The 60948-nt window shown below is 44.1% G+C and overlaps 1 protein-coding gene across 1 annotated transcript; it reads right to left on the reverse strand.

Moving 5' to 3' along the window:
* Positions 1-25788: 25788 nt before the first annotated feature.
* Positions 25789-60108, reverse strand: LOC114641370 (E3 ubiquitin/ISG15 ligase TRIM25-like). The gene is made up of 7 exons (XM_051926732.1): positions 60016-60108; positions 53849-54430; positions 51170-51265; positions 46221-46454; positions 37261-37417; positions 28935-29313; positions 25789-25798 (listed from the first exon to the last, which is right to left on the reverse strand). The coding sequence occupies exons 1-7, from the start codon at positions 60106-60108 to the stop codon at positions 25789-25791; spliced, it is 1551 nt and encodes a 516-aa protein (XP_051782692.1).
* Positions 60109-60948: the final 840 nt, after the last annotated feature.

Here is a 60948-nt window from a genome sequence, read left to right on the forward strand (position 1 = left end):
CAAAGCTGATTCAAACTTGAAAAAGGTGAGGTTGTCCAGAAGCAGTAAGCACAGTAACAGTTTTCGTTCGAAGCAGGGACCTTTGCCAGCAAGCGAGCGGCACCAGTATCGATTAAGAAAACAGTCTCAGTGCCATCAACGAACAATGTCAGTAAAGGATCAGTCTCTGAATTATGAGTGAGCAAAGGTAGTTGAAAAGAGTGGCTGGAGGTCCCAGTGTTTTCCTATGGCCAGTATTGTTAGTCAGGGGTGTCAGAGGAAACAGGTGGAATAAGGGGAGGTGGGGGCTGTTGCTGTCTGTGAGGGCACTCCCGACGAAAATGTCCAGTTTCACCACAGGCGTAGCAAGAGAAGGAATTAGCATTGGAATTAAAGGGAGAGGGAATAAAAGGATTCTTAGTGTGGTCAACAGGAGGAGCTCTAAAACCACCTCGTCCTCTTCCTCGTCCTCGTCCCCTTCCTCTAAAGCCATATCCTCGACCTTGGTCAGGAGCATTCCTGGTATAATAGTTCATCTGTGTTGCCAATAATTTGGCATGAGAGTTCGATTCGGCCTGTTCAGCATGTCGTTTGACTTCATCAAACGTGGCACTTTCCCACTCAATACAGGAAGTGCGGACCTTGTTTTGTATATCAAAGTGCAAACCGGAAACAAAAGGTGGAACTGCAGCTCGGGTGCGGTCATCAGCATTTCCCAAGCCCGAGTGATTAGCCATAAGGTCTTGAATCCTATGTGCCCATTCATCAACCGTCTCGTCTTTCTTTTGTTTTGCAGCAGAAATAAGGGACCAGTCCGTTCTTTTTTTATATTTTTCTGCAATATTTTGTCTCAACGCCTCCCATTGTGGGTTAAATTCGCCTTCTCCACCTATCCCCTGTCCTCGAGTTAAAGCTGGGTTCCATACCCATGGAATGTCATTGCGGACACCCCTGCTAACAGTGGCCCATGTGGTCCCAAACTTTCGACGAAGTACCTGGGTCCATTCAGCAGCATTAGGCTTATACATGCTATCTAATTGATCAAGTTGTTCAACAAATTTTAGTCCTCCTACTTCCTTTGGATCTGGAAGTGTATTCACGACATCTTTTAGTTCTTGGATGTCCCAATTCCGATTTATCATAACTGTTGTGGGATTTTGGGGTCCAGCTGGATGGGCAGGGTTATAATGGGGATTGGGAACTTCTATTAAAGGGCAAGTAAGTGAAGGTGAAGGATCAGAGGAGAAAAAAGTTGGAGCTGGTTTGTAGTGCATTTAGAGACGGGGGTTTGTGTAGTACAGGGTGAGTCATAGTGATCTGTGCCTGGGGATTCATCAGGGGAAACTTCTGCTAGTTGTAGTGCAGGGGGGGACAGTCGGAATGGGGAAATAGAGGAGGGGATAATAGAGGTGTCTGAGGTTGGTTCTGAGGAGGGGAAAAAAAATAATAGGATAAAGGGGGTACTGCTTCTAAATTTCTATCGATTCGATACGGTCCACTATTATTTACATCTCCTGTCCCCTCTATTGGCCAACGCCCACCACTCTGTCTATTCCGTTTCTTACATGCCTTCTTGAAATCTAAACCTGTCTTCTTTTCTATTAATTTACTAGGAGACCCATTTTTACGGGGCGTCTGTTGATCCTCCGAAAATAATCCTTCCAGCATTAATGATTTTGATCCCCCTGTGCGGCGATTAACAGGCTTACTGTTATAAATTCCCATTATATCCCCTTGCTCTCCCGGGTTCTGTATTTAATTTTCCAACTATATACTGATTCGCCTAATCCCTTGTACGTATGAATCAGCAAGGCATTAAGTGTGCCACTCACTAAACCTAAACTGTTCCCTTCTTAGTCCCAAGGGGAGACACCTAACTATCGGTCCTGTCCCAGTTCCCAGGAGAACACGGTTTTGTTGCTTATTCCGTATGTAGATTTATTTATTCCTTCCTAACAGCAATCCTGCAATCTATGCTCTTTTCGGTTTATATTTCCATACCACCCCGTTACTCGTCCCGTTAGCCTGTCCGCTCACATCCCTGGATTCCAGCTCAGGTGACTTCGTGTCCGATTCGGTTCAGCAGAATACTACATCAATACGTCCAGCCGAGTCTAGGATATGGGTGAGGCCAGTATCCTTTCGTCAGACCTTTCGTATGCGTCAAACTGCTTGGGTCAAGTCTCCATCACCTTAAGCAACCCGTTGAGATATGAGTATGACTAGACGGTCAACAGGAAACTCGCCCTCCCGTTATTTAGAAAATAAATCCCCCGGTGCTTACCCCAGCCTGGAAATGTGCAAGCTCTGTCTGGAAATCCGTTCAGTCACCGTGGATGTAGCAAAGAGGAGACCAGGGGCTCCTCACGCAAGAACTGTTTCAGGACAGGGCAGTCCTAACTTTTGCCGGAGCTGCATGCTCTGCTGCCGGATATCTCAAGTTAACGGCAGTCCGCTGGTAAGACGGATCACTGAAATGGTCTCGCTGGAGGAGTCGACCGGCCGTCTCTTGCCCCACGTTGGGCGCCAAAACTGTGGACGATTTTTGTGACTGAAGACAGAGAAGAAAATTAAAATTAGTCAAAACCTTTTATTAATACATACCAAGCAAGGGTAAAATGTCAGAGAAACACAGTCCTAGGACACCGCACTTCATCTGCCTCGAGCGCAGATGTCCTTGTTCTTTTATACCTTTCTAATCTCCTGATCGTTGACCATGTAAGCAAAAAATAGCATCCTGACTCATTGTACTTTTCCAGTTTTTGTAAAGTCATTACCCTAAAGGTATATTTTCTTGTCACACACATCATCAAAAGAAACTTCCAGAAAGTATACATGCTTTTTGTCACGTACGCAAAACACAAACAAGTTTCATCACTCTGTCCTATTTTCTATACACACATACATTTTGTTCAATTACATCTTTTTTTATTTCCACACCCCTATTGGGTTGAGCTTCCAAGCTCCTTTCCCATGGTCCCCAAAGCCACCAGGGCGGTCAGCCCCTCATGGTCTGGAGGAGGCATAAGCCCTCCTCCGGTCCTTCTGGGAGTCCCCAGCCGCTCGCCACAACATGTTAGCCTATCAGCATAAGTCATGTCACATTAGTGTCTGTCAATTTAATGTTATGTGCCACCTGTCACTTTGGTAATATTTTTAACTTAACTTTAATTTTCTACCTTTATATTCATTCTGATCTATGTGTATACAGTATTAATTTATTTATATACTTCTGTAAAAAGCCACATTTCTAAAGCCAAAGCTCTATCTAATTCTAAATTCTAATTTATGCTGACACAGCATTTTTATCGACTAAGAAATGCACAGAAGCAATTAAAAGATTAATAAAAGGTTAAGTTATATCATTAAACCTGTTAAGTATAACTCAAGTAATGCACTGATTAGACCTCATCTGGAGTGTTGTGTGCCACTCTGGTCACCAAGAAAAACATAGCACCACTTGAAGCTGTGCAGAGGAGAACAGCCAGGTGCATCATGGGACTGAAGGCCATGTCCTACTGTGACATACTCAGAGAATTAGACCTGCTTAGTCTGAACAAGGCAAACTGGTCCCAGGTGAGGGATGAGACAAAGTGCGGTTCAACATAACCTCCTATGATGAATAAAAAATTTGGACGGCGTTTACCCTCGCTCAGACACGAGTCACCGGGGCCCGCCTCTGGAGCCAGACGTGGAGGTGGGGCTTGATGGCGAGCACCTGGTGGCTGGGCCTGCACCCATGGGGCTCGGCTGAGCACAGCCTGAAGAGGCAAAATGGGTCCCCCTTTCTATGGGCTCACCACCTATGGGAGGGGCCAAGGAGGTCGGGTGCAGTGTGAGTTGGGTGGTGGCCAAAGGCGGGGACCTTGGTGGTCCGATTCTCGGCTATAGAAGCTGGCTCTTGGGACGTGGAATGTCACCTCTCTGAAGGGGAAGGAGCCTGAGCTTGTGCGTGAGGTTGAGAGGTTCCAGCTAGATATAGTCGGGCTCACCTCGACGCACAGCTTGGACTCTGGAACCAATCTCCTTGAGATGGGCTGGACTCTCTACCGCTCTGGAGTTGCCCCCGGTGAGAGGCGCCAAGTGGGTGTAGGCATTCTTATTGCCCCCCGGGGGGGGGGGGGGGTCCTAACTGTTGTTTGTGCGTACCCACCCTTTTTGAAGTCCCTGGAGAGGGTGCTAGAGGGCATACCATCTGGGGACTCCCTCGTTCTGCTGGTAGACTTCAATGCTCACGTGGCCAATGACAGTGAGACCTGGAACGGTGTGATTGGGAGGAATGGCCCCCCTGATCTGAACCCGAGTGGTGTTTTGTTATTGGACTTCTGTGCTCGTCATGGATTGTCCATAACGAACACCATGTTCAAGCATAGGGGTGTTCATATGTGCACTTGGCACCAGGACACCCTAGGCCTCAGTTCGATGATCGACTTTGTGGTCGTGTCATCGGACTTGCGGCCACATGTCTTGGACACTCGGGTGAAGAGAGGAGTAGAGCTGTCAACTGATCACCACCTGGTGGTGAGTTGGCTTCGATGGTGGGGAAGGATGCCAGTCAGGCCTGGTACGCCCAAGCATGTTGTGAGGGTCTGCTGGAAACATCTGGCAGAGCCCCCTGTCAGAAGTAGCTTCAACTCCCACCACCAGCAGAACTTCAACCACATCCTGAGGGAGGTGGGGGACATCGAGTCCGAATGGGCCATGTTCCATGCCTCTATTGTTGAGGCAGCTGACCGGAGCTCTGGCTGTAAGGTGGTCGGTGCCTGTCATGGTGGCAATCCCCCAACCCATTGGTGGACACCAGCGGTGAGGGATGCCATCAAGCTGAAGAAGGAGTCCTATTGTCCTGTGGGACTCTGGAGGCAGCTGATAGGTACCAGCAGGCCAAGCGGAATGCGGCTTCGGTGGTTGCTGAGGCAAAAACTTGGGCGTAGGAGGAGTTTGGGGAGGCCATGGAGAACGACTTTCGGACTTTGAGGAGATTCTGGTCCACCATCCAGCGTCTCAGGAGGGGGAAGCAGTGCAGTGTCAACACTGTATATGGTGGGGATATTGCGCTGCTGACCTCGACTCGGGACTTTGTGGGTCGGTGGGGGGAGTACTTCGAAGACCTCCTCAATCCCACTAACATGCCTTCCAATGAGGAAGCAGAGCCTGGGGACTCGGAGGTGGGCTCCCCCATCTCTGGGACTGAGGTCACTGAGGTGTTCAAAAAACTCCTTGGTGGCAGGGCCCCGGGGGTGGATGAGATATGCCCGGAGTTCCTCAAGGCTCTGGATGTTGTAGGGCTGTCTTGGTTGACACGTCTCTGCAACATCGCATGGACATCAGGGACAGTGCCTCTGGATTGGCAGACTGGGGTGGTGGTCCCCCTCTTTAAGAAGGGGGACCGGAGGTTGTGTTCCAACTACAGAGGGATCACACTCCTCAGCCTCCCTGGAAAAGTCTATTTGGGGGTCCTGGAGAGGAGGGTCCGTCGGATAGTCGAGCCTTGGATTCAGGAGGAACAGTGTGGTTTTCGTCCTGGTCGCGGAACAGTGGACCAGCTCTACACCCTTAGCAGGGTCCTGGAGAGTGCATGGGAGATCGCCCAACCAGTGTACATGTGTTTAGTGGACTTGGAAAAGGCGTTCGACTGTGTCCCTCGGGGAATCCTGTGGGGGGTACTCCGGGAGTATGGGGTACCGGAACCCCTGATAAGAGCTGTTCGGTCCCTGTACGATCGGTGTCAGAGCTTGGTCCGCATTGCCGGCAGTAAGTTGAACCCGTTTCCAGTAAGAGTTGGACTCCGCCAGGGCTGCCCTTTGTCACCGATTCTGTTCATAACTTTTATGGACAGAATTTCTAGGTGCAGCCAAGGTGTTGAGGGGGTCCAGTTTGGTGGACTCAGGATTGGGTCACTGCTTTTTGCAGATGATGTTGTCCTGTTTGCTTCATCAGGCCGTGATCTTCAGCTCTCTCTGGATCGGTTCAGAGCCGAGTATGAAGTGGCTGGGATGGGAATCAGCACCTCCAAATCTGAGACCATGGTCCTCAGCCGGAAAAGGGTGGAGTGCCCTCTCAGGGTTGGGAGCGAGATCCTGCCCCAAGTGGAGGAGTTCAAGTATCTCAGGGTCTTGTTCACGAGTGAGGGAAGAATGGAGCGTGAGATCGACAGGCGGATCGGTGCGGCATTCGCAGTGATGCGGGCTCTGCATCGGTCTGTCGTGGTGAAAAAGGAGCTGAGCCATAAGGCAAAGCTCTCAATTTACCAGTCGATCTATGTTCCTACCCTCACCTATGGTCATGAGCTATGGGTAGTGACCGAAAGAACGAGATCGCGAATACAAGCGGCTGAAATGAGTTTCCTCCGCAGGGTGTCTGGGCTCTCCCTTAAAGATAGGGTGAGAATCTCAGAGTAGAGCCGCTGCTCTTCTGCATCGAGAGGAGTCAGATGAGGTGGCTCGGGCATCTGATCAGGATGCCTCCTGGACACCTCCCTGGTGAGGTGTTCTGGATACATCTAACTGGGAGGAGGCCCCGGGGAAGACCCAGGACATGCTGGAGGGCCTGGGAACGCCTCGGGATTCTCCTGGAAGAGCTAGAAGAAGTGGCCGGGGAGAGGGAAGTCTTGGCATCTCTGCTCAAGCTGCTGCCCCCGCGACCCGACTTCAGATAAGCGGAAGAGGATGGATGGATGGATAGTCTGAACTGAGAAGACTGTGTGGGGACCTCATCCAGGTATTTCAAATCCAAAAAAGGCATCGACAAAGGAGATCCAGCAACATTCTTTTGACCAGAGAGTGAATCATGAACTCGAGGACATCAGTGGAAATTAAGGTGAAGTGTGTTTAAAACTGAAGCCAGGATGCACTTCTTTACACAAAGAGCTGTGAGACTCTGAAAGAAACTACAGGGTGGTCCAGATCTAATTATGCAGATCCAGATCATCTGGATAACTTTGATTTATGCGGGGACGATTCCAGTTTGGTGCAAAGACGATTCTTCATGTCGTCAGTTTGCACACTTCTCGATGGTATGGGATTTTTCAGGTGATTTTCTATGTAATAAACTTAAGTTATAGTAGCATAATGAAAATTGCATAATTAGATCTGGACCACCCTATCCCGAGACATGGAGTTGAAGCAGAAACCTTGAGAACCTTTAAGAAGATTTTGAATGAGACATTGAGACGGCTTAGCTATTAGCTAAACAAAACGAGCCTGATGGGCTGAATGGTCTCCTCTTATTTGTCAAATTTATGTTTCTTAATTCTTCCCTTTGGAGGTTATGGCGTTCAGTGTTTAGACCCAAAACGTTCTTAATTTCCTTTGTCAAAAACAGCATATTAAATGAGCTTCAGGTATGACAATTCTTATTGTGTATATACCAATTTTGTAAAAATGACTAATAGTATATTTCATATATTTCTAAGATTGTTTTAAAATCTGATTTTTTAAAACATTTTCAGTTTCAGTGTTCGTATCCAAAGAATGTCTATTAGGTATCGTCTCTTATTCTAATTTTGTTGGCCTGGACTGGTATTTTATGTGTGGAGGTCCTAGAGTTCCCCCCAGAGTCTGAAATAATTAAGTGGTGGTACAAAGTCATTGCTGATTAATGCAAATCCTTTGAAATCTCAGTTATTGTGATTCAGGGATCCCTTGACACGTACAGTAGAATGAGAGCTGCGTCTGTGGAGCAAGCAGTGAATATCGCTATCTTTGAAATATATTTAAGTACCCAGAAGAGTTTATAACAAACAATCCTGTCCAAAAATGGGTTCTGATTGCTGTGCATCTTCAAAACTAATTTTATGATCAAGTTATGACAATTCAAAATGATAACCCATTGGTTAAGTTATTCTTCTGTTCTATAAATATCCTCAAATATGTGATATTAGCGTATGCTGCAGCAAATTGATTGTCCTTGGCTGTGCTCTTCACTTGAAGATGAAATTCCTCAAATCTAAAGCTGTTTGATCCTAAGGAGATTTCCAGGAGTTGGAGGATGTACTTCTCCTATCGGTCATTCTTAGTGTCCATTCCCTCATCAACGGCTTTATTTGTAGACAGACTTGCAGCATCATAAACAATGAGTAACCGTCTCGTATGGAAATCATTTAAGTTATTAATGAAACCTTTTAAGTCTTTAACATAACATTCAGGTTTCGTTGCAAACTAATTTATGTGGAAATCCCAAAACTCTGCTACAGCCCACATTTCACTTGCACAGTCAGAGACAATACAATGGGTGACCCCCGTAGGGATGCAGTAGGGTACCACCCAAGTCGCCGGCGCAGCGCGTAGAAACCTGCAGGCCTGGGGTTATTTGGGCCCATTAAGGACGGAGAATTGGCATTCTCATAATGTCACTGAACTTCTGGCGCTGCCATGAGTGGCCTGCCGGTAACAGCAGCTCCAGTGTTTGTCTGTCTTCATTTGTTATTTATCATTTTAATTTCTGCAATTGTTCTTTTAGGGTTTCGTTCCTAGCTACTCACGTATCGTTTACCCCCACAGGATACAGCAGCATTTGAGTCTGTCTATCGGGTTGCAGTCTTCTTAAAGTTTTCTGTTAAATGACAGATTCTTGCTCTCCATTTGGACAAGTGGATTATAAAACTTTCCAGTTCTGTTAAAGTTGGAATTATCCAATATAGTAATTGGCAACGGTCCTGTTAAGGACCAATTTAACCTTTTGGGCTGTTTTTTTGAGAACTCTTGGTAACAGAATATCTTTTAGTATTGTTAGCAGAACTGTCTATTCTGGGCCGTAAGATGGCGCCGACTGGTGTGGCTGGCCATCTGCTCGTGTCTCTAGTCTATGTTTTAACTTTGTTTTTATGTTTTAGTTTATCCCAACAGCCACTGTCCTATGATCGTGAGTCTTTACTATGTATATAACATTACTTCTATTTATTATGTATTTTATTTTATTTTCATATGTTTCATTTCTATTTATGTTTTATGCTAATTTGTTTTGTTTTTCTTTTATTCTATTATTGTAAAGCACTTTGGCCACAGCATTACTATGTTGTTTTAAATGTGCTATATAAATAAATTGACATTGACATTGTCCTTCTGTGTGTTTACTATCTGGCTCTAAATCATTTATGTAAATTGTTAATGAGGAGAATGAATATCCTGTTTCTGAAGAGTTTAGGGGCGTACTGACAGGTACGTTTTGATTGCAATTGTTTGGAGGACATTTTCATCGCTCCCATAAAGAAGGTACCGTTCTAATCACGTGGGTCACTTTGATTTGGTCTTATTGACATTTGTGTTTGACGTTCTACTTGCAATTCCTGTTCTACTGTTTTTAGCAGAAATCTCAGTATAACCGTCCCCTTCTTCAAAAAGGTCATCCTTCTTTGGAATACAAGTCTAGGGTACATCTGTGAGCCTTCAGGATCGACTCTTCAAAGAGAACTTCGTACTCTCGAGGCTGTGATACGAGAATCGTCTCTCATTACAGAGGATTGCTTAAGTCACCTCCGTGCTGAGGACATTTACAGAGTAATTTGAATTGTCATGTTAGCCATATCTAAACCACACGCTGGCTGTCTTTAAATAGACGAGTAATGGAACGTGATGTATGCATTGCCATGAGCCATTAGCTAAACTCCACAATTCTGTTAACTCTGTCCAGTACATTTAGTTTGGACTCAAAGACTTCTCGTCTGAAGATGGCCACGTGTCACTCTCTATCCAGAGGTAGGACAGAGCCTCTGGATTTCCTCCACTAGATGGTCTCCATCTGAGACTGGTGAATACAAGTCAGACCCTCTAAGCTAAAATAAAACAGAGGATCACTTAAAGCCATTATGGTATTTAAAATGTCCTGACAGATGACAATGACTTAAACTACCGACTAATACAAAATGTCGTAAAACAACTGTGTGTGTGCTGCAGTAAAGCTGAAGTATATGAGTGACTGTAGCTGCCTTTGCACTGGACGCCAACAGCCAAAGCCAAAGTCAAGATCAGGCTTTGAACCCAAGCACTGTGCCTGGCCCAAGGTTCTTGAGCTGTGATTGTGATTTGATCTGACCATGAAGACCACTAAGAGGTGTTGGAAAGATTCAGATTATGAAAGCAAAGGTCACAATGGAGAAATGCTCTATGACAAACAAGTCAATATTCAGAAAATCAAAAAATTTCTCAAAAGTACTCAGCTGACTTATTTCCAAGTGTTGTGAAAAAGCAGAATTTCCACCACAAACAAACAGTTAGGGAATGTCCCCGTATATTGTCCAGCAGACAAAGCAAAGAAAATAGTCACAAAACCAAACAAAATACTTTAAAAAAGCAATTGACAACTGGAAGCAGGGAAATGGCATTTTTATACAGAAACAAGATGGCTGGAGGAAATGATGTGGCAGACAATAACGTCATAACGGGTGGACGGAAGTGACGCTTTCATCTGGGATTGAGTGTGGAAGTGACGTTGGGCGGCCATCTTGGGTTATCCAAAAGTTGGCGTGGTGAGTATATTGGGCTATTTTTCTTCTTTTGGTCTGATGAAAAAGAGAGAAAGGCGTTAGTACCATAAATTCACCCTTGATCTCACGATGTTTCACTCACCTCAGGGCTTGCACGTGTGTGACACAAGTAAATATGTCCACTTCCAGTGGCCCTTTTCCAGACAGTTCATAAGAGTCTTAACAAGTGAAGCTCTTCTAAACGGTAAAAAATGTAACTAAGGCTTTACATACCATTGGGCAATTTAATCTTGTTATAGAAGTGTGTACTACTTGACTACATTCCACCCTACCTAAAATCATCAACCATTATTATAATCCCTAAAACAATAGCCACGGAGAGCTTGAATGGTTATAGACCGGTGTCACTCACGCCGGTGGTAATGAAGTGCTACGAGAGACTGGTCTTACAGCACATTAAATCCTGCATTCCACCCACTTTCGACCAATATCAGTTTGCTTACAGATCAAACAGGGATCCACAGAAGATGCCATTGCTACCCCTCTATATACTGCACTGAGCCAGTAGACCAAACATGGAGCTGTGTAAGGCCGCTCTTAGTCGGTTACAGTCCATCATTTAATACAATTATCCCTGACATATTGGTAAGCTAGCTGACTGACTTAGGCCTCCCTAACTCTATCTGCACCCTGGATAAAGGATGTTCTGACAAACCGCCAACAAAGGGTTAAACTTGGCCCTCATCTCTCCTCTTCCCTTCTGCTCAGCACAGGCTCTCCACAAGGCTGCGTGCTGAGCCCACTACTTTACTCTTTATCCACATATGTCTGCACCCTAATCCATCCCACCGATATTATCATTACATTTGCAGGTGACACCACTGTAATGGGGCTCATAATAGAAGGAGATGAGTCGGCCTATGGAGACGAGGTCCAGAGACTGACAGAATGGTGTTCAGTGAATAACTTAACACTGAACACCACAAAAAACAAGGAACTCATCCTGAACTTCAGAAAGCACAGCAGAGAACCTGGTTCTCTCTACATCCATGGAGACCAAGTGGACGGGGTGCACGCCTCCAAATTCTTGACAACCCACATCTCAGAGAATGCTCAGGAAAAACAACTTGGAGCAAAAACTATTGGTGGCTTTTTATTGTTCAACCATTGAGAGCCTCCTGGCATGCTGTATCACAGTATGGTGCACAGAAACAGACGAGAAGACTCTCCAGAGAGTCATAAACACAGCACAAAAGTCACAGGCTGCTGCTGTCTGCCCTTCCTACCTTCACCCACTGTCTCACCAGAGCCACAAACAGCATTAAGGATCCTTCACCCCCTGGTCACCACCTGTTTGAACTGTTCCCCTCTGGTCGGCGTTCTAGATCTTTGAAAGTACAGAAACAGTTTCTATCCAATAGCCATAAATACATTGAACAAAAATAATCAAATGAAGGCGGTTTAAATACGTTTTTGGTCGGTGTGAGAAATGGACTCATTCACACTGCTGCTGCTCTTGTGCAGCCACTTTACAGTGAATTGGTATTATTTATTGCATTACTACTGCTTTTATTGTTGTTTGATCTCATTTCTTTTTAAGTATATCTTATATATAAAGGCTTTCTAGTCTATTCATTCAAATAAATGTACTGAAGTGGGCATAGAGTGCTGTCCAAATAGCTTAAGGCATTAAACTTTTTGGGAGTTTTTCTTTGTCTTCTTAGAGAGTCAAGGCTGGGGGGCTGTCAAGAGGCAGAGCCTGTTAAAGCCCACTGTGGCCCTTCCTGTGTGATTTTGGGCTCTACAAAAATAAACTGTATTGTATTGTATTACGTGCATAGATTGGGTAAACCTAAGGGTACTTAACTTCTTAACCTCTGACAAAGCAGGGATCTGTTTGAACAGGCTTCTTACAGCATCAGCTTTGTTGTAATGTATGACCACACTGTGGGATTACCTTTAAAAAATGATTAGCCAGTCTGAAAAATTAAAGTATTCAATGACAGAGACAACTCATCAATTAAGTTAGCTGACAGTATCAAATCCTTTAAGCGCGGCTGCATGTGGGGAGAGAGACGACCGCGATATTTGACGTCCAGCTGCCTCAAGAAAGATGGCTGTTGCCTTTGTTAGGTGTAAAAAATGCTCGTCCTTACCTGAGACCAAACTCCCACATTCTTTGTCCTTTTGGAACTTCTGATGAGGCGTGTTATTTGATTGGTCTTTACGCCATGGAGCGGATCTGTCTTTATTACTTCTGCTGCAATGTTCAGCCGAGGACGACCTGGGGCTGCATGGGTTGCCGTGTACGTCATGTACTATAAATTCTGCCATACAGCATCATTTACCTCACTGTTGGTGAAAATCTCAACATCTCCAAGCCTATCTAAAATCTCTTTGCGTCTAAGTAATATAACATTTTCATTCTGACAATATGCCAACTCTCTCATTTCCTTCACACCAGTTTCCATCTTATTAGAAGCTGCCAGTACCTTCCAAAAATGCTTTGGTCACATGTTGAAGTCTTAGCCCCACCCATTGGCCCAGGCTAATTAAAATATGTTTGCATGATGAAAAGTTGATAATGAAAATTCAATGAGCATTTTACTTTTACTTTTTTTCAGCTTAATTGCTGTTCAGGCCGAAAATGAAAGTGCAAACGGTGTGATTTCATTTTATTTGTGCTTTTGCACTATCCTTGCACATACACTTTGAAAATGAAATAACAAAAGAGAGATTGCATTTTGGTGGCACAGTGGCGCAGTGGGTAGTGCTGCTGCCTCGCAGTTGGGTGATCTGGGGACCTGGGTTCGCTTCCTGGGTCCTCCCTGTGTGGAGTTTGCATGTTCTGCATGGGTTTCCTCTGGGTGCTCTGGTTTCCAAAGACATGCAGGTTAGGTGGATTGGAGTTTCTAAATTGGGCTGTGTGTGTCCTGCGGTGTGTTGGCACCCTGCCCAGGATTGTTTCCTGCCCTGTGTTGGCTGGGATTGGCTCCAGCAGACACCTGTGTTCGGATTCAGCGGGTTGGAAAATGGATGGAGATTGCATTTTCATCTCCATCCATCCATCCATCCATCCTCTTCCACTTATCCGAGGTCGGGTCGTGGGGGCAGCAGCTTGAGCAGAGATACCCAGACTTCCCTCTCCCCGGCCACTTCTTCTAGCTCTTCCGGGAGAATCCCAAGGCGTTCCCAGGCCAGCCAAGAGACATAGTCCCTCCAGCGTGTCCTGGGTCTTCCCCGGGGCCTCCTCCCGGTTAGACATGCCCGGAACACCTCACCAGGGAGGCGTCCAGGAGGCATCCTGATCAGATGCCCGAGCCACCTCATCTGACTGCTCTCGATGCGGAGGAGCAGCGGCTCTACTGTGAGCCCCTCCCGGATGACTGAGCTTCTCACCCTATCTTTAAGGGAAAGCCCAAACACCCTGCGGAGGAAACTCATTCCAGCCGCTTGTATTCGCGATCTTGTTCTTTCGGTCACTACCCATAGCTCATGACCATAGGTGAGGGTAGGAACATAGATCGACTGGTAAATTGAGAGCTTTGCCTTGCAGCTCAGCTCCTTTTTCACCACAACAGACCGATACAGCGCCCGCATTACTGTGGACGCCGCACCGATCCGCCTGTCGATCTCACGCTCCATTCTTCCCTCATTTGTGAACAAGACCCCGAGATACTTGAACTCCTCCACTTGGGGCAGGATCTCGCTACCAACCCTGAGAGGGCACTCCACCCTTTTCCGGCTGAGGACCATGGTCTCGGATTTGGAGGTGCTGATTCTCATCCCAGCCACTTCACACTCGGCTGCGAACCGATCCAGAGAGAGCTGAAGATCACGGCCTGATGAAGCAAACAGGACAACATCATCTGCAAAAAGCAGTGACCCAATCCTGAGCCCACCAAACCGGACCACCTCAACGCCCTGGCTGCGCCTAGAAATTCTGTCCATAAAAGTTATGAACAGAATCGGTGACAAAGGGCAGCCCTGGCGGAGTCCAACTCTCACTGGAAACGGGTTCGACTTACTGCCGGCAATGCGGACCAAGCTCTGACACCGGTTGTACAGGAACTGAACAGCCCTTATCAGGGGGTCCCATACTCCATACTCCCGGAGCACCCCCCACAGGATTCCCCGAGGGACACGGTCAAATGCCTTTTCCAAGTCCACAAAACACATGTAGACTGGTTGGGCAAACTCCCATGTACCCTCCAGGACCCTGCTAAGGGTATAGAGCTGGTGCACTGTTCCGCGACCAGGACGAAAACCACACTGTTCCTCCTGAATCCGAGGTTCGACTATCCGACGGACCCTCCTCTCCAGGACCCCTGAATAGACTTTTCCAGGGAGGCTGAGGAGTGTGATCCCTCTGTAGTTGGAACACACCCTCCGATCCCCCTTCTTAAAGATGGGGACCACCACCCCGGTCTGCCAATCCAGAGGCAATGTCCCTGATGTCCATGCGATGTTGCAGAGGCGTGTCAGCCAAGACAGTCCTACAACATCCAGAGCCTTGAGGAACTCCGGGCGTATCTCATCCACCCCCGGGGCCCTGCCACCAAGGAGTTTTTTTGACCACCTAGGTGACCTCAGTCCCAGAGATGGGGGAGCCCACCTCTGAGTCCCCAGGCTCTGCTTCCTCATTGGAAGGCATGTTAATGGGATTGAGGAGGTCTTCGGAGTACTCCCCCCACTGACCCACAACGTCCCGAGTCGAGGTCAGCAGCGCACCATCCCCACCATATACAGTGTTGACACTGCACTGATTCCCCCTCCTGAGACGCCGGATGGTGGACCAGAATCTCCTTGAAGCCGTCCGAAAGTCATTTTCCATGGCCTCCCCAAACTCCTCCCACGCCCGAGTTTTTGCCTCAGCAACCACCGAAGCTGCATTCCGCTTGGCCTGCCGGTACCTATCAGCTGCCTCCAGGGTCCCACAGGACAAAAGGGTCCTGTAGGACTCCTTCTTCAGCTTGACGGCATCCTTCACCGCCGGTGTCCACCAACGGGTTCGGGGATTGCCACCACGACAGGCACCGACCACCTTACGGCCACAGCTCCGGTCAGCTGCCTCAACAATAGAGGCACGGAACATGGCCCATTCGGACTCAATGTCCCCCACCTCCCTCGGGATGTGGTCGAAGTTCTGCCGGAGGTGGGAGTTGAAGCTACTTCTGACAGGGGGCTCTGCCAGACGTTCCCAGCAGACCCTCACAACACGTTTGGGCCTACCACGCCTGACCGGCATCCTCCCCCACCATCGAAGCCAACTCACCACCAGGTGGTGATCAGTTGACAGCTCCGCCCCTCTCTTCACCCGAGTGTCCAAGACATGTGGCCACAAGTCCGACGACACGACCACAAAGTCGATCATCGAACTGAGGCGTAGGGTGTCCTGGTGCCAAGTGCACATATGAACACCCCTATGCTTGAACATGGTGTTCATTATGGACAATCCGTGACGAGCACAGAAGTCCAATAACAAAACACCGCTCGGGTTCAGATCGGGGGGGCCATTCCTCCCAATCACGCCCTTCCAGGTCTCACTGTCATTGCCCACGTGAGCATTGAAGTCTCCCCAGCAGAACGAGGGAGTCCCCAGAAGGTATGCCCTCTAGCACCCCCTCCAGGGACTCCAAAAAGGATGGGTACTCCGAACTGCTGTTCAGTGCATACGCACAAACAACAGTTAGGACCCGTCCCCCCACCCGAAGGCGAATGGAGGCTACTCTCTCGTCTACTGGGGTAAACCCCAAAGTACAGGCTCCAAGTCGGGGGGGCCTTAAGTATACCCACACCCGCTCGACGCCTCTCACCGGGGTCAACTCCAGAGTGGTACAGAGTCCAGCCCCTCTCAAGGAGATTGGTTCCAGAGTCCAAGCTGTGCGTCGAGGTGAGTCCGACTATATCTAGCATTTTCATCTTATAAGTTTAACTTTCATTTCCTTTTTTGCAGAAAATACTTCCCATAATAAAGCAGGCCCTGTGACAGAAGTGACAATGTCCGCCACTGTAACCCTGCAGCTCGTCTCGTCACATAGGACTGAAGCCTCTGGAACGTCAAACTCTGCTATAAGTTGTGCTGACACATAAACACAAAGAGACCCCTGGGACTTGACGACTCAGGTCTTTAAAGGCACATTCTGGTCTTCTCATTGCTGTTCAATGTCTCTTCACGTCCAACTTCTCTGACTAAGAGGACCTCAAGACTGTCTGAGGTGCAGAGAAACAGTCAAGAAATAAAGAGAGAGTCCACCATAAAAGTCCCAATATGTCCCAGAGCTATGCTGGACACTGAGTGGTAGTCCAGCAGTTTTGGTTGTCGCTTTGTGTCACATTTGAACCACACAGTTTTGTTAAATAGTGGACAGTAAATAGATCAGAAGTCACAAAGGCCTTCTTAGCCACGGCCATTTCTCTCATTTTCTATTCAGGTCCTGAAGTTTCAGTTTTCATCCTGCAGTTTTGTGAAAGTCTAAGCGGTGAGGAGTTTGTTATCTTATTGGTTTGATCATCGTGATGAGTACCTTTGACACTTCATGTCCCCTGCTGGTGTTGACCGTGTGTGTGTGTGTGTGTGTGTGTGTGTGTGTGTGTGTCACACTTTCATTTGTCTTTTTTCTTTTGTTCTGTGCTCTTGTTGTCCTCTATTCCTAAGACACCACACTTTGCTGTAAATAGGAGAAGAAGGATGAGAATGGGAGTTCTGGAGTGAGGTCATAAGGCATGATGGGTAAAAATGAGAAATAAATACATTACACAAGAAAAAGAAAAACTGAAAGAACAGAAGCGTATGAAATAAACAGGTTTAGGATTATTTTTGAATCTCCTGTGCAACTAAGCCACTCTTGGCTGTAGAAGAGAAACTGGTGGGCATTGACCCCCAGACAGCTGTAGATGTAAGACCTCTAAATTTAGCAGTGGCTGGGAAATCAGGGTATGCAGTGAGTCCCCCGGTCCACGTCAGGGGCACCTGTAGGGTAAGCGGCGTGGAGTACACACCTGACGGCTCATAACTGAAGTGCAGCTGGATGATACTGAACTGGACTGCCAATACTGATGCTCTGTGCAAGAAAGGACAGAGCCGGTTATACTTCACTAGAAGATGCTGCAGATGTTCTATTAGACGGTTGTGGCGAGCACCCTCTTCTATGCGGTGGTGTGCTGGGGAGGCAGCATTAAGAAGAGGGACGCCTCACGTCTGGACAAACTGGTGAGGAAGGCAGGCTCTATTGTAGGCACGGAGCTGGACAGTCTGACATCCGTGGCACAGCGATGGGCACTCAAAAGGCTCCTATCAATTATGGAGAATCCACTGCATCCACTGAACAGGATCATCTCCAGACAGAGGAGCAGCTTCAGCGACAGACTGCTGTCAATGTCCTACTCCACTGACAGACTGAGGAGATCGTTCCTCCATCACACTATGTGATTTTTCAATTCCACCCGGGGGGATAAACATTAACTTTATATAAAGTTATTATCTGTTTTTACCTGCATTGTTATCAATCTTTAATTCAATATTGTTTTTTGTATCAGTATGCTGCTGCTGGAGTATGTGAATTTCCCTTAGGGATTAATAAAGTATCTATCTATCTATCTATCTATCTATCTATCTATCTATCTATCTATCTATCTATCTATCTATCTATCTATCTATCTATCTATCTATCAAGAGAAGACTGCATGAAAGTAAATCCAGAGGGTGCACTGCAAGGTGCAAGCCATTCATAAGCCTCAAGAATAGAAAGGCTAGATTGGACTTTGCTGAAGAACATCTAAAAAAGCCAGCACAGTTCTGGAAAAACATTCTTTGGACATATGAAACCAAGATCAACCTCTACCAGAATGATGGCAAGGAAAAAGTATGGAGAAGGCGTGGAACAGCTCATTATCCAAAGCATAGCACATCATCTGTGTGATGGCTTGGGCGTACATGGCTGCCAGTGGCACTGAGACACACTCGTGTTTATTGATGATGTGACATAGGACAGAATTCTGAGGTGTTCAGAGACATACTGTCTGCTCAAATCCAGCTAAATACAGCAGTCAAATTGATTCATGATACAGATGGACAATGACCCAAAACATACAGCCAAAGCAACACAGGAGTTTATTAAAGAAAAGAAGTGTAAAATTCTTGAATGGCCAAGCCAGTCACCTGATCTTAACCCAACTGAGCAGGCATTTCACTTGTTGAAGACTAAACTTCAGACAGAAAGGCCCAAAAACAAACAGCAACTGAAAGCCGTTGCAGTAAAGGCCTGGCAGAGCATTAAAAAGGAGGAAACCCAACATCTGGTGATGAAGACTTCAGGCTGTCATTGCCAGCAAAGGGTTTTTAACCAAGTATTAGAAATGAACATTTGATTTCCAGTTATTTAATTTGTCCAATGACTTTTGAGCCCCTGAAATGAAGGGATTGTGTTCAAAAATTGCTTTAGGTGCCTTACATTTTTATGCAATCGCTTTGTTCACCCCACTGAATTAAAGCTGAAAGTCTGCACTTCAACTGCATCGGAGTTGTTTCATTTAAAATTCACTGTGGTGATGTACAGAACCAAAATGAGAAAAAAAGTTGTCTCTGTCCACATATTTATGGACCTAACAGTATTTACTATTGATGTTCCTTTGGCCCACGTGGAGCACTTTGCACTTTTCCAGGCCAACCTGCCTTTTCCAGGAGTTCACCCAGTTTGGAAAGTTGTCCATTTCTTGTTTCTGCTGCCTCCTCAGTGCCTGACATCACTCATCACATGATAGATAGATAGATAGATAGATAGATAGATAGATAGATAGATAGATAGATAGATAGATAGATAGATAGATAGATAGATAGATAGATAGATAGATAGATAGATAGATAGATAGATAGATAGATAGATAGATAGATAGATAGATAGATAGATTCTCTCTGTAAAGAAATAGAAACAAAAACCTTTTTTTGAAGAACTTCCTTTTTCCTTCTAAAATCCCACTCACTAACATTCAACAGGAAATTACCAACAACAGGAATGTCAATCAACATCAATATAAATGTAACTTGTTACTGATTCATACAAATACACAACACTCCTTTCCCCCAGTTTTAAATATCTTTGTAACGTTTTGGCCTAACAAGAGCTCTACGGGGCCTTAGTGACACCATAGGCTGCTGGGCCTTAGTGACACAACAGGTTTACCAGTTTCAGGGGTTGGTGTCACTACTGCATCATTATCTGTAGTAGATTCAAACGAAGTTGATATTTTTGGGCTACTAGGAGGCTGCATTGACTCTGCTTCAGGCACTGGTCCTTCATCCATCATCCGCTCTTAAAGCTGATCAACATGGCGACGGCAAATGTGTCCACCTTCTGTTTGCACACGGTAAGACACAGGGCCAGTTGCCTCTTGCACTACTGCTGGCATCCATCGTGGTTCTCCTACAAAATTGCGTGCATATACTGTCTGTAAGGGTCGAAATTGCCTAAACACACTCCCCTGCTTTTGTGCTAGTTCCTCTTGCTTCATATGCATGTCAGCTTGAAAGTCTGGGTGAAGGCGATCAAGTGCAGTGGTCAGTCGTCTTTTCATTAGCAACTCTGCCGGACTCTTCCCTGTGGAAGAGTTGGGCATGGTGTGCTGAGATAGCAAAAATCTTGCAAGGCGTGTTTGCTAATTACCAGCTATGATTCTCTGTAGAGCATCCTTTGTTGTCTGTTCCATTCTCTCTGCTTGTCCATTTGAGGATGGATGATAGGAGGCCGTTGTCACATGCCGGATCCCATTTCTTTCTGTGAACTCTTTGAATTCAGCAGATGTAAATGCCGCACCGTTGTCTGAGACAATAATATCTGGCAATCCATGTGTAGCAAAGATAAGGCGCAAAGTGTCGATGGCAGCATTTGCAGACATGGAAAGTAGAAGAGACACCTCCAGCCACTTGGAATGGGAAACTACCAAAATAAAGAAGACCTTTCCTTGAAATGGTCCAGTAAAATCAATGTGGATCCGAGACCAAGCCTTAGTTGGCCATTCCCAGGGATGAAGTGGTGCCCTTGATGGTGCATGCCGTGACTGTTGACATGTTGTACAACACTTTATAGTTTTCCCTATTTGTCCGTCCATTCTTGGCCACCATACATAACTTCTAGCCAGAGCCTTCATGTGGACTATGCCAGGGTGGGAGTCATGAAGTAGTTTAAGTACATCCTCCCATGCTAAAACAGGTACTACAACGCGACTACCCCATAAAACACAACCCTTGTGAGTTGAAAGTTCATTACGTCTATTGGCAAAGGGTATGAGATCATCACCTGGGACTTCATGGGGCCAGCCATGCAAAAGCCAGTGCAGCACACGAGACAGAACTGGATCCTTCTGAGTAAGTGCAGCAATTTGGGTAGCATGAATAGGTGCATTAGGCACAGACTCCAAGAGCAGAACCTCAAGAGGAGGTGGTGTATCAGCCATAGGATGTGCTATAGGCAAGCGGCTCAAGGCATCGGCGGTTGTCAACTCTTTTCCTGGTCTGTAGCACAACTGATAGTTGTATGTACCCAACAAGAGACTCCAGTGAAGCATACGAGGTGAGAAGATCTGTGGCATGGGTTTAGAATGATGTAGAAGACCAAGGAGCGGCTTGTGGTCTGTGCAAATTGTAAACTGACGCCCCTGCAAGAACTGATGAAATTTTTTTACACCAAAAATAACAGCAAGAGCCTCCTTATCTATTTGACCATAATTGCATTCAGTGGCCAACATTGTCCATGAAGCAAAACTAATTGGGGACTCCATACCATTCATTTACTGAAGTTGATTAATTAAAGTAAATTTATAACAAACAATAAACTCAGGTATTCACAAGAAAGACAAAATAAAAACAAAAATGTCTGACTTGGGTATTGCGGTCGCACTGAAGTGCTATACAGCTGGCAAATTGCTGTTGACATAAAGGAGCCCCAGTCAAGTTTCTTGACACACTTCTGCTGGATGATTTGTTGGCTGAAAGTGCCCGGTGTTGATGTGACAAAGCAGAAATCTAAAACAATGAAATCTTGTGAACACAAACATGAAAGCAGAAATGGAGAAACAATCAGACAGTCGGACCTGTGGCGACTTTAAAGGATTGAGGGCTGCTCCCTCTAGTGGACACTCTCCATATGCCACATGTGGTATATCTCAGCAGTAAAGGTTGATTATAAAAGAGGCAAGAAAAAATTAAATACATTAAAAACATAGAAATAAAACAGCTGAAGAGATGAACTTGAATGTTATTACTAGCTAACATCAATTCATTTTTCACTTCAATTCGGAGGCACATATAAAATGCACAAAGACTTTATTTTTCTTCACCCGTGACCCACAGGCAATACACAGTCCACAAGCACTATAAAGCACAGTAAACACAGCAACAACCTTTTTACCACCACTCCTCCACAAGCGTAGTCCTCCTCTTCCTCCTGACCTTGGTCTCTGAGTTCTGGTGGCTGGCCCTGTTTATAGCCCACCCGGAAGGGTTCCAGGTGCTTGACCACCTGGTCCTAACTGCACTTCTGGGTGGGGCCGAAGATTCATCCAGCCAGGCTGTTGAAACCAGACAGCCCCCCCTAGCGGCCACCCTGGGCCCCAACCAGGCTGTGGAGGACTGCGGGAGGCTGCCACCAAGCGACCTGAGCTGTCCATGGCTGCTCCCCCGGAACATAAGCAGCAGGGGCGTCCCTGCCGGGCATGGGACCCGGCTGTCTGCCACACAACATTATCCAAAACTGATTCATTTTTCATTTGTTTTTGATAATTCCTCTGTCTCCCTTTCCCCACAGGTGTCATCCTTGACAGGACTTTATCCTTTCAGTCCCACATCAGTAACATCTCAGGGTCTCCGTATTTCCACTTGTGTAAAGTTAATCGTATTTGCCCCCCAGTCCCTCACTCCCCACACCACTGCTCTCCTCATTCATAGCCTTCTCACTTCTCGTCTCCATTATTGCAATTCCCTTTTCTTTGGACTTTCTCGCAAATCTCTTTATAAGCTTCAACTGGTTCAGAATTCAGCTGCCCACCCGTATCATTACTCGAAACCCCTTTACTCACCACATCACTCCCAGTTTGCAGCAGCTTCATAGGCTTCCAGTTCAGTTCCGAATTCAACTCAAAATTCTTCAGTTAACTTTTAAGGCTCTCCACAACCTCGCCCTCCATATCTGTCTGACCTCCTCCATGTTGCCATTCCCTCCCACACCCTTAGATCCTCTTCCTCCATCCACTTGACTGTCCCCTTCGTCCGTCTTACCACCAGCTCTGGAACTCACTACCACCTGAGTTAATAATAATAATAATAATAATTCATTACATTTATATAGTGCTTTTCTCAGTACTCAAAGCGCTATCCACACAGGGAGGAACCTGGAAGCAAACCCACAATCTTCCACAGTCTCCTTACTGCAAAGCAGCAGCACTACCACTGTGCCACCTGTGAGGACGTAAAACTCCTCTCCTGGAGAGGAGGGTCCGCCGGATAGTCGAACCTCGGATTCAGGAGGAACAGTGTGGTTTTCATCCTGGTCGCGGAACAGTGGACCAGCTCTACACCCTTAGCAGAGTCCTGGAGGGTGCATGGGAGTTTGCCCAACCAGTCTACATGTGTTTTGTGGACTTGGAAAAGGCATTCGACCGTGTCCCTCGGGGAATCCTGTGGGGGGTGCTCCGGGAGTATGGAGTATGGGACCCCCTGATAAGGGCTGTTCAGTTCCTGTACAACCGGTGTCAGAGCTTGGTCCGCATTGCCGGCAGTAAGTCGAACCCGTTTCCAGTGAGAGTTGGACTCCGCCAGGGCTGCCCTTTGTCACCGATTCTGTTCATAACTTTTATGGACAGAATTTCTAGGCGCAGCCAGGGCGTTGAGGGGGTCCGGTTTGGTGGGCTCAGGATTGGGTCACTGCTTTTTGCAGATGATGTTGTCCTGTTTGCTTCATCAGGCTGTGATCTTCAGCTCTCTCTGGATCGGTTCACAGCCGAGTGTGAAGCGGCTGGGATGAGAATCAGCACCTCCAAATCCGAGACCATGGTCCTCAGCCGGAAAAGGGTGGAGTGCCCTCTCAGGGTTGGGAGCGAGATCCTGCCCCAAGTGGAGGAGTTCAAGTATCTCGGGGTCTTGTTCACGAGTGAGGGAAGAATGGAGCGTGAGATCGACAGGCGGATCGGTGCGGCATCCGCAGTAATGCGGGCTCTGCATCGGTCTGTCGTGGTGAAAAAGGAGCTGAGCTGCAAGGCAAAGCTCTCAATTTACCAGTCGATCTATGTTCCTACCCTCACCTATGGTCATGAGCTATGGGTAGTGACCGAAAGAACGAGATCGCGAATACAAGCGGCTGAAATGAGTTTCCTCCGCAGGGTGTCTGGGCTCTCCCTTAAAGATAGGGTGAGAAGCTCAGTCATCCGGGAGGGGCTCAGAGTAGAGCCGCTGCTCCTCTGCATCGAGAGCAGTCAGATGAGGTGGCTTGGGCATCTGATCAGGATGCCTCCTGGACGCCTCCCTGGTGAGGTGTTCTGGGCACGTCCAACCGGGAGGAGGCCCCGGGTAGACCCAGGACACGCTGGAGGGACTATGTCTCTCGGCTGGCCTGGGAACGCCTTGGGATTCTCTCGGAAGAGCTAGAAGAAGTGGCCGGGGAGAGGGAAGTCTGGGCATCTCTGCTCAAGCTGCTGCCCCCGCGACCCGACCTCGGATAAGCGGAAGAGGATGGATGGATGGATGGATGAACTTAAAACTCATTTGTTTAAGACGCTTTTACTCTTTGATTACAATTACTCAGTCTGATTTTAACTTCTGTATTTTACTTTTGTTTTTAATCTGTGTTTGATCTGTTGTTCGGTGTCCTTGAGTGTTTAGAAAGGCGCCTACAAATAAATAAAATGTATTATTATTAAAGTCACCGAATATCTGAAGAATTCATTGAATGCTTTCTGCTATAAGGTTTTAGATTTCTGTTTCGACAAACTGACACTGAGGACTTCCATCCATCCATTATCCAACCCGCTATGTCCTAACTACAGGGTCACAGGGGGTCTGCTGGAGCCAATCCCAGCCAACACAGGGTGCAAGGCAGGAAATGAACCCCGGGCAGGGTGCCAACCCACCGCAGGGCACACACACACACAGGACAATTTAGAATCGCCAATCCACGTAACCTGCATGTCTTTGGACTGTGGGAAGAAACCCACGCAGACACAGGGAGAACATGCGAACCCAGACGGGTCTCCTTACTGTGAGGCAGCAGTGCTAACCACTCTGCCACCATGCCACCCCACTGTGGACTTCACACCAACAAATTATTCAGCAGAAGTGTGGCAAGAAACTTGACTCGGCTCCTTTATAAGTCCAGAGCCTCAGTGTGACTGACAAATCAGAACGTTTCTTTGTTTTTAGTGTTTCTGGCAAATATCTGAGGGTTTGCTGTTTTCTTACGATGTCAATTTATTTAAAGCCTAATTTAGCCCTGGGGACAAATGATGGTCATCTTGTCTGTGTCTCTATCTGTCTGTCTGCCTGCAGCTGCTGTGGACAGTAGGCGCTCCAGCTCTCCATACCCAACACTACAGACTCAGGGCTCAGAGAGTCTTTTTGCTGCGTGGAAAACTCTTCGCAGTGGCACAGCCCTCAGTTATTCTTCTTTCTTCCTCTCTCTCTGTCCGTCTCTTGGTCTTTGTCTCCTTCTCTCCTCCCAGCAGGCTTCATCCACCTTCCACCCGACTCCGGCAACTTCTTTTATGTTGGCCAACCTGGAAATGCTTCTGCTCTTCCACCCTCATGGTCCACAAGCACTTCCAGGTAAGGCAGAAACTCCATGCAATTTGGCTCCTCAGTCCTTGCAGCGCCCACTGGCAGCACCCATGGCACCCAAAAGGGCCGAGGTAAAGAACTCCAAGTACCATGATGCCCAGTAGGGATCCAGGGTGCTGTTGCAACCCAGGGGAGCTGCCATCTAGTGTTCTGGGGGAGGCAGTGCCCTAAAGAAGCTGCCATGCTCCATCTCTTGGGCGCCTCGGCTGTCCCTTACACTGCGTTTGTCCCAATTTACCAAAGTTCTGCAGCTTTTTCATAGGATGGTTCTGGCAATAAGTGCGACACGTGTACAAATAATTCCACAGACCAAATATCTTCATTTTAAAAGTTTTAGTAAAATTTTAAAAAACAGTTCACACAAAAACAGAGAAAACTGCTACTACAGAGAAGCTCTTGTTTAAAATAAGTTCTGTTTAAGGCTCATTTCTGAAAGTTTGGCCATACAGCCGTACTTTAGGCACGTTAAGTAAGGTCGAAAAACTGCACAGCAAACACATCTGGCAGTCCATGCTAGGAGTGCGACTCGCGTCCACACTGACCGAATTAACTGTGATTTACAGATCTAGCGGAGTCTGAAAGGGAGTAAAACAACTCAGAGTGCTTTACAAGACTATCAAAATATTAAAATAAGATTAGGCAATACTAAATAACAAAGAATAAAGTTAGGTCCGATGGCCAGGGAGGACAGAAAAAACAAAAAAAAAACTCCAGACGGCTGGAGAAAAAAACAAAATCTGCAGGGGGTCCAGGCCACGAGACCACCCAGCCCCCTCTGGGCATTCTAGCCAACATCAAAGATCCCAAACAGTCCTCAGCGGTTTCAGGCTTCTAAAAGGACGATGATGATGATGTTCATGTGGACCTCTGGCCTTCAATCCATCAGTGTAGGGGTGGCCCAGTGCTTTGATCGGGTGGCGCAGATCTCACAGAAAACCGGAAAAAGAACAAGAGAGAAACAATGAATTAGTACGGATTGTGGAGCCATGAAAAAACGATAATACAATGCATACACAAAATTTCAGGGTTACACGAAAATAACACCATGAGAAAGCCATCTTAAAATAAATAACGGGGTTTTAAAGTGCTCCACCGTATTAGCCTGGCAAATTTTTATCGGTAAGCTATTCCAGATTTTAATTTATTTTATATTAGGTGGCTCTGCCCGCTGCTTGCTTTGCTCTCCAAACCCTTGGTGGGCACCACATGCCATCACGTATGGGGAAGCGGATGTACAATTTAAACCGATTGTTATTTTCATGGGAATTGTTACATGTTGCATAATAGACCTAACTTTTTTACATTACAGCGAGTAATTAACCATAATAAAAAATAGTAAAACATAATAAATTGAAAGAAAATTGTATCATGTTGTGTTAGAGGTATTCGTTACATTATACTTTTTTTTTTTAATTAACACACAAATATTTTTTAAACTTACACTTTTACTGTAAAACTTCAGTAAAAACAATTTTTTGAATTAACTTTTCGACAATATCGCATTGAACTTTGATTTGACGTATAACTGCTCGTGAGCGAATATCACTTCTTTCTCACTAATCAATAAACTGGCTTTCTCGAATGTTTGTCCCTGTGATTTGTTAATCGTCATAGCAAAAGCAATTCTAATGGGAAACTGTAAATGTTTTAATATGAAAGGCCTATCAAGATCTCCTTTGGTGTCTCATGTTATCCCCTGAAGATGGACTACATTACCTTTGTTGTCGCCTGTTAAAATTTTACATGTCAGAATTGTTCAACCAATTTTCATTACAACTAATCTTGTCCTATTGCATAGCCCATCACTCAGACAGAAATTACGCAATAACATTACGATTCATCCTTCTGTCCACAGCAATTCAGCAGGTGGGAGACTGGACAATGTTAACGCTTGTAGATATCCTATGGGATATTGTAAGCCGATGTTTTCATCTTCTGCACCATCACCACCAACTGTTCCAGTGTAGTCTATTGATACGCATTTAACCAATTTGCCGTGTAACTGATCAACAATTTTCACATTAATTTGTTTGACTTCATCGTTTCTCGCTGCTAGGATTGCCTGTATGCTCATTTTTTCTTCAATAAGATTTGGACATAATACGTCTTCTTTTATTGGGATCTGAAAGTGAGGAAAACATACAAATTTATAAGAGCTGAGAGCGAAGGAACTGTGTCTGTGAAAAGGATTCACACCAGTGAGAGGTGAGAGGACCGTGAGAGGGTGTGGGCCGCGAACTGGAAATGGTGGAGAGGAGGCGGGACTTGAAAAAAATCTCTTGGCAATAGTCTCGTCTCAAGATTTACTTTTATTTAGAGAGATTCTATCTATCTATCTATCTATCTATCTATCTATCTATCTATCTATCTATCTATCTATCTATCTATCTATCTATCTATCTATCTATCTATCTATCTATCTATCTATTATATAGTGCCTTTCATCTATCTATCTAATATATAGTGCCTTTCATATCTATCTATCTATCTATCTATCTATCTATCTATCTATCTATCTATCTATCTATCTATCTATCTATCTATCTATCTATCTATCATATAGTGCCTTTCTATCTATCTATCTATCTATCTATCTATCTATCTATCTATCTATCTATCTATCTATCTATCTATCTATCTATCTATCTATCTATCATATAGTGCCTTTCTATCTAATATATAGTGCCTTTTGTCTATCTATCTAATATATAGTGCCTTTTGTCTATCTATCTAATATATAGTGCCTATCTATCTATCTATCTATCTATCTATCTATCTATCTATCTATCTATCTATCTATCTATCTATCTATCTATCTATCTATCTATCTATCTATCATATAGTGCCTTTCTATCTAATATATAGTGCCTTTTGTCTATCTATCTAATATATAGTGCCTTTTGTCTATCTATCTAATATATAGTGCCTATCTATCTATCTATCTATCTATCTATCTATCTATCTATCTATCTATCTATCTATCTATCTATCTATCTATCTATCTATCTATCTATCATATAGTGCCTTTCTATCTAATATATAGTGCCTTTTGTCTATCTATCTAATATATAGTGCCTTTTGTCTATCTATCTAATATATAGTGCCTATCTATCTATCTATCTATCTATCTATCTATCTATCTATCTATCTATCTATCTATCTATCTATCTATCTATCTATCTATCTATCTATCATATAGTGCCTTTCTATCTAATATATAGTGCCTTTTGTCTATCTATCTAATATATAGTGCCTTTTGTCTATCTATCTAATATATAGTGCCTATCTATCTATCTATCTATCTATCTATCTATCTATCTATCTATCTATCTATCTATCTATCTATCTATCTATCTATCTATCTATCTATCATATAGTGTCTTTCGTCTATCTATCTATCTATCTATCTATCTATCTATCTATCTATCTATCTATCTATCTTATAGTGTCTTTCCTATCTGTCTGTCAATCAATCAATCAATCAATCAATCAATCAATCAATCAATCATGCAGTGGCATCAAGTAACCGGTGGAGGTACTGGTCAGTGGTCACATGACATCATCAGAGGGCAGATTGTTATACTGGCGTCCATTCCAAGCCAAAACCCTGGATAGAGGGGCTTAGTGAAGGAGGTGTTGAGCCTGTGCAGGAGGGTCATTGTGTGAGAGACGCTATAAAACGAGAGAGAGCCAGCGGGCCAGTCCAGATACACGCCTAATCTGGGGCTGTAGGGCGTGTCGACTTCAGTCTGCACGTCGTTGTGTTGCACAGAGTGGTAGCTATTATTAGAACATATCAAACACCAGGACTCCTCATTCTCTCCAAGGCCACACTGCCAGTAGCATTCATTCCTGCCCAGTCCTTCATATGTGACTCCTATCCTCATACAACATCCACTGCACTCCACTTCCCAGTAGCAGCGAGTCCCCGTCAGAGCCTCTCTGCACAGAACTTGAGGACACCACTCAAATCTATCAGGATGATCAGGATATTTGATCTCGGTCTCCTTGCGTGTCACCTTCTTGTTCCCTTCAGACAGATGGAGGTGTTTGTTTGTGGTGTTGATGTCCAGTGTGAGTGGACAGAAGTCTGCAAGGAGACAGAAAAATCTGTGAGTGTGTAAAGGGACTGGGGGGCGGGGCACAGCACAGACAATTAACAAGAACCAATCAGGAGCTGCACTAACGAGACTCAAATGTGTGCTGTGGACAGTAATCTGATTGGACAGAATCTGTGGGAATTTAAAATAAAATGATGAAATTACAATAAACCACCATAAGGCCCAAGTTCTAATGGACTGTCCACACCAACCGCTGGCTTTATTAAATGACACTTTTTATTGTCACTATCCACCTCTTTCATTTAAAATCAGTCCCCTGTCACACTTCATCACTAAACTGATTTTTCCTTTCCTTGCAATAAACCCACTGATCCTCATTCTGTTCCTCCAATTCTCAGTCTTTTGCACTTTCATTGCCAGGGGCCTACTAAACATTTAGGGTTCCCAATGCAGGTCAGGGCTACACGGAATAGGACAATAAAAACAAAAATGAAAAGAAGAAAAATATTTGTAGTAGATTGTCGTAAAACTCACGACTGAGAGCTTGATGATTTACTGGCCAGTAAATAAGATGGACGTTGAGTGCTGAGGGATGTGCAGCTAATGAAGAAAATCATCATGGAGTTAACTGAAGCTACTTGGTCATTAAAGGAGACGATCCTTTCAATGGTTATGAACTTTAAAATCAAAAGACACGGGTTCAAAATAATAAGAAATGAGAAGAAGAGGAACTGAACTGGCAAAACTTGGAATACGGCGACCAGTCTTGGTCTTTTGTGAGGTCTGAATGTTCTACTTGTGTCATTCCTGGTTTTCGTCATACCTCCCACAGATGTGCATATTGGGTTAACTGGCGACTCTGAATTGGCCTGGTGTGGTTGTGGCTGTGTGAGCACCTGACTTTAGAACAATGCAGCCTGAACGGGATGAAACCGGTTTGGCAATATTATGTTAAAATCGCTTTCAATACAGTGTAGTGTGAGTAGACAGCAAGTAGAGGTGAGCCTGGAGAGGTGGAGGTACGCACTGTAGAGAAGGGGAATGGAAGTCAGTAGGAGTAAGATGGCGTACATGGGTACAAATGAGAGAGGGATGTCCAGGACTTTATAGCTTGTATATTTGCCATACAGTAATAAAACTGAAAGTTAGGTAGGGCCATGCCCCCTCCTGCTTTAGGTCATTGCAGGGTCACCCTTTGGATGTGTGGATATTTCACATTCCCAACGAAGTAAGTTATGATTGAGTCTAATTTCCTAAAAAAATGATTTGTTAATGTATATGGGGATGCTCTGAAATAGGAAGAGCAGCTTGGGAAGGACAGTGTTCTCAACAATGTTCATTCTCCCAGCTAATGTACAGTAAGGTAAAGGGTAGATCATCTACTCACGTCTTGTTTCATTTTTTCCATGAATTCAGCAAAATTTTGTTGAAAAAGAGCCTTTATGTTTACTTGTAATGTTTACCCCTCAGTATTTAAACTGATGTGCTAATATAAATGGGAAGGTGTCCAGTCCAATCTTACGTGCTTGGAGAATTCACGGGAAAAAGCACCCTTTATCAAATTGATTTAAAGTCCAGATATCTTTTGAAAATCTAGCTAATGCTTTTAGGACTGCTGGCACAGAATTTTATGGATCAGATATATACAGTACCATATCATCTGCATACAGTGATATTTTATGTTCAACTCCATCTCTGAGAATCCCGTTTATCTCTGATTGCTTCTCGAAAGTATACAGCCAACAGTTCAATGGCAATTGCAAAGAGCAAAGGTGATAAGGGGCATAAGTACCACATTCTAGTTTGAAGTTGTCTGGTCTGACATAATGTTAATACGAACTGAGGCTTCTGGACTGGCCTACAGAAGTTTGATCCATGCACATACTGTATGTTCGTGCCCAAACCCAAATTTGTGAAATGTAGTGAATAGGTAATCCCATTCAGCCATATCAAATGCTTCTTCTGCATTTAAAGATAATAAGATCTCTGGGGAGTTCAATTTAATGGGTGAATATATTATATTAAACAAACATTGAAGGTTAGAAGTTAAATGTCTGCCTTTAATAAATCCAGTTTGGTCTTGTGATTTTACAGAAGGAAGCACTTTCTCGCTTCTCCTGGTTAGAACTTGAGATTATTTTAGCATTGTTTTCCAGAAAAGAGATTGGTCTGTATGATGCACACTGTAGTAGGTCCTTGTTTTTTTTGGGAAAGGTGGTAGTTAATTCTTTTCAAAAAGTATGAGATCGAATTTTGTTGTTGTTAGCTTCTGTAACAATAGTCGAGTTAACTTATTTGAAAATGTTGTGTAAAATTCCACTGGGTAGCCATCAGGACCAGCTGCCTTGAAGTGAGTTTATAGCATCTAGTAATTCTGAAAGGCTCAGAGATTTATTCAGTTCCGCAGCACTAAGAGTATCTAGCTGTGGTATCTGTAATGAATCAAAGAACTCATTATATTGTATCTTATCTTCTTTAAACTGAACTTATAGTACTCTCTAAATGCCTAAGTTATATTTTTATGGTCGATAATTTTATCTCTGTCTGTGTTGTAAATTGCTGTTATTGCATTACGGACTTCCTGCTTGTGGATTTGTTGGGCCAAGAACTTATTGCTATTCTCTCTGTGTTCATAATAATTATGTCATGATTTAAAGATGAGGTGTTCCCTTTCTTTAGTAGTCAAGTGGTTAAATTGTGATTGCAAAACTGTCTTTTCCTATAAAATGCCTCATTTGGAGACACGGAGTATTCTAGATCTATTGTAGTGATTTCGCCGATTAACTCAAGATACCATCTTGGCTTCTGATTTATTTTTGTGAGAAAGATATGAAATGATCTATCCTCTTAAAAATGCCTTCAGAGTTTCCCAAAGTATACCTGCTGAGAACTCTGATGATGCATTTGTCTCAAGAAAATAATCAGTTTACTTGGATATGAATTCTGTACAGTTCTCATCAGCTAATGACAGGGGGTTAAGATGCCAGCTACAAGATGAGTGTGTTGAACACAGTAATTTAAGCTCCATGATCAGAGGGGCATGATCAAAGATAATAATAGCATCATACTTACAAGATTTGATAGTGGGCAAAAAATGATTATGTATGAGGAAATAATCAAATAAATGATGTACGAGTGAGAAGAAGGAGTTGGGATTTAAGAACCTCCATGGGTCTGATAAGTTAAGATCTGTTACAAACTGTTGTCCTTGTGCAATCAGATGCTATCGCCTTTGTATGTGAGGAAGTATCCATGACTGGATTTAAAGTACAATTAAAAGTCTTGGGCCATTATAATTTTGTGAGTGTCCACATTAGGGAGAGATGCAACTACATTTTGGAAGAAAGCTGTATCGTCCATGTTAGGTGCATAGATATTAATTAAAATCATTTAAGTATTAGATAAATTGACCGACACCATGACGTCCTACTCAATCAAATATTACATCTGACACTACAAGTGGAAAAATTCTGTCTATTAAGATTCCCACACCCCTAGTTTTCTTTGTATAGCTAGTGTGAAAAACTTGACCAGATCACTCTTTTTGCAACCAAAATTGGTCCTTGCTTAATAACTGAGCCTCCTGTAAAAATACTATATTGGCATTTAGACTTATTAAATGCGAGAGTACCTTCTTTCTCTTTAATTCATGATTGAGACCCTTAACATTCCAGTTCACAACGTTTACTATTTGGCCATACAAATAATGCTTCTGAACTTTTTTTGACATTTTGTTATCTTGGGTTAAATTAGTGGATTGTCACATATGATAGCTTTGATGTGGATTTCATATTGTTGCCAAATGATACAGCTGTGGAGCAAATTGTGTTGGTACTAGCGGTTATTGGGGTATAAGGGATAAAATAGAAATAGCATTGCTCTCTTTCTTTTTCTGTTCACCCTCAAGTCCCCTATGTGCCTCTGTATTCCCAGTCTTTCATTCATTCATTTCCAGTGGCCTGCTAAATATTTAGGAGCTGCCACTCTGATCAGGGCCACGTGGAATATGAAAATAAAAAATAACTGCTTGAGAATGAAATGTTTGTGAAGAATTGTCATAAACTTCTGACTGCCAGTAAACAAGATGGCCATTGAATGCTGAGAGATGTGCAGTTCATTAAACAAATCCTCATGGAGTGAGCGGAAGCTATTTGGTCATCAAGGGAGATGATTTAGTTAATAGAAAGACCTCTAAAATCAAAAGACATGGGTTCAAAATAATAAGGAATGTAAAGATGGAACTGAACTTTGAAAAACTCGATTCAGAACAACATGATGGGCAAGCGGTTGGAGCTGTGGCCGCACAGATTCAGCTTTTCAGCTTTAATGATGGCGTCCACTTGTCTACTTTGTCAGTTCTGCATGTTCTCCAAGTGTCACTCTGGTTTTCATCTGACATCCCATAGATGTCCAAGTCTAAATTGGCCATGTCTGATTGTGGCTCTGTGAGCCCTGCCTTAAGGACAGTGCAGAATCTGGGTTCTGTGACCATGATGGTCTGCTTCCCTGAATGAATCAGTCAGTGAAGACCATCGGTCGCTGTTCACAAATTAATTTGAGAAGGAACTTGTCAGTAAACATGTAAAGTGGCCTGAGGATGAGTCAGTGAGGAAAATGTCACATGGACTCAGTGTGTCCTGGAAATGAGCACTCAGCTTACTGGAATGTCTGTCATTTTCATTAACAGTATCATGTTGTATATTTTAACATCAATTATCTACTGTATATGTATTCACAATCAAAGTTTTTTAGCTGCTTTTAATGAATACAATGTTCTATATAAAGAAATTATTATCATCTTTAAAATTATAATTATATGAGAATGAGCTAATAAAATCACACACAGGAAGGAGACAATAGAAAACAGAAAAGGAAAAAAAAAACTAATTTGGAGTGGACAAAAAGAACACTAGAGGTTGCACTTGTATGACAGGAGGACTTAGCATAGTCGGCAGGATTTCATTTGCTCTTTTTGTGCTTTAACTTCCTAAGAGCTCACTTGACACTTGAAGAGATTTACACCTAACAGACTGCTTTGGTGCTTCTCTGTCCTGAACCTTTCTATCCCATAATGCTCCTTTCACTCTCATCTCATCAGTCACTCAACACTCTCACCGCTCTTTCTGATGGCTACACTTTCATATCATAAGCCTGTCTGGGATTTTAACAGAGAAATGATTTCAATTGTCATAATCCATTTAATCAAAGCACAAACTCACATTGTAAAAACTCTGCTCTTCTCCAAGGTTCAGGAGTCTGGAGGGTGAAAATTGGAGCTTAAAATAAAACACAAAATGACAAGCAGCTCAAGAACAAAACATGATGGAATAACAACAACGCACAAACAGCTGCTTTCTTTATAGAATTACACTTTTCTTTGGTAATTGTAAATAAAAAAAGATTTTTTTGAAAAATGTATAAATACAGTATAATTAAGTGTGATCAACCTACAGAAAAACAGCTGATATATTAATTGAAAGTGACATCTGCAAATGGCCAATGAAGAAGAGAAAAGAAATGGGAAAAGCAACTGTTTGCTATTAGACTGTGATCATCAAGAAAACAAGAACTCAAACTAAAATAATTGTTTTTCATTTTACAAGAACGAGAACAGAAATTAAGGCAAACAGAGAAACTAAAACTAAATGAATATAAAAAATAGTGGTATGTGAATAAACTAAAACGAGGATGAAGATGGAGTTAAAACGAGATAAACAGGAATAGCATTTTCGTTCAATCCGGTTCAGCCGCCCTGAGCATTCAGTTACGTTGTGCTGTTCACTATGCAGTGATCTTGTGACTTGGGTTCACTTGTAGTCACGTGGTGCAACTTCCATAAAGGACCGTTGTTTGTTTGTTGAGCACATTTAATTTGCAGTAAGCAGTAAGCACATGTGGTTGATGATGGCGAGTTTTGCACAGATGTTTACAGGGAGAAAGCGAGAAAATAACGTGTGGAAATACTTTAATAACAGCGCAGGTGATAATAGAAGGAAATGTAGCATGCGAGAAGAAGAAAAGAGTCTCAGAGTTTCAGTGCAGGACCAGCTGGATCAGAGCTTAGTGGAAGTCCAGCACTTCTCTGGCACCAGGACTGCACTTCAGTACAGGGACATGTGGTCAGGAGAGGCATGAAAAGTAAAAACAAAAACTAATAGTGATAACATAAAATACATTTGTCCACTGGTCTGTGCTATGAATGTGTTTTCTCTATGATCCCAATAATTTTGATTATTTTAAAGTCAAAATTGCTGAATTTGCACATTTCCTGATGAAATACTCGGGAGAAACGTGAGGTGCGATAGCAACAAGAAGAGCCTCACCTCGGACTGCGCTCTCCCTCACACACTGATGAGGTTAATACCTGCAATTGGCGCGTGTCTCTCTGTATGTTGCCAATATAAGGCTTGTAGACACGTTTATTATACACCCTGACTTTCCACAGTCTGGCTAATATCTGTAATGAATGTGTGTGACATGTTTAGTCTCGCTGATCTCACATAAAACCGTAGTGAGAAGGCACAAGGCGAGTGAGGCAGACAGTAACGTGCTGCACCGAAGGGGGCGCATGTGAGCCCATCAGGTGCACGTTGCTGCTGTTCTTCTACCGCCGATAAGTTAGCGACATCAGAAAATCACGTGCACTGCAGCGCTCCATTTATTTTCATTTTTTGTTCCGACTGACTGCCAAAATGGAAGATTAAGATTTTTAAAACTAAAGGAAAATAAGGAGGATGGAGACTTTCGTGGAGAAGGATAGGCGCATGGACTTCATTTACAAATAAAGCTAAGACCATAAACGGTTTTCAATTTTATAAAAAATGGGATCAGACTAAGAAAAAAACAATCCAATATTTAAAAACTAAATTTTGACCTTAAATAAAATATTCTCTTGTTTTTCTTGTTATCCTTTTGATGAACAGTCGGTATTAAAATGAATTAAAGTATCAGAATTTAAAGCTTTTAAAAAGAACTAAATATTTCAATTAAGGTCAAAATTGAAATCCATTTTTTTTTGTACACCACTCTGTACTTTCATTTGTATTGAATGAGTGTGAATTGTGGAATTGCAACGTCAAACTGAGAACACCTGAAGGGTGAGGAGCAAATGCGCTCTCTCTATCCGCTATAAATGTAACTAAATGCGTACCTTACGTATGCTGAGGAGATGTGAAACATAACCAGTAGGCAATGTGGGGTTCATGTATCTATAACTCTGACTCTGAAGGAGTCACCAGCCATGAACCTCACCGCACGTCACTGCACTTCAGTACTGGCAGCAGAAATCATCAGCATACATTCTGTTGGTGCCGAGGACCTCATCTCTACACCTGCATCACAAGTGAATATCTGCAATGGATGTCGTTGCAACATAAACAAATCTCTCGAAATGCACGCTTGTTTAAAGCTTAACAGTAACGTGTTTGCACAGACTGGTGTCTTGGGTTGAAACAGTTGATCTTGCTGACTACACTCCTTAGGCCACTTCATCTGTTTGATCATCGATAGTCAGGCCGTGTTTAACTGGGCATTGTGAACTGGGAGGGTATTTTGATGACTGAAGCATTGAAATATGTGAAGGCCAGCATTTGTGGTCTTACAACAGAAATAAAAAACTAAAATTGTACCAATATTATGTAAAAAGGCCAGGACTAAATAAAATAAAATCTAAATTTTTAAACACAGAACTAAATAAAAATTGTTGACTTCACTGAAAGCTAGGACGAAATAAAAATAAAAATTAATTTTATAAAATAAAATAAAAACTAAAACTACAATTAATATCAGAACTGAAATATCATTCAGCTAGTCACTGTAAAAGGCGCTATACATAATAAAACATCTTTTAACAGCAAAAGCCAATAGACACATGTTAAAGAGCAGGCCTTCTTCATCAACTCTCAGTGCTCCCTCGACATCGGTCTGGTCCTTTTAATAGACTTTAACAACAGACACAAAATGAACAGACACTGTACCTGACGTCAATGTCATTATGCCCCACTGGCTGATCTTCTCCAGACTCTTCTTCATACATGACAGCTCCTTTCTCAGGTCCTCAGAAGAGAAGTTCACAGTGACATCGAAGCTGAGCGAGTCTTCTTCAGGAGGAAGGACACAGCGAGATGAGAAGGCCTGCATCAGGAGAGAAGAGAGGACATGGAGAAATAAAAGAAAGGTTTGTTAAGAGAAGCTCTTCTGGTTTAAGGGATCTGTGTTGGTGGACAGCCAGCCTGGTTAAATGGGCGATGATATTTTGTTCATGTATTGCACTTTTATGTGAGCATACTTCAGTGTAGTTTCGCAACAGTTCTTATCGTCCCTGACTTTTAATAATCTCTTAATGCCTGAGAGGTGAGCCATCAGACTGTAAATGAGGGGACTGAGGGTGCAGAATTGACTAAGCACACAAGACAAGACGTTATGGTGTAAGGAGTTTAAGAAGAATTTGGGCCCGTTCACACTTCCAGATTTGTTTAGCATTTCTCAAGCTCTGTAATGATACGTTTTTCAAGGTGTTTTGGGTGCTTTACGAGGGTTTTTCAAACATTTTTCAGGGATTTTTTCCAGGGTTTTCAAAGAAGCATTTTGCAAATATTAACATCATTTCCATTTTGCAGAAAGATTGTTTCAAGAATGTCTTCTCTGACGTTTGTGCTTTTAATCCTGGTGAGCACAGACGTTGTGACATATCGAGTTTGCCCAGTTCTGCAGCTAAAGGTGTCAATGAGAACAATTCTGGACTCTGTGTGAAGCAACCTGAAACATTCCAGGATTACACATCGGTGTCAATAAAGCATGTAAGCACGTGATAAAACTTTGTGTTATATCTCAAACAAACCCAAAAAGACTGCTAGTGAGGAAGTACAGCGGTAAACTCCAAAACACTCAACAGACGCTATCCTCATATATGTGTTGTAATACATGGGCTGAGGGGTCCAGTTTTGGGTCACTTCCATATTTTTGCTTCTTCCATTTAGCAGTCGCCACTGTGGATCATCCGTCTCTACCTCTCTCCCTGTCTTTCACATCATTTCCTGCCACATCGACTGTCTTCATGTCCTCCCTCACCACATCCATAAACCTCCTCTTTGGCCTTCCCCTTTTCCTCTTGCCTGGCGGTTCCATCCTCAACATTCTTGTGCCAATGTAGCCCTCATCTCTCCTCTCCCAAACCATCTCAATCTTGCTTCTCTCACTTTGTCACCAAACTCTCGTTATCTGTATTGTCCCTCTCATTCCTAATCCTCCCTTACTCTCGTTACTCCAAGCTAAAATTGTACCATCTTCACCTCTGCCACTTCCAGCTCTGCCTCCTGTCTTTTCATCCCTGACACCATTTCCAAACCATCCAACATGGCTTGCTCTCACTACTGTTTTACAGACCTTCCCTTTCACTCATGCAGAAAATCTTCCATCACAAACCACTCCTGCCACTCTTCTCCACAGATTCCACCCTGCCTGCACTCGCTTCTACTCTGCCACCCTCTCCGTTGCTTTGGATTTTTGAACCCAAATCTTTAAGTTTGACAACATTCATCACCTCTTCTCTTTGCAGTCGTACCCTTCCACCACCTCCCGTGTCATTCAGGCTCATGTACTCCGTCTCTTACTGACTTTCATTCCCTTGTTCTCCACCTCTCCAGATTTGCCTCAGCCTGCTGTCTACGCTCATTACAGATCACGATGTCATCCGTGAACATCAAAGTCCGTCACCATTGCAAACAGAGAAGGGCTCATAGCAGATCCTTGATGTAATCCCACTCTCACCTTGAACCAGCTTGTCATTTGTACCGCACACCTCACCGCAGTCACACTATCCTCATACGTATCCTGCACCACCCTCTCATATTTTTCTGCTACTTCCGGCTTCCTCACACGGTACCACAACTCCCCTCTTTGCACCTTGTCATATGGTTTCTCTGTGTCCACAATTCCTTCTGACCTTCTCTTTATTTCTCCATCAACATTCTAAAAGCAAACATTTCATCTGCTATACTCTTTCCTGGCAAGAAACCGTATTGTTGCTCACAGGTCACCACCTCTCCTTCCAGCTGAGTATCCATCACGCGTTCCCTTATCTTCATGGTGTGGCTGATCAACTTTATACCCCTGTAGCTACTGCAGCTCTGCACATCTCCCTTATTCTTGAAAATGGATACTCATATACTTCTTTTCCATTCCTCAGACATCTTCTCATTTTGTTCAACAATCTAGTTGCCATCTCACCTAAAGCTCTCCATGCCTCCACTGGTATATATGTTTGGGCCAACTGCTCTTCCACTTTTCATCCTCTTCATAAGTTCGACCTCCACTTCATCCAATCTACACACTCCTTCTCATTTTCTATATTCACAGGTCCTTCAAAGTACTCCTTCCACCTTTTTAACACACTCAACCCACTTTTCAGCAGATTGCCATCTGTATGCTTAATCACCCTGACCTGTGGCATGGCTTTCATCGCTCAGTCCCTCTGCCTGGCCAATTGGCTTTTCTCCTTCCTTTGTGTCCAGCTTCTCATATAGCTCGACATACGTACGCCTTTTCCTTAGCCCCTCAGCACCTCTCCCTTCACCTTGCTGTCTGCTTTTGTCGTCTCTCTGGTTATTCCAACTCTTTTTTGCTAATCTCTTCCTCCTTATGCTGTCCTGTACTTCATCATTCCACCACCTAGACTCTCCATCTTTGTTCCCTTGTCCAGGTATTAAGACCAAGCACATTGCTAGCACTACTTCAGCTCTGGTGTTCCCATCATCTATCCTGTCTTCATCACCACCAATCCCCTGCCTCACTTCCTCTCTGAATCTTTATATTTCCTACGCTACAGTAGACTTCCGTTTGTCTGTCCAGGATTTTAAATCATCTGTAGCTCGCAAACCATTTGACCTATTGACCTGAAATTTGGTACACTTATACTACATGACATCTACTACCCACTTTCGGTTATTTCTCTTTTTATTTTAATTTTATTGTAGAATAAATTCTTGGCAGCGGCCAGCAGGGCGGACATGTGGCTCATGCGTACGGGCGCCATTCTCATCCTTACCACCTTCGCCGTTACTTCCCCTACCTCTTCATATCTTAAATCATTCTTGAGGCAGACTGAAGACTTAAGAGCCAGCTTAAGTGAAAAATTAAAGAAAACGTACTAAGTAATTGCAACACAAACACGGACTTCATCAGTTTAAATGTGGAAAGATGCCGATTCAAGAAGAGAAGAAGTGGGCCACTAGGGTGGAGAGAAGAAGAGCTGCTCAGGAAACAGGAAGCGCATCAACCTCTGAGCAAATGAATAACGTACAGAGAACATGAAAACTAGGAATGCTCAGGCCACGTGTATTCACTGCACTTTATCGTGCAGTGCACTGTTACTGCTATTACACAATAGTCTTCCTCTTTCAACTTCCACAATCTGATTCTTGGTTCCACTTTCTTCCTCTTTTACACCTCAACATTCATCCTGCATACCACCCATCGATGCTGTCTATCTAGCTGCACTATCCCCTGCCACCACCTCACAGTCTCTAATCTATCTCCTACATAGGATGTCGTCCACCTGTGTGCACCTTCCTCCACTCTTACACATCACCCTGTGTTCCTAAGAAGGCTAACAGAATGTCAGGTTATATAGCGCCTTGATGTATGGAGTACAAGTCACAGGAGGTTCTGCTCAACCTTTATAACACACTGGTGAGGCCTCATCTGGAGACCTGTGTGCAGTTTTGGTCTCCAGGCTACAAAAAGGACATAGCAGCACTAGAGAAGGTCCAGAGAAGAGCGACTAGGCTGATTCAGGGCTACAGGGGTTGAGTTATGAGAGAAGATTAAAAGAGCTGATCCTTTACAGTTTAAGGAAAAGAAGATTAAGAGGTGACCTGACTGAAGGGTTTAAAATTATGAAGGGAATTAGTGCAGTGGATCGAGACTGTTATTCTAAAATGAGTTCATCGAGAACACGGGGACACAGTTGGAAACTTGTTAAGAGGAAATGTCACACAAACATTAGGAAGTTTTTCTTTACACAAAGAATGATAGGTTTCCTCCGGGTACTCTGGTTTCCTCCCACAGTCCAAAGACATGCAGGTTGGGTGCATTGGCGATTCTAAATTGTCCCTAGTGTGTGCTTGGTGTGTGTGTGCCCTACGGTGGGCTGGCGCCCTGCCCGCAGTTTGTTTCCTGCCTTGTGCCCTGTGTTGGCCTGGATTGGCTCCAGCAGACCCCTGTGACCCTGTAGTTAGGATATAGCTGGTTGGCTAATGGATGGATGGATGGAAAGAACGATAGACACTTGGATTGAGCTACCAAGTAGTGTGGTAGACAGTAAGACGTTGGGGACTTTCAAAACTCGACTTGATTAAGTGGTTAGGACTGGTGAGCTTTGTTGGACTGAATGGCCTGTTCTTGTCTAGAGTGATCTAATGTTGTTCTCGTTCTTTTGAAAATTCAGAATCAGGAACCTTTTTTATAGAATTTGTTTAAAGTGAATTCAGTTATTTTGATAAAGAAATTTTGAAATGGTGTGATCTGGTCTCACAGCAACTAGTGCACAAATGAAATAAGGACATGGATGGCATTTACTACACAAAGAACTAAACATATTTACATAATTAAAAAGTATTAGCGGTGCATTTCCTGTATTCAGCATTAAAGCAAGTAATAATACACCACTTAAAACACTCATTAACAGCGATTAATACAGAATTCCAAGAAGAGAAGAGACACCGCAAACCCCTACGAGCTGGCACTGTAAGGAGGGAATGCCAGCTCAGTGCTACCACTCTGCCTATCTATCAAAACATCCGTGCTAAACTTTAACCTGACTAAAACTACATGTGTAACTAGAACCTTTGTGGAGTTCTTGTCACTTGATTTCAAGGTATATGCATACTTGACCTCACTGTCAATAGCTGTCACTTTTGTCCTACCCGTTTCAATGGGTTGCAGTGCAGTGACTTCCTGAAAAACGCCTCTTTTGTTTTCTTTGACCAGTGTTTCATGAGTGGTGTCACTGATTTCAATGGCGGAAAACACTTGAAAACTGCTGCATGCATCTCACTGCGAGATCACTTTGGTGTGAACAGGCGTCTTTGAACACAATGGCATTTTTAGAGAGTTCTGGCGAAGTGCTAAATTGATAGAAAAATGCTTTCATCGCGAATGGGCCCTTTAAGTTAAGTGCTCCTTTTTATACAGGTAGATGTCAGATGAAGCTAATAAAAAGTAACACAATGACTTAGAAAAGCGCAAAGAAATCTCATCAGTTTAATTATACCATGGTAGGTCTGCAGCTAGGAAGTGACACTGACAAGAGAGACTTTTAGACCGATCACCATCTTCAACCAGACAAAAGGCTACTGAGAAGGTGGCTGATATGGTGTCCATGTTGTGTGTACTGTATACACTACATGGCCAAAAGAATATGGGCACCCACACGTCACACCCATATGTGTTAGCTGCAGTATCATTCCAAACCCATAGGCATTAACAAGGCTGCCACGATTTGCTTCAATTCACCCACAAAAGCCTTAAAAAAACATCGGCCTGGATGCTGGAGGCTTATCCCAAAAATGTTCAGTGGAGTCGAGTCAGCCCTGTGCAGGCCAGTCAAGTTCTTCCACAACATTTCTCTTTTGACCTTCTCCAGACTATTACCAGGTGGCATCCACCAAACCAGATTCGCCAAGCAGACTGCCAGATTGTGAAGCATAATTTATCACTCCAGAAAACGTTTCCATGTCCAATGGTGGTGGGCATTACACCACTCCAGCTGGCTCTTGGTAGTGCGCGTGGATTTAATGGCGCTCTATGAGAAACTGTTTCCGTGCTGATGTTGATTCCTTTATTTATTTATTTATTTTTTGGCAGGATGCCAGCCCACCATAAGGCGCACACACACACACACACACACACACACACACACACACCAAGCACACACTAGGGACAATTTAGCAACGCCAATGCACCTAACCTGCATGTCTTTGGACTGTGGGAGAAAACCCATGCAGACACGGGGAGAACATGCAAACTCCACGCAGGGAGGACCCGGGATGCGAACCCAGGTCTCCTAACTGGTCAGCTCATTTTGTATTTTTTAATGACCCAGGAGTTGCATGCCTTATATTAGGCTATTACAGTGTCCTTGAATAAAATACAATAATTATGAAGACCTAATTTAAATACACTTTACTGAGTTATACCCAGCAACAAACACATATAACCATCCATCCATCCATCCATCCTTTATCCAACCCACTATATCCTAACTGCAGGGTCACGGGGGTCTGCTGGAGCCAATCCCAAGCAACACAGGGCACAAGGCAGGAAACAAACCCTGGGCAGGGCGCCAGCCCACCGCAGGGCACACACACACACACACACCAAGCATACACTAGGGACAATTTAGGATGGCCAATGCATCTAACCTGCATGTCTTTGGACTGTGGGAGGAAACCCACGCAGACACGGGGAGAACATGCAAACTCCACGCAGGGAGGACCTGGGAAGAGAACCCAGATGGGTCTCCTAACTGCGAGGCAGCAGCGCCACCAGTGCGCCACCGTGCCGCCCTGCAGATGTTGATGTTGGGAGTTTGGAATTCAATGGTGAGTGCTGCAACCAGAGACCGATGACGTGTATGTGCCTTACATTTGGCAATCACAGATCTTTTGTGTTCTACCACTTTGCTCTTAGACATGTCCACTTCACACTTCCACTTGACTAAGAAATTTAGCAAACCAACTTGTTTGAAATGTGGCATCCTATAAGAGTGGCATGCTGAAAGTCACACACTCTTCAGTACACCCCACTCTCCAGACTGTGTTAGTCTATGGAGATCAGAGGGCTGCGTGGACCTCTTAGCAATGGGGGGCTGATATGGCGGAACTCACTAATTAGCTGGGCAGTCCACAAACCTGGGACCATGCAGTCTGTCAGGAGCTGGCTGCAGTGATATTTCAGTTCTGATATTAAATGTAGTTTTAGTTTTTAGTTTATTTTATAAAATTAATTTTTATTTTGTTCAAGTATTCAGTGGAGTCAACAATTTGTACTTTTATTTAGTTCTGTGTTTGAAATGTAAGTTTTTATTTTATTTAGTTCTGGCCTTTAAACATAATATTGGTACAATTTAAATTTTTTTCTTTTGCAAGACCACAAATGCTGGCCTTCACATATTTCAGTGCAAGTTATGTTTCAGTCAGCAAAATACACTCCCAGTTTATCCATCCATCCATTTTCCAACCCGCTGAATCCGAACACAGGGTCACGGGGGTCTGCTGGAGCCAATCCCAGCCAACACAGGGCACAAGGCAGGAACCAATCCTGGGGAGGGTGCCAACCCACTGCAGGACACACACAAACACACCTAACACATACTAGGGCCAATTTAGAATCGCCAATCCACCTAACCTGCATGTCTTTGGACTGTGGGAGGAAACCCACGCAGACACGGGGAGAACATGCAAACTCCACACAGGGAGGACCCAGGAAGTGAACCCGGGTCTTCTAACTGCGAGGCAGCAGCGCTACCACTGCGCCACCTCTCCCAATTTATAATGCTGTTAAACACGGCTTGACTATCAATGAGCAAACAGATGAATTGGCCTAAGGAGTGTAGTCGGCAGGATCAAATGTTTCAACCCAAGACACCAGTCTGGGCAGCAAGCACGTTGCTGTTAAGCTTTAAACAAGCACACATTTGGAGAGATTTGTGCCACAATCTCTGATGCACAGATAGCCAGACAGTGAAAGTATTAGTTTGTGATGCAGGTGCACAGACGAGGTCCTCAGCCACTGGCGCCGGCAGACTGTATGCTGACGATTTCTGCTGCCAGGACTGAAGTGCAGTCCTGGTGCCAGAGAAGTGCTGGACTTCCATTAAGTTCTGATCCAGCTGGTCCTGCACTGAAACTCCGACACTCTTTTCTTTTTCTTGCATGCTACATTTGCCTTTATTATCGTCTACGCTGTAATTAAAGTACTTCTATACATTACTTTCTCGCTTTCTACCCGCAAACATCTGTGCAAAACCCGCCATCGTCAACCACATGTGCTTACTGCTTCAACCCGACGAGCCAAATGTGCCCAATGAAGAGACAACGGTCCTTTACGGAAGTTGCGCCACGTGACTCTAGTGGGCCCCAGGTACGAGATCAGCGCATAGTGAACGGCGCAACATAACTGAACGCTCGGGGCGACCTACAAACAACCCCTCTGAGCGACTGAACTGGACTGAATGAAAATGCTATTGCGTTTTTTTTCCATTTTTTTACTCAATTATCGTTCTCATTTTAGTTCGTTCACATATCACTAATTTTTATTTTAATTTAGTTTTAGTTTCTCTGTTTCCCTTCATTTCAGTTCTCGTGCTTGTAAAATGAAAAATTTAGTTCTAGTTCACGTTTTCGTTATGAAAATATCACTGGAGTTGGGAGTCCAAATCCAGAATATCGTGTGCAGGTTTGGTCTTCGTATTTGATAAATGACATAACGGCAGAACATAAAGTCGAGAGGAGAGTAAAGGGAGTGGACTGTGGGGTCTGAGCTGGGAGGAAATGCTGAAGGACTGGGAATGTCTCATCAGTTTAAGGACAGAAACATGAGAACGTGACCTGACCGAAGTGCTTAAAGATATGAACCGAGTTGGTGTCACCTTTTATTAGATGGTATATTTTAAAATGGAGTTAGTTTTAGTTTGATACGATTTCATGCAAATGGACAGATTACCCTGTGGTGCAGATGGAAATAGCAACTCAAAGACTTTTGAAAACTGGCCTCTTAGAAATTTTAGGTGAGTTTGAAAAGATGATCTGTGTTGGGCTGAACGGTCCTGTTCTTGTCATGTTGTACAAACTCTTCAGATCTTTTGAATTTCTCTCTAAATGTTCTCAGGTCCCACACACCCCAGTCTGATCAGACACCCAATGACGTGTCACCTCACCTGCAGGAAGCAGATTTGATCTTTGGTATCCATCAGCTCCCTCAGCTCAGTATCTTTCCACTCCAGCTCCTCAATCTCCTCGTCCAGTTTCTCCATGACTTCTTCAACCTTCTCCATTTCCATCCTTTCTCGTTCTCTGAACCTCTCCATCAATTTCCTTCGGGTTTCTTCAATACAGCAAATCAGATCAGTTAAGCTTTTCTCATGTTCCTCCACTTCATTTTCCATAGAGATCTGTTTGGATGGAAAAAAGACACAGAGTTAAGTGACCTAACAAGAATGACCAGCCACAGGGCATTTCTGTTGGCAGTTAGATGTTGTAAAAGATCATTTGGATGGGCTGGCATCACATTGGGGGTGGACCATAGAATAGAAAAGTAGAATAATGGAAGGGCAGTAAGATTTTCTCCCAGGGAAATAATTTCTCTGGATCTATCAACTGCCAATGTTCCCATTTTGGCACTCCTAGGGCTGTATGGGATTCGCAGTCTGAACAGGCAGCCATGTTGAGGTCTGTTGGAGCTGCTAGAGTGAGGTATTGGAGGACAACTGCACTGTGCTTTGAAACCTTTTGTCTGACCCAGAGGTGCGTGTGGAGTACACCTTTCACCTGCTGGAAATACTCGAGAGTTCAGCTTTCAAAAGAGCCATGCTGGGTAGGCTGGAGCTGGGAGTGGAGGAGGACAACACTGACCTGGAGCAGAGCAGGAGAGCAGAACAAGAAGTCCGTAAAGAAAATTGTGTGTGTTGGGAGTGTGCAGTAGTTGTGTAAAAGGAAAGGGACTGACTCTTTATGGACTGGAGAGTTGTGTGTAGTACTTGTCTTCTGGTATCGGGTTTTAATTGTATTGTTTAAAGTCAATTATCTCCACACCTCCGTTTTCACACTTCAGTAAGGTTTTCTTCAGTCCTTGCAATCTGAACATTATTTCTTGCTTCTGTTTTCCAGATGTTCTTAAAGGTGACTCCATCACCACTTCACTTCACCACAGACCAAACTGCCGTACCGAAAGGGCTTTCTCTTTACTCTTATGCCCCTGTCCATTACTTTCGGTGGGACCCTCACAAAAGTAGCATTAGCAGCTGCTCGACAGAACACTGCAGGCATTTTACAAACGTGCAACACACCATTACAGCTTTGAAATGTACCGCGCTAGAGATCGCCAGGCCACCTCACGATGTGGTGCCACCGACTGTCTCCTCTGATGTAAAGAGGCCGACTGGATCTCAACACGGATGAGACAGCGAGTTTAAATGAACTGGGCCGCCTTTCACGTTTCCTTAAGTATTAGACGCTGCCATTGTTGTTCACTTCGGATGACCTTGATGTACCACATTTTCAATATCTATCTCTAGATTTGTATTCTAACAGTTACTTAGCATATTTATTACAGCTCTGCCTCCATTCTAATTTATTGATGACTTTTTTTGCTGTCACATTTTAGTTCCCATCTTTTCTTCTTTCACTTGTCACCAGAGGGTGGCTCCAGGATGACTGTCTGTTTCAGGTGTCGGAGGGGACCGAGTGTGACTGAAATACTGAAGATTATTGTAGGCAGACCGCACCAGTACACGTGCTGGTTCTTCATCGTCTTAGAGGCTGAGGGTTTGATTCATACTGTGCTTGACGTGAGGTGCTTACACAGTTGGCAACAGAACACCTCAATGAAGACATTTGAAGAAGCAGTTAGAAGGCATTCAGGTACAGTTGTGCTTCAAAGTTTGTGAACCCTTTAGAATTTTCTATATTTCTGCATAAATATGACCTAAAACATCATCAGATTTTCACTCAAGTCCTAAAAGTAGATAAAGAGAAACGAGTTAAACAAATAAGATAAAAAATATTATACTTGGTCATTTATTTATTAAGGAAAATGATTAAATATTACATATTTGTGAGTGGCAAAAGTATGTGAACCTTTGCTTTCAGTATCTGGTGTGACCCCCCTTTGCAGCAATAACTGCAACTAAACATTTCCGGTAACTGTTGTCAGTCCTGCACACCGGCTTGGAGAAATTTTAGCCCATTCCTCCGTACAGAACAGCTTCAACTCTGGGATGTTTGTGGGTTTCCTCACATTAACTGCTCTCTTCAGGTCCTTCCACAACATTTCGATTGGATTAAGGTCAGGACTTTGACTTGGCCATTCCAAAACATTAACTTCATTCTTCTTTAACCATTCTTTGGTAGAACGACTTGTGTGCTTAGGGTTGTTGTCTTGCTGCATGACCCACCTTCTCTTGAGATTCAGTTCATGGACAGATGTCCTGACATTTTCCTTTAGAATTCTCTGATATAATTCAGAATTCATTTTTCCATCAATGAAGGCAAGCCGTCCTGGCCCAAATGCAGCAAAACAGGCCCAAACCATGATACTACCACCACCATGTTTCACAGACGGGAGGATAAGTTTCTTATGCTGGAATGCAGTGTTTTCCTTTCTCCAAACGTAACGCTTTTCATTTAAACCAAAAAGTTCTATTTGGGTCTCATCCATCCAGAAACCTTCTTCCAATAGCCTTCTGGTTTGTCCACGTGATCTTTAGCAAACTGCAGATGAGCAGCAATGTTTTTTTTTGGAGAGCATTGGCTTTCTCCTTGCATCCCTGCCATGCACACCATTGTTGTTCAGTGTTCCCCTGATGGTGGACTCGTGAACATGAACATTAGCCAATGTGACAGAGGCCTTCAGTTGCTTAGAAGTTACCCTGGGGTCCTTTGTGACCTTGCCGACTATGACAACGCCTTGCTCTTGGAGTGATCTTTGTTGGTTGACCACTCCTGGGGAGGGTAACAATGGTCTTGAATTTCCTCCATTTGTACACAATCTGTCTGACTGTGGATTGGTGGAGTCCAAACTCTTTAGAGATGGTTTTCTAACCTTTTCTAGCCTGAGGAGCCATCAACAACTCTTTTTGTGAGGTCCTCAGAAATCTCCTTTGTTCGTGCCATGATACACTTCCACAAACATGTGTTGTGAAGAGCAGACTTTGATAGATCCCCGTTCTTTAAATAACACAGGGTGCCACCTCACACCTGATTGTCATCCCATTGATTGAAAACACCGGACTCGAATTTCACCTTCAAACTAACTGCTAATCCTACAGGTTCACATACTTTTGCCACTCACAAATATGGAATATTCGATCATTTTCCTTAATAAATAAATGACCAAGTATAATATTTTTGTTTAACTGGTTTCTCTTTATCTACTTTTAGGACTTGAGTGACAATCTGATGATGTTTTAGGTCATATTTATGCAGAAATATAGAAACTTCTAAAGGGTTCACAAACTTTCAAGCACAACTGTAAGTAATTCAGTTACACCACACTCACTCAAGTAGGTCAGGGTTTGCTCTAGCAGGATAGCGAGAGTTCCTATAAGGAGGATGGCCATGTGGGAGCAGGCGGTAGGTAGGAATGACACAACCAAAGCAGCACACAAAGAGAGAAAAGAAGTGAAGGCCAGGACCGAATCACCAGCTTTTATAAAACTGAGGTGCAGGTTTGATCCTGGGGCTGAAGGTTTTGATTTACTGGTACAAGTCCCATGTGTCTTTGAGCTGTGCTCACTTGTCATTGTCCAAGATGAAACCAGTTGTGTGGTCCAATTTGAAGGAGTTTAGTGTTAAGCTGAGGAGGAGAAGTGACAAAGTGGTCACCTGAGGAGCTCTACCTGTGCTACGCACCAGTCCAGGTAAGGCTGAAGACATTAGGACATTTAACGTGTGTCTGAAATTTTGGGGCAGAACAAAGGGGTCTGAATGAGTTCCATTTGAACCAGAGGGGCACTAATGCAAGCTTAACCTTCATTACATGTAAATCAATGGAGTCAACTCTTAAAGAGATGTCTCAGAAATAAGTGTAAAGAACAGGAGTGTTAGTGAGCAGTTGCAGCAGGGGCTTAGATGAGGAATTTCATGTTTTACTAAGACGCAGCAACTCGATGAGGAATCTACAAAAGCAGACGAGCAGAAAGGCCTAAACCACTCTGGTGGTCGGTCTGCCTGTCAGGATGGCTGTCCTCCTCTGCTCATTTGCTGTTCCTCGACTGTCGCCTCTGCTCAGTTCATCCGTCTCTTATTTGGACTGTTGAGTGACATTTTTTCTGAACTGGTCTGAACCTGCTGTGCTTAGTACTTTAAACACACTCCATGGCACTGAACTCTTCAATGCTGAATAAATTAGTTTGTTAAAGTTTAAGTAAAGAGTTCTGGGGGACAACCTTCTCAAAAATTCAACTTGTCAAGAAGCAACCCTGAATAGTGTGCCAGTCAAACCCAGGGCCACAAAGACCCTTCATCGCAATCATAATGGACTGATTTAGAGTCGCTGCCAATTAACAAAGGAAGAAAACCCACAAATAACAGAAAGACAAGACAAACTGCACCAAGGACCACCGATGGAGGACACCGGATATGTGAGGCAGCAGAACATGGAACTGGCAAGCCGTCAATACTTTGTAGCAACAGTGCCACCCCAAAACAAAAGGGTTAGGCGAGAGTTTTAATAAGGAAACTGATATTTTAGAGTATTTGTGATTCAAATGTAAGGACGTTTTTAAGATGTCTCAAATGTCTAAAGAACAATCGAAACTGCACTCACTCCACCACTGGAACACCTAAAGCTATGAAGTCAAAAAAAGTTGTGAAAAATGAACGACAAATTGGCAAAAATGAAGGTTGTGCCCACCAATCTCCTTCAGAGCACCAGTGCCAACCTGCAGTTTGAGTTCCATGTTAGGCGGTGAAAATGAGAGTATGGCCGAGAATCCAAAGGACGTTTGAACTGCACCACAAAGGAACAGAACATGGAGGACAGGGGCATGCTAGGAAGGGCACAACACAAATTCTTCTCTCCATCTCCCCCCTCCCTACGTGTCCTTTCTCTCTTGTCTTTCGTTTATTTCTCTTTATTCACTTGAATTGTTATCTTAATTCCACTCACCCTCAACTGCTCCACCGTCCTCTTCATCTTATTCTGCTTCTTCTTACTCTTCTGGACTCTCCTCCTGATTTCCCTCAGAGTCTCCCCCAGCTGTTTCTGTTTGGACACACAAGAGGACACGCGGTGGTCTTGTGAGCATTCACTTTCAGTTTCACGTTCTGTCTGAAGACCAATTTACACATCAGAACTGAATCGCAGAGAAAAGGAACACCTCTTAAAAACGAAGTCAAGAAATAAAGCAGACAACCAAGTGTTAACAAACACAAATGTCAATGATGAAGATGAGGAAACCAGTTACTACCTGGTGGGCTGCTTTAGCTTGTGAAAGGGGACCACATTCAGCCTTCAGCACTGAGGACATGAAATGGCAACTGAGACCCTCAATAAAGAGGAGTGGGGCCTGCAAGACAAGTTGGGGGGCTACAGCCAAGGCTGCAAATCAATGAGTGGCATACAAGCTGCTCATGAAGGAAACACGAGGACAAGAGAGCCTGCTAGAGACATGGAGGGGAGCTCAGAGCAGCAGAAGGACATTTCATAAACCACAAATGCCATTCTAGAGCCATGGACCCCGTGTGCCAGTGGGCTACAACGGGGTACACGGACACACAGGTGTGCTCAGGAAACAGATATGGTGGGCTGTTGTCTTGTTTCAGAGGTGGACGTCCACCTTGGACACGTGGATAGGCTGCTGATTACAGTTTTCATTATCCAGGTCTGAACAAGTGGCAACAGTGTGCTAAAATTAGGGGCAGAAAAGGCAAGGTGGGAGGGCAGCACGGTGGCACAGTGGTAGCGCTGTCACCTTGCAGTTAGGAGACCTGGGTTCACTTCCCGGGTCTTCCCTGTGTGGAGTTTGCATGTTCTCCCCATGTCTACATGGGTTTCCTCCCACAGTCCAAAGACATGCAGGTCAGGTGCATTGGCCACCCTAAATTGTCCCTAGTGTGTGTGTGTGTGTGTGTGTGTGTGTGTGTGTGTGTGTGTGTGTGTGCGTGCGCCCTGCCCGGGGATTTGTTACTGCCTTGCGTGCTGGGATTGGCTCCAGCGGACCCCCATGACCCTGTGTTAGGGTATAGCAGGTTGGAAATTGACTGGCTGACTGACAGACAAGGTGGTCTTGTCAAAAGGGCTGTCTGTGACACATGCTAGTCTAGCTGAGGCTGAGGAGTTTAGAAAGTTTAACATGAAGCTCAAATTTGTGTAGTCATAAAAATTACCGTATGAAATGTACCGAGATAAAAAGAGGAACACACAAGAAAAATAGACACGACGAATGAAAATCAGTTTACAGAGACAGTAAGGAAGAATATGAAAAACAGAGTTACACACGAAACATAACACATTAAAATACTGTATGCAAAAAAGGGCTAAATACCAAACAAACCCCCAAAAAACAAAACATCTATCTATTATATAGTGCCTATCTATTGTAAAGGACAGCCGGGTCCCATGCCCGGCAGGGATGCCTCTGCTACATCTGTTCCGGGGGAGCAGCCATGGACTGTTCAATACCTCCCCCGGGACGCTTGGTGGCAGCCTCCCTGGCAGCCAATGATTCCCCAGCCCAGCGCATGGCTCCAGGCTATCTATCTATCTATCTATCTATCTATCTATCTATCTATCTATCTATCTATCTATCTATCTATCTATCTATCTATCTATCTAATATATAGTGTCTATCTAATATATAGTGTCTATCTATCTATCTATCTATCTATCTATCTATCTATCTATCTATCTATCTATCTATCTATCTATCTAATATATAGTGTCTATCTATCTGTCTATCTATCTATCTGTCTATCTATCTATCTATCTATCTATCTATCTATCTATCTATCTATCTATCTATCTATCTATCTATCTATCTATCTATTATATAGTGCCTTTCTCTATCTATCTATCTATCTATCTATCTATCTATCTATCTATCTATCTATCTATCTATCTATCTATCTATCTATCTATCTATCTATTATATAGTGCCTTTCATCTATCTATCTATCTATCTATCTATCTATCTATCTATCTATCTATCTATCTATCTATCTATCTATCTATCTGTCTGTCTGTCTGTCTGTCTGTCTGTCTGTCTATTATATAGTGCCTTTCATCTATCTATCTATCTATCTATCTATCTATCTATCTATCTATCTATCTATCTACCTACCTACCTACCTACCTACCTACCTATCTATCTATCTATTATATAGTGCCTTTCATCTATCTATCTATCTATCTATCTATCTATCTATCTATCTATCTATCTATCTATCTATCTATCTATCTATCTATCTATCTGTCTGTCTGTCTGTCTGTCTGTCTGTCTGTCTGTCTGTCTGTCTGTCTGTCTGTCTGTCTCTGTCTGTCTGTCTATCTATCTATCTATCTATCTGTTAGTTATGTTGTGTCAGTCTCTCCATTCTTTCTATCCCTCCATGAAGCCACTGTTATAATTGTACGTCACACACACATTTCTCTCAACTCCAAAGTGTTGCTGTGTATATCCAATCAGACACATGATGTCTCGTGCCCAGGCTCACCAGTATAGACTGCAGCTCCCTACCATCTTAGACAAGAACAATTATTCTCCTCAAATGGATGCCTAGATGTTTCTATCATCCTCCCGTTAATTAATTAATTGTATTTTTCACCAAACACTAAACCCCCTTTCACCTGTTTTTCTTCTGTTTCCGGCTCCAGCTCCACCATTGTATGCCCATTGTGTTCATTCACCACGCACACCATACAGATGCACATGTCATCAGTTTTACAGAACATGTTCAGACTCTGGTGATGTTTCGCACAGATCTTCTCCTTCAGATTCACATCGGGATCGGTCAGCTTGTGGTCTTTCCAGGCCACTATTTCAAAATGGGGCTGCAGGTGAGCATGACAGTAGGAGATCATGCAAGTCAGACAGGACTTTGACGCTCTGGACTTCCTCCCCGTACAGGCGTCACACTCCACGTATTCAGAGTCAGTGTAGTTCGGAGACGTAAGAGGACTGAGAATGGGCTTCTGTATCTTCTTGACCACTTCATTCAGCACCGTGTTTATGTGCAGCTCGGGCCTCGTAGCGAAGGTTGAAGCGCACTGAGGACATCTGCACTCTTGTCTTTGATCCCAGTAGTCAGCGAGGCACTGCAAACAGAAACTGTGACCGCAGGGGATGGTAATGGGGTCAGTCAGGGGGCTCAGACACACTGAGCAGGTGAACTCATCCTGCGAGACAAACACCAGGTCTTCGGAAATCATCTGTCAGAGGAGAGGCAGGCAGAGAGAGTCAGTCAGACAAGCGAGGAGATTTAAAGTGAAACCTGAGAGCAGACAGGGAGGACCTCAAAGGAACAGAGCTGGCGTGTCTGTTATCATCAGAGGTGGAGCTGTTTGGAGTGAGGGGTTTGTGACGCTGAGTGGGAGTGAGGCGGTGGGAGTGGGGAGCAGATTGTTCGTGATGGTCGGCTCCGCTGTTCTCCAGTGACATTCTGCAGGCGGATTAAAGGAGCGGAGTAGAAGAAGGGTCTCTGCCAGCTGACAAGGCCCGATGGGGTAATCTGGGTAGAAGGGAGGAGAAAGATGTGCGGGGCTGGAAGAAATGGAGCAGGAGCCGATACCTGTATGGATTTAGACTCCGCTTGTATTGTCCATGAGTTCTGCATGTTATGGTGGATTATGTATTTGGATTATTTACTTAGTTATTTATTGTGTTGCACTTTGGGCTCAGAGAACAGAGACAGAGGAACAGCAGCATGGTGGGGTGACGGTGAGCATTCTTGTCCATACATTGAATTGTATTCCTTACTGAAGATATTAAAAACAGTTATGTTCTAAATGAAGCTGAGAAAAGGTAATAAAGTTTTTAAAACAGTTACACCTTTCAACTTCCTCTAGTGGGTAACACTTGGAAACCCAGCAAATAAACCTCGTCAGTTACTGAGGTGTGTAAAAGTGTCTGCTTCTTGGTGAAATCTGCCAGGTGGGATTATCCTACTCTACACACTCCTCGCCCGCTGCTTACCCCACCGGAGACTTGACGTGGACTTCAGGGGTCACCATCACTGGATCCCAGCCATTACTCCAGCGTCCATAGCCATGTTTATAGGTCGGACCGCTACAGCTGTTTGGCTTAGTGGCACAGGATTTTTATCATTCATCCTAAACCTTTGCTTTTTTACACACTCTCTTGTTCTCTCAGTATCTCTCTTCCTTCTCTTATGTGTTTGTTTTGTAATGTTTACCCATCATGCCTTGTTGGTGTCCCTCCAGAACTCCCATTCTCCTTTTTCACTCTCCTATTTACAGCAAAATGTGGTGTCTTGGGCACAGAGGAAAATGAAAAAGGGAAATACGAGACCGAGTGAACCGGAGAAAGAAAAGAGAAAAGGGAAAGATGAATGAAAGTGTGGCCGGCCAGCACTTCTGGGACACCCTCACCCCAGCAGGGGACACAGGAGCTATCAAAGATGTTCATCACGATAATCAAATCGTAAACCACTCACAGTTGAGATGTTCACAAGACTGCAGAATGAAAACTGAAATGTCAGCACCTGAAAGGAAAGAGAAAAAGGGGAAGATGAACGAAAGTGGGCCAGCACTTCAAGTAAGGGGGACGGAGGGACAGGGCTCCTTACCTCATTACATTAAGGAGTCATCGACAATTCATAACGAGATTAAAGATGCATTTCTATTCACTTGCTTTCAAAGACCTTCAGTAATACTCATTGTCATTATGTAATCTGACTTCCTTTATTTTATTTCTGTGCTAATTGTATGTTTTTTCTTCTTTTATTGTAAAGCACTTTGGCCACAGCATTCCCTGTTGTTTTGATTATGCTATATAGATAAATTGACATTCTGTAACGCCCTCACACACACACAGTCACCCCAGCAGGGGACACGAGCTATCAAAGATATTCATCACAATAATCAAATCGTAAACCACTCACAGTTGAGATGTTCACACGACTGCAGAATGAAAACTGAAATGTCAGCACCTGAAAGGAAAGAGAAACATGGCTGCTGTTAAGAAGGCCTCTGCCACCTCAGATCCATTCCCTAATATGTGACAAAAAGGGACAACGCAGCTCATAAAATACAAAGCAGACTGCTGGTCCAGCACTTAGTGTCCAGCACAGGTGTATTGGGTTTACTGACTTTTTCAGGAGACTTAGCAGCTCTCACTTTATGTCTTGGCTGTTGTTCCTCTTCAGCACACTCACTCTTCAGGTCTCTGGTTTGTACAGGTCAGCTACAGAGCTCAAGGAGAAAGAGCAGAAGACTCTGTGCTGAGGGCCTTTAAAGGCTTCAGATATCGCAAGACCAGGACTCTCGCTGTGTTTTTGTGTCCAAGTAAAACGTATAGCAGAGTTTGGCTTTCTAGAGGCTTCAGTCCAAAGGGCTACAGTGGTGGACATTTGTCACTTCTGTCACAGTGGGACGTGTGAAGATTGAAAGTACACCATATGAGCAGGAGATAGGAGTCACAGTGGACTCTACACTATCAACAGAGTGTCAGGTTATATAGCGCCTTGACATGTGGAGTACAAGTCCCAGGAAGGTCTGCTCAAGCTTTAGAACACAGGTGTCAAACTGCAGGCCTGGAGGGCCGCAATGGCTGCAGGTTTGCATGATAGATAGATAGATAGATAGATAGATAGATAGATAGATAGATAGATAGATAGATAGATAGATAGATAGATAGATAGATAGATAGATAGATAGATAGATAGATAGATGTGAGGCACTATATAATAGATAGATAGATACTTTATTAATAATTCCCATACTCCAGCAGCAGCATACTGATAATAACAATATTAATTTAAAGAGTGATAACAATGTAAGTAAAAACAGACAATAACTTTGTATAATTTTAACGTTTACCCCAAAAATATAGAAATAAAATTAGGCAATACTAATTAACAAAGAATAAAAGTACAGTCTGATGGCCAGGAGGACAGAAAAAAAACAAAAAAAAAACAAAACCTGCAGGGTGACCACCCAGCCACCTCTAGGCATTCTACCTAACGTCAATGACCTCAATCAGTCCTCATGATGTTCTCATAGAAGAGTAAGATGATGATGATGATGGTCCTCTGGCCTTCAATCCATCGGTGCTTTGATCGGGTGGTGGGGGTGCAGAAAAACCGGAAAGAGAACAGCAGAGAGAGTAGGGGTTAGTACGGATTACAGAGCCACCAGGAATGATAACGACAATTAAATGCATATTCAGAATATCAGGGTTACACTAAAATGAAGCTACGAGAAAGCCATGTTACAACGACAAGTTTTTAGCAGTTTGTTTAAAGCCCTCCACCGTATCAGCCTGGCAGATCTCTAGCGGTGAGCTCGTATTCCAGATTTGAGGTGCAGAACAGCAGAAGGCCATCCGCCCGCCTCACCACTTCTTTTAAATTTAGCTCTTGGAATTCTAAGCAGACCCTGTGATGGGTAGAAGGACCAGGGGGAAGGGCACTGATGAGGCAATACCTCCACTGGGACAGTACTGGGCAGCCCTCCAGGGTGGCTGTGGCACCACAGATTCCCGCAGGGCATGTTGGGAACTGGAGTTTGGTGAAGCCCTGGTGAAGCGCACCCAGGAGTGATTCCAGGTCATAGTGATGAGCCACCTGGAACACTCCCGGGACCTGAATAAGAAGAGCCGCCTCAATCCATTCAGGGGCCATAGTCGGGAGGAAGGAGTGGACAAAGCCTGAGGAAGACTGGTGGCAAGGAAGGGAATGGACTGTGTATGGGTGTGGTGTTGGTGGTTTGTGCACTTTTAATTATAAATAAACATGGGTGTTGAATTGAACCTGTGTCCTATCTGTCTGTGTCGGGGGTTAGGGTGGCAGTACGCCCACTAGTGGCTTACAACCCTCATTTGAAGATCTAAGGGTACGATTTGGAGTGTAAGGTGACAGGCATTTTGAAATAAAATACAGTGTAATAATAAAGCACACACAAGTATAAAGGTTTGGGGTTTTTAGGCCCCATATACCGTAAAGCAAATATAAGCACGTTAGTGTTTTCTACAAAGTACAACAGACAGAAAAAATCATGCAGGTCGGACAATTTATAACGGAGGACAGGAAGTGATGAAATGATGGGGAAAAGTCGTGATGGTTGATGGGAAAGTGATGTCATCATTGAGGGACCAGAGGTTAGAAAGGACCTCGGAAGTAGGTGGTACCAAAAGACTTCCAGGACTGTTTATGGCTTCGGTCTTTCTGAAGGAACAAGAAAAGAGAGGTTTGGCGCCCGTCGGATCCTTAAGCCACTCCCTATGTGCTCGTGCGTGACATGACCCCTCCCCCACCAGCCCAGACCCACCGGGTTGGACGACCCGAACCGAGAGGTCGTGAACTCAGGAGAGAGCATCAGCATTGGCTTGAAGGTTACCTCGACGATAAGTGATGGTGAACTTATAAGGCTGCAAGTCCAAAAACCACCTGGTGACCCAAGGATTCAAATCCCTGTGGAGGGCCATCCACTAGAGGGCAGCATGGTCCGTCATCAGGGTGAATTCACGGCCCAGCAGGTAGTACCGCAGGTAAGTTACCTCCCACTTGATGGCCAAGGCTTCCCGTTCCACTGCTGCATATCTGGTCAACAGTTTCCGGCTCAGGTAAATCACGGGGTTGTTCGACACCGTCGATGCTTTGGCTCAGAACGGCACCAAGACCTGTGTCTGAAGCATCGGTCTGGAGGAGAAAAGGAAGAGAGAAATCAGGAGCTCTCAACACAGGTGCCATTGTTTGGGCCATTTTCAAGTCACTGAATGCCCGTTCTGTAACATTTCTGGCCCATTTCTTTGTCAGGTCCGTCAAAGGTGCTACTCTCTCAGAAAACCAAGGTACAAACGGGCGGTAGTAGCTCGCTAGTCCCAAGAAGGCTTGCGCCTGTTTTTTGACTATCGGAACGGGGCCATTCAAGGATGTCTTTGATTTTAGACTTCTGTGGTTTCACCAGCCCTCCTCCCACCAGGTAGCCTAAATACTTGGCTTTGTTCAACCCAAAATAACATTTCCGCAGGTTGATCCGAAGCCCAGCCTTCGCTAGCGTCAGGAGGACAGCGTAAACCTGCAACACATGTTCCTCCCATGTGCCGGAATAAATGACCATGTCATCCAGGTAGGTGGCACAATAGGACTGGTGGGGCTGTAGCACTCTATCTACCAGACGCTGAAAGGTCACTGGCACCCCGTACAGTCCAAATGGGAGGACCTTGTATTGCCAGTGTCCACTAGGGGTGCTAAATGCTGTTTTTTCTCTTGCAAATGCCTTAAAGGGAATTTTTCAGTATCCCTTTGTCATGTCAAGAGTAGTCAAATAACGGGCAGTCCCCAGCCATTCGAGGAGCTCGTCCACGCGGGGCATGGGGTAGGCATCAAATCTGGAGACTTGGTTAAGACGTCAAAAGTCATTACAAAATCTCCATGACCCGCCTGGCTTAGATACAAGAACGATGGGACTGGACCAGGGACTGTGACTTTCTTCAATGATGTCCATGTCCAGCATGCGCTGGACCTCTAGTTCCACCTTTGAACGTTTCGCCTCCGGGAGGAGGTAGGGGTGTTCCCTGACTACCACCCCCGGGTCTGTGACTATGTCGTGCTGAATCAGTGAGGTGCGGCCTGGTGCTTCACTGACCACTTCCGGGGTGGACTGGATTGCTCGTTTGAACTCCCGTCACTGGAGGGGTGTCAGATTGTGACAGCTGTTTTTGAGAAAAGGGAGAGGGCAGGGCCAGCAAGAGGAGGGTCTTCCCTATCTTTCCACGGCTTTAGGAGGTTGACATGATAAACCCTCTCGCTCAGTTGACGATTTGGTTGGCTTACCAAATAGTCCATGAGCCCTTTTCTTTCCTTCACCTCGTAAGGGCCAAGCCAATGTGCCAGAAGTTTAGAGTGGGAAGTGGGCACAAGCACCATTACTCGGTCCTCCGGTTGAAACTCTCGTAAGGAGGTGTTTCTATTGGTGAATAGAATAGAATGCCTTTTATTGTCACTCTACACATGTACAATGTGATTAAAAGCAGCTCCTTCAGTGCAGACATATATGTAGAACACAACAAGTAAATAAACAAATAAACAAATGGTGCAAAAAGTTGCAAAAAAGTTCTGCAACGCTATATACAAATGGAAAGAATAATAACTAAATCAAGTTATTGCACATTATTTAAATACTGGAAAGAATAAATAACTATTGCACTATTGGGTTATTGCACATAATTTAAATATTGCACAATAATGATGATCCTGTGCAGTGAGTAGTGGATGTTGGGCCCTGAGAGTAATGATATTGTACAGTATACAGATATTGCACAGTTATTATCAGTACCATTTAGATATTGGATATTGCACAGTTGATGGATAGAAGGAAGTCCAGGGGTTGGGGGGTCAGACTGTGTAGTCAGTGCATGTGTGAGTTTAGAATGGTTATGGCTTTTGGGAAAAAACTGTTCTTGAGTCTGTTTGTCCTTGTTGTGATGCCCCTGTAGTGCCTCCCTGAGGGCAGCAGGTCAAACAGATCAGAGCCAGGGTGACAGCTGTCCTTAATGATGTTTTTTGCTCTGCTGAGGCAGCGGGAGATGTAAATGTCCATCAAGGAGGGGAGAGGGCAGCTGACGATCTTCTGTGCTGCCTTAGCTACTCGCTGAAGCCTCTCCCTGTCTGCCATGGTGCAGCTGCCATACCATACTGTGATACAATACGTCAGCAGGCTCTCGATGGACGAGCGGTAGAAGGTCAGTAGCAGGTTGGAGTCCAGGT

This window comes from Erpetoichthys calabaricus, chromosome 4 (genome assembly GCF_900747795.2).
Source record: "Erpetoichthys calabaricus chromosome 4, fErpCal1.3, whole genome shotgun sequence".
In the NCBI taxonomy this organism is placed as follows: Eukaryota; Metazoa; Chordata; class Cladistia; order Polypteriformes; family Polypteridae; genus Erpetoichthys; species Erpetoichthys calabaricus.

Bases quoted from the DNA above. Each gene is read 5' to 3' on its own strand.
- LOC114641370 (XM_051926732.1), bottom strand. From the start codon at position 60,108: ATGGTGCTTGTGCCCACTTCCCACTCTAAACTTCTGGCACATTGGCTT. The intron at 37,418-46,220 runs GTGAGGTGACAC...CTCCTGATGCAG, and splicing joins ATCAAATCTGCTTCCTGCAG to GCCTTCTCATCTCGCTGTGT. The intron at 29,314-37,260 runs GTACAGTGTCTG...GTCTCCTTGCAG, and splicing joins CATAATGACATTGACGTCAG to ACTTCTGTCCACTCACACTG.